Source organism: Rosa chinensis, chromosome 5, assembly GCF_002994745.2.
Source record: "Rosa chinensis cultivar Old Blush chromosome 5, RchiOBHm-V2, whole genome shotgun sequence".
Lineage (NCBI taxonomy): Eukaryota > Viridiplantae > Streptophyta > Magnoliopsida > Rosales > Rosaceae > Rosa > Rosa chinensis.
Window position 1 is genome coordinate 38,382,230 of NC_037092.1, and position 70,798 is coordinate 38,453,027.

The window sequence follows — 70,798 nt, forward strand, 5'->3', positions numbered from 1 at the left end:
TCAAAGTAGTCTTCTAGTTCATGAACAAAGGATGCTGGGACACAGTAGAGATGAACAAATGTTGAAGGTGGCTCTTGAAGATAGGCTTGGAGGAAGAAATGAAGATACTGGTAGTTAGAGGAAGAGGTCGTGGAGGTTTCAGAGGGCGTGGCAGAGGCAGAGGAAGGCTAGGGTTTAACAAATCTCTGATCGAATGCTACAAGTACCATAAACTAGGGCACTTTCAATACGAGTGCCCTAGTTGGAAAAAGAAAGTGAATTATGCTGAATTGGAAGAAGAGGAGGAAATGCTATTAATGGCCTATGTGGAAGTGAACAATTCAAAACGAGAGGACGTGTGGTATCTGGATAGTGGTTGCAGCAACCACATGTGCGGCAATAGGAAATGGCTTTCCAACCTTGATGAGGAATTCAGACACACTGTCAAATTCGGCAAAAATACAAGAATGTCTGTGCTTGGGAAGGGAAATATCAAGTTGGAAATTCATGGGATGACACAGGTAATTAGTGATGTTTATTACATTCCAAAATTGAGCAATTATTTGCTTAGCATTGGTCAATTACAGGAGAAAGCTGTAGCTATCTTAATTCAAAATGGGAATGCAGAATGTATCATCCGAGAAAGGGGTTGATAATGCAAACACAAATGTCTGCAAATAGGATGTTTGTGATTCTTGCAGCTGTGGTACTCTATGACTCCTCCAATTGCTTGCACACAACCTCACATGATCTGGCATATTTGTGGCATTGTCGTTATGGGCATTTGAACTTCAAAGTGTTAAGAACACTTCAATATAAGAAGATGGTCAGAGGTTAGCCACAATTTCAAGCTTCTACGAGGGTATGTACTGACTGCATGGTGGGAAAGCAAAGAAGAGATTCAATCCCCAAGAGAAGTACGTGGAGAGCTTCACAAAGGTTGGAATTGATACATGCAGACATCTGCGGCCCAATATCTCCTACATCCAATAGTAACAAGAGGTACCTTCTCTGCTTTATTGATGACTTTAGTAGGAAGATGTGGATATATTTCTTAGCTGAGAAGTCAGAAACTCTTAGCATGTTCAAATACTATAAGAGCCTTGTAGAAAAGGAAACAAGTTCATTCATTCGTTGCTTAAGAACTGATAGAGGAGGAGAGTTTACTTCTCAAGCATTCAATGAGTTCTGCAAGTCAAATGGCATCAAACGACAACTCACCGCTGCCTACACCCCACAACAAAACGGGGTGGCTGAACGAAGAAACAGGACCATTATGAACTTTGTAAGAAGTATGCTGTCTGAGAAGAGAGTTCCCAAGAGTTTCTGGCCGGAAGCAATTAATTGGACTGCTCATGTACTAAACAGAAGTCCAACACTTGCAGTACAAGATGTCACTCCTGAAGAAGCATGGAGTGGAGTTAAGCCAAGAGTTTATCATTTTCGAGTCTTCGGGTGCGTTGCTCACGTACATATTCCAGATGCCAAAAGGACCAAACTTGATGATAAAAGCTGCCAATGTGTTCTGCTTGGTGTGAGCGAGGAATCAAAGGCCTACAGGTTGTACAATCCCACTTCAAAGAAAATAATTGTTAGCCGAGATGTTGTGTTCGAGGAAGATGCAAGTTAGGATTGGGGGAGGAGTGTTGATGAGGCTAAGCGTGATGTGTTAGTTTGGGATGGAAGTGTAGAAAATGAAAGTGAAGAAAATGACGAGAATCATGCTCATAGTGAAGGGGAAGAAGAAAATATTGTACTTGCTCAACAAGAAGGAAGGGACTTGTTTGGTTTGTCTTCAAATAGCTCTTTCCAAGGAAGTCCACAAGATCTACAAGAACAGAGAAATAGGAGGCAACCAATATGGATGCAGGATTACGTTAGTGGAGAGGGGTTTGGGTTTGAGTGAAGAAGAAAACGAGTTTCATAACCTAGCTATGTTTACTACAAATGAAGATCCAGTTAGCTTCGATGAGGCGGTCAAGTACTCAAAATGGAGAGCTGCAATGAAAAGTGAAATTGATGCCATCGAAAGAAATGATACGTGGGAGCTTACAGTTTTGCCTCAAGGTGTGAAGAAGATTGGGGTAAAATGGGTCTTCAAAACTAAGTACAATGAGCATGGAGCAGTAGACAAGTGTAAGGCCCGATTAGTTGCTAAAGGGTATGCACAACGTTTTGGTGCAGACTACACTGAAGTCTTCGCACCAGTTGCTAGGTGGGATACCATTCGTATGATTATAGCTTTGGCAGCACAGAAGAACTGGAGTATCTACCAACTTGACGTTAAGAGTACTTTCCTGCACGGAGAGTTAAATGAAGCAGTTTATGTTGAGCAGCCGCGTGGTTTTGAAAGAAAAGGAGAAGAGGAGAGGTTTATAAGCTCAAGAAGGCCTTGTATGGGCTTAAGCAGGCCCCAAGGGCGTGGTACAACAGAATAGAGACTTACTTTGCCAAAGAAGGATTCGAGAGGTGATTTCGAGCACACACTGTTTATCAAGGCTGGAGAAGGAGGTAAGTGCGTGCTTGATTGTGAATTTGTGGATGACTTGATATTCACGGGTAATTGTGAAAGCATGTTTGCAAAGTTTAAAGATGATATGAAGCAAGAGTTTGACATGAGCCATCTCGGAAAAATGAGATATTTCCTTGTAGTTGAAGTTATGCAATGCTCTGAAGGAATTTATATTAGTCAGAAAAGGTTTGCTAGAGAGGTGCTTGAGAGATTTGGGATGGAAAGGAGCAACTTTGTGCATAATCCAATTGTTCCCGGTGTCAAGTTGATGAAGGAAGAAGAAGGTATTAAGGTAGATGCCACTGAGTATAAGCAAATGATAGGAAGTTTGATGTACTTGACAGTGACGAGGCCGGACCTGATGTATGTAGTATGCCTTGCTAGTAGGTTTATGGCAAATCCAACTGAGCTCCATTCACAAGCTGTGAAGAGGGTGCGTCGTTATGTAAAAGGCACAGTGAACATAGGGATATTCTATAAGAGAAGAGGTGATGGAGAATTGCTTGCTTATACTGATAGCGACTATGCAGGTGATGTAAATGATCGAAAGAGCACGTCAGGTTTTGTATTCTCATTGAGTGGTGGAGCTGTCTCTTGGAGTTCCAAGAAACAACCTGTTGTTACACTCTCAACCACTGAAGCTGAGTACATTGCAGCAGCTTCTTGTGCTACTCAGGGCATATGGATGAGGAGGATACTTGACAAGCTCGGTCACACTCAAGGGAAGTGCATCACAATCTTGTGTGATAATAGTTCAACAATAAAGTTGTCAAGGAATCCAGTTCTACATGGTCGAAGTAAGCATATCGACGTTCAGTTTCACTTCTTACGTGATTTAACAAGGGATGGGAAGATTGAGCTGGTTCATTGTGGTTCTCATGATCAGGTAGCTGATATTATGACCAAGCCCCTCAAGCTTGATGCATTTGTGAAGCTACGCGAACTGCTCGGAGTGTGTGAAGTTCCAAGTTTAAACTAATTGCTTACTGCAATTCAGTTTAGGGGAGGACATGTTAAGATTTGTTTTAAAGTCTGTTTGTTATTTAATGTTGTTAATAAACCCTAGTTTGTAGGGATGTGTAGATAGGATTTGACTCAATCCTGCATTAATGTACCACGTTTTAGAGTTGTGCTCTACGTGGGCTGTTGCTTTGTTTTCAAGTTTCCCTGTAAGCATATATATGCCTCTGCAAGTCAATTAATGAATATGTGAAGATATTCTCCCATACGTGTTGTTCAGTTCTTGAGAGTTCTGTATCTAACATTTTAATCTAAAACTGTGTAGCTGTAATTTTTGTTTCCATAAAACGAAAAAGGTATTAGAATGTAAGTTAATCTAAGTGGGCTTAACAAAAGAAGCAGCAACTTAATCCCTGAACTCCTGAAGAACCTGGTTGGGCAGTCAGTAGCATACTATTGAATGCACGTGGGGGCAAATGGTATGTATCTCAAAGCTTCAATTATATAGTACTAAGAGCAAGTGCACCGGTCTTGCTTTGCCCGGGCAAAAGGAGAGAATGATGATGTGGTGACCAGGCATAATGAAAATGAAGCTTGCACCGGTGATTGTTTGACTGGGCAAAGCTTGGCTTTGCATGACTGAGGTCAAAAAAAAGGGCAAGGGTATGACTTTTTTCTTGCCCAAAGTCATGAAGCTGCCAGCCCATATTGTGAGGAACGTGGGTGACGTCAAGAAGAAAAGCAAAGAGGCAGGACACTTGGTTGGTTTCTTAAGTGATTTTATTCCAACGCAACAGTAATATGAACAGTGAACAGTGAAATAGGAACAGTACAGTGAACAGTAAATATATGGACAGTGATTAAAGCAGCTATTTCTACTGGTGAACAGTATATGAACAGTGATTTACGTGAACAGTGTTGGCCGGGCAAGAAAAACAACGGGTGTAAACCTATGTCCAGTGGCAGTGAATAGTAACTTGACTGGTCGAATTCTTGACTTCTCGACTTTGACTTTTCTTGACTACGGGTGCACTTGCTCTAAAAGAAGGCAAACATTGCCCATGGGAGGCAGTGCAGGCAGAACATAGAAACACAAGTGACATCCACATCCAAAATGCAAACGTTAATCAGCATACACTGACCAATAGCAAGCACTCATAAGTGATGACACCAAAAGATGAAATTCAAAAATCAACCTTAATATGTAAACAAAAATAAAAAATTATAGAGATCTTGAGCCATATCCAACTACAAACTGAAAACTTAGTAACATTTGATTGATCTAAAATCGTAATGGAGTTGTCTTAAGTCTTGATAAAAGCCAACCACCATAAAAGAGAATATCTTAGTCGAAAAGGCTAAAACCCATATCCTGCAGCAACATAATATAACCAGTCAACAAATTATAAACATTCAAAACCAAATTAGAATCAAGGTACAAACTCCAGCTATATTTAAAAACGAACAGAAATACTTACATCATCAGACTCTTCCTTCTCTTCTACCTTCTCCTCCTTTTTCTGCTCAGCAGCAGCAGTAGCTGCTCCACCACCACCACCAGCTGCAGGTGCGGCAACACCAACTGCACCACCACCAGAGGGAACAGATGCCAACTTCTCCCTTCCAGACGCAATTAGCTCAGTAATATCTTTGCCCTTTACTTGGGACAATAGCAACTCAATCCTATCACCATCAGCTTCAGCTCCAACTGTAAACAGCAAATTTTTTTTAACCACATGCAATTGCAAAAATGTTTCAGCAACCACTAACACTTTGGTGCTCCAACAAACAATCCCATGGAAAACCAACTGTTAACTATCTTCATTCAAGCCATTCTTTTCCTCTATAATTCTGGAAAGAGGACATTACCAATGTTCCAGCCTAGAATCAAGTTACTATGCACAAAAGGAAAGAAATACGCATTAAATTTTAAGCAAATACTTCCAAAATCATTTGCAAATCTTCAATAAAGATGAAACTTATTATTCAAAGGGGAAAATCAAGATTCAAACTCTAAGGTGCTCAGCCCTGAGGACAGAAGCTCCCACATCTAAAACAATTAAGAAAGTAAACACCAATTTAATATAACAGTTAAATTTATCTTTCTTTATAGAACACAGTTGAAAGTATGATTGAAAAATGACATAGCATACTTAAAGAAAACAAAATATTCTATACTTATTATAAAAAACGAAAATAATTAGAAATCTACTATTGCCAAAAAATAAAAATAAAAGAAAAGAAAAGATAATTATAAAGAATGTCTAAAAGGATTATTCTAATAGAAGTTACCTGAGCTAAGAATATTCTTCACATCATCAGCTGAGGGGCTGGTGTTCCCTCCCAAAACAGCCAGAAGATATGCAGCAACAACCTTCATCTCTGCCCAAATAGAAAACTCAACCGTAAATTTTATATGAAAACAATTCACTTTCGTACTCCCAAGTCCAAAACTTTTTAATCTGGCAAACTACTAACACCACCATTTGTCTATGTGAGCAGTTTTTGATGATCTCAAGTAAAGTTTAGCAAAAAAAAAACATATTGGGTACTTAAAATACATAGGAAAACAATCAAGGTGGTTGAGCATGCCCATGATATTCTTATTTGAGTCTTAGTTTTTCATATTGTTTTGCATAAAACCCTGAGCTTTTACACATGTATTAAAAAAGCAAGAACAAAAAAGAAAGGAAAAAAAAAGAAAAAGATTATCCCCGAATGAGCATTTCAACATCATGGAATCCAAGAAATGCATAAGGAAATGAAAAACCGTCAACCAAAAGTATAGAAACTAAGATTGAAAAGGGGTACATGGCATTAAGTTTGTGAGTATCTGAAGCTCATATGGGTACTAGCAGCTAGCACAGTAAAGAATTCACTAAAAAGTGTAGAGCGAGAGAGAGACAGATAGAAGATAAGTTTTACCGTGTTAGAGTAGATCAGAGAGAGCAGAGCTTCAATGAGAAACGATGATTGAAGAAAGTGCAGCGGCTGATATTGAGACAGAGAGAAGTCCAAAAGGAAATGAAAGCAACGAGATACTCCTAGGTTAAGGACTCCAAGCATTGACGTTATAGCCCGGCCCACATTCATTTTGGGTTTTCTAAAGCACAAATGGGTACCAGCATTTCAACTTTAGTCTTTCGACGTTAAATGGGCCCATTCGTACCTTTCTGAATGAAAAAAAAATTTCTTTAAAAAGAAAAAAGAAAAAAGAAAAATTATATCATTCGGTCTAAATGACATAAGTCCCCTCCTAGTTTGATTGAGAGACGTGGTTACTGAACTTGCCACTCTTGCAAGAATGTCATATTGTCATTGCATTAAAGTAAGAATTTCAGAGAGAGAGAGAGAGAGAGAGATAACTTTTGTAACATTTAACCATATACTTCATACATCACTTTAAAAAAGTGTGAATTTTCTCAAGTCGATAATCACACAATAGGTATCGACTTTATAAGTAATTCTGCAAAATTTCATCCATGTTAGCAAGCATTTGGTCTTTCAAAATGGTGAAATATTATAGACAAATACATGACATCGCATAAAACTGAAATGGTAAAAGTGAGTAATCAAATTGCTAAATAGTTTCCAATTTGACTAAAGTTTTGAAGGAATCATATATTAAGAGTGTGACCTATATATAAGATGTGTGGTCTTAATCATCAAACTTTATATTTAAAGTGAGGGTATGCAAATTTCTAAAAATAAGGTTAGACAAAGTCAGAGAATGACTGCTCCCCTCATTCCAAGTCACAATATGAATGCCTACATTACTGGCACGTTTACTTACTTAGAATGAAAAATAATCATAAATCGGAGACAATTGGAATGGGAGAAGAAAGGAATCGGTATTAATTCTGGATGATTGATTCCTAAACTCATCTGCCCCCTTCGTAATCAAATTCTTGAGTATTTAGGAATCGATTCCTGATAAGAAGGTGAGACCTAATCTATTCTAATTTCTTCATGTGTTAGTAAACATAGAAATTCTTTTATCCGGAATCATTCTGATTCCTTTATGTGTTAGTAAACACAGAAATGTTTTTACCCTGTAATAATTCATTCTCATTCCAAGTAAGTAAACGTGCCCTACATGAGAATTCAAGAGCTTTTCCCAAGAGGTTACTTGGCTTCTCTCTTCCCATATTTCAAAAATATGATTGATTATAGACTACTCACTTTAGCTAGGAGTCCCCAGCCTTTTGCTTCCCCAGTTTTCTTTCTATGCAGTCAGATATGCTAATATGATGTGCTTCTTCAATTTTCTCTCATTAAGTTAGAATTAATATAGCATTGTTTGTATATATGTACAGTATGAGTTTTACTTGTCTCTCATGTTTATATGGGTGAATGGTGAATTGGTGATATCTTTTTTACCCAAAGGGCGGGCATGTGCATATTTTTTTTATCTGTTGAGTTAGGAAACACTAATAATCTGGTGCATACAGAAGTTCAGGAGCACATCCAGAGTCTCCTTTCATGCATGTCTTACTTATTTTGGCAAGGTTGGCTTACTTTCTTGATCAATTTGGGATTTGGCTTATTGAAAAAGTTGATAGATCACGCTACCCTTTAAATTGCCAATCTCATAAGATAGTGTTAAAGAGTCGGGAAATCGCCATTGATCGATGTTGCTTGTGCATAGTTTTCTTCATAATAATCACTGTGAAACACCAATTGTTGCCTCTTCAGTCTGAACCACTTCAAAGACATCATCATCCATATATACTTCAACTTTTCCAGCAAATTTCAGAACATTACTAAGATGATGACAATATATATAAAAGTCTTTCGCAGCTATCAAACTTCAAATTCAGGATTGATCCTAATGGGATCATGTGTTTCCGAATTAGGAAAAGAGATTTTATACAAGAAAGTATATACTCCTTTTTATTCTTTTGATTACAATGGGGGCTCAAGGCCTCAAACACACAATTGCACTCTAAATTAATACAAGTAATAATAACAACAAGACTTTGAAGACAGCATATTACAATAAAAAAACAAAAAGAGATCAAAATACAAGCATAGAACATACATAAAAGTAATAATTTGAAAAGTTCTAGCCAAGAAGATTGTTCCTGACGGTGTGTAATTCAGATACAACATCACTTATATCCTTTCGGTTTGTTGGGGATTCAGCAGAACTCGCAATTCCAATTCCAAATATCAACTTTAAGCACTCTTCAATTTTTTGTGGTCTTGTGATGGGTTGATTGCGAGCTTCATCAAAAGTGGTGATGCCTCCTTCAAGTTGTGAATCTGTAATCTCCTCAACATGTTCAGGTAGAGCGATCTTCACAAAGTTATGAAGATTCAAGCTGTCACTGAATATAGGATCAGTAGGTCTCTTCCCAGTAAACATTTCTAACAAGAGAATGCCAAAGCTGTACACATCCCCATATGTTGACACCTCACTTCCCATACCATACTCTACAATTCAAACAATATCACATATAGTTGTCACTACAACCGTACATAAAATAAAATGGCTCTCAATGAATTATGTAACAATTGAAAATATGAGAAATATGCATATATATGAGGATAAATTACCTGGAGCAGTATAACCAACCGATCCTCTTATTCCAATGGAGCTTGATTGATTTCTAGAAACGCTATCAGTTAATTTTGAGAGAAACCTTGCAAGTCCAAAGTCGGAAACATGTGCAGTCAGCTCTTTATCCAAAAGGACGTTACTTGGTTTGAGATCACAATGAACTATTGGTGTTTCACAATGATTGTGAAGATAATCCAATGTAGAAGCAACATCAATGGCGATATCAAGCCTCTGGACAAGACTTAAAGTTTTGGGTGCATCTATTACCGTTTCAATTCCAGTGGAAGGATGCAACCACTCTTCTAAGCTCCCATTTTCCATGAATTCATAAACTAGAGCCTTGAAATCATTTCCACGAAAATCAACACTTGAACATGCAGTTACAATCTTGACCAGGTTTCGATGCCTGATATTTCTCAGTGCTTCACATTCAGCTATGAAACTCTTTGAAGCTCCCCTCTGTACCATGTTAAGCACCTTTACAGCGACAACTTTATCACCATCGAGAATTCCTTTGTACACAGAACCAAAACCACCCACACCAATCAAATTAGTGGAAGAAAACCCGTCAGTTGCTTTTAGGAGCATAGCATACGAGACTTGCAAAAAAGAGTTCCCCAAAGTGCTCAACTTAATTGCTTTTCTTTTCTTACGATGAAGTAAGAAGGATAGCACCATAGCAATTACCAAAAGAGTAAACCCGGATACTAAAGCCATAACTATTTTTATTGTACGAGACAAACCTCTTGCTTTAGACAGTTCAGATTTGCACACAGGAAGTCGAAGCTCTGCAATACCTCCGCAGAGTGCGGTATTTCCAACAACTGATGTTGCACTTGCATTCTTAAAAGCACCTTCAATTGGTACTTCCCCCCATAAGTGATTGAAGGATAGGTTCAGATTCTCCAAGTTTCCAAAGCCCTTAAAGAACTGTGGAATATGTCCGGATAAATTGTTTCGAGAAAGGTCTAAATCTCGAAGGCCTCTCAAGTCCTTCATAGATGATGGAATGAGCCCCTTGAAGTAATTTCCCTGCAAGTGTAGGACTTCTAAACTCTGACAATCACCGAGGCTATTAGGAAGCTCTCCCGATAACATGTTCTCGGAAACGTCAAGTTCACCTAGATTCCTCAACTTGCCGATCTGCACAGGAAGGGAACCAACAAAGTGGTTTCTGGACAAGTTGAGAATAATTGATAAGGAGAGGAGGCCACTAAGTAGTTGATGGGGTATTGTACCATTAAGGATATTTTGAGAAAGATCCAATTCCAACAACCCGTGGCATTTCCCTAGACTCGAAGGGATGCTGCCGCTAAGATTATTTGCTAGCAAGTATAGACGGGTTAACATGGTTAAATTTCCAAGAGAAGATGGAATGCTTCCTGATAATTGGTTGTCCTCAAGATACAATTCCATAAGCGTTGAACGCTTCCCAATGTCAGTGGGGATGCTACCTGTGAAGGAGTTATCGCCCAAAGCGAGTGATTGCAAATTCACAAGACTTCCTAAACCAGTTGGGATGCTTCCATGTAGTTGGTTTCCATGAACCCAAAGCATTTCGAGACTGGTTGAGAGATTGCATATTGCTGTGGGCAACGTGCCTCCGAAATTGTTGTAGGCTAAAACCAACCGTGTTAACTGTGTGGCATTCACCAACTTTGAGACAAAGCTCAAGTCTCCCTGTTTACCACTTCCGAGATGATTATACATGACAGAGAACCTTGTGAGGTTATGAAGATTTTGCAAATTGGGCACTTGACCTGTTAGATTGTTACCTCCAACACTGAACGACAAGAGACTCGTTGCATTGGATATCGACAAAGGAATGACCCCAGTAAATTCATTCGTCCAAATGTGAAAGAACTTGAGGTTAGGAAATGCAGTGCTCAAGTGTGAGGGAATACTCCCCTGAATTTGGTTATGCGTTATAGAAAAAGTTTCAATAGCAGATAGGTTGTGAATGGAAGGAGGGATGGTACCAGACAACTTATTATCGCCCAACGAGAAATAGGTTAACATTTTCAATTGGCCTAGAGAACTAGGTATGCTCCCCACCAAGTTGTTATCATATGCAGCAAGTATGGTAAGAGATGAAATGTTCCCCAATGAAGGAGGGATTTCTCCATTTAAATTATTAATTTGTAAAACAAGTATTTGAAGCTTAGACAAGAAACCAAGATTAGAAGGAATTTCACCCACCAGCTGGTTGCCACTGAAATAGAGAGAGGTGAGGTTGAAGCAATTAGATGTGTTGACAGGAATAGGGCCAGTAAATGAGTTATTCTCTAAATCAAGTACCTGTAACCTACGCAATTGCCCAATTTGTGGAGGAATTTCTTGAGTGAAGTTATTGTTATGGAGGCGAAGTTCCCTTAAAAAACTCAAATTTCCGATGTGTGGGGATATGAAGCCAGCCAGGCCTTGGGAGTTGAGGTCCAGCATGGTGACTCTCTGACGATGCCTTGAACTACAAGTGACACCGTGCCACAAGCAGAAGTGAATGGAGTTATTCCAGGAGCTCAGGACGCGGTTGGGATCATGATGTATGTTGTCTTTGATGGATAAGAGTGCCAGCCTATCGGTTTCATTTCCTTCCAGCCTAGAGGTGAAGGGTTGGTCCAAATGCATGGAGGAGCTGAGACAGCAAATAAATACTGCATTAGATAGAGTGCATACTATTAAGATCACTTCCACAGCCAAAACCCGCATTTTGTTCGAACTTGCTTGAAAAAGAGTCATGGGTATTTGCTTGTGAAATTTGCAAGTTCCATTTGAGACATGTCAGAAATTTAAGGATCAGATTAGGTGGAAGAGATTACTTTTGAAGTTACCATTGTCTTTGCTTTTGACAAAAAGAAATTACTTGTGAAGGTTCTGGATGAAGATCAATATTAATTTTCATGTTGCTATTCCATACTTTATGCTTTGTATTCAACCAATGTTGCTTTCATACTGTAAGCTTTATCTTCCAATGTTGAAAAAACAAAGGCAAATCACTTGTGGAAGATTTTCTGCTTTAACTTCATAGTGAGAAAACGTTTACATACCCAGCCTATATAGGAGAAAAGTGAAAAAAAAAGTCTTCTATCACTCCTTGAATCACTCATTTACAATAACAAAGAAAAAACAGGTTTCTCTTAATTTAGGGACAAACCAACGGCTACTCTATCTATTCTATACCAATTAACAATGAGAACCAAACCTCTACACAAAGTAAATGTGTATGCGTGACTTCCAATAGTAACACTGATGTGAATGTATGACATCCTATCTACTAATATTGCTTTTTGAATATATTATACCAACTGACAATGAGGACCAGACCTATACACAAAGTAGATCTCAGTAACAACACTACAACAGTGTGTGCGCGTGATGTCCAATAGTAACAGTAATGTGAGTGTATGACTTCCCTTATCTACTAATATTGCTTTTTGAATATACTTGAAAGACCGAATTGAAGAACTGTGAAGTGTTTGATAAGAATTTGTGCTTGTATCTCAACTAATCTGTCTCCATATATTTGCGACGGATTAGGACGCTCCCTATATTCCAGAACTAAGAATCATCGACTGATTTCTAATACAGATCTGGACTTGTTATAAAAATAGGAATGGAAGTGTGGAATTAATCCTAATGTCTGGGTTCAGTATATATGAAAGTAACTGGAATTACACTTATAAATTAGCTACGACTTTAATTAAATTTCTAATGTCGAATTGATAACGCAAAGCTCTAACACTAGCCAATCATCAAAATAAAACTTTGGTAATTTGATTTTGGGTGCTGCTATAGTCACTCTATCAACCACTGCAAGTGGCCTAGTGGTTCTTGCCTAGTTGGGTGTGCTCCTCAACCTAGGTTCGAACCCTGAAGCTGTCAAAGTGGCCATGCACTATGCTGCAATGCATAGTTGGAGCATTTCACATGCGCCGCAGGGGTTTATCTTAGAGGCTTAGGAAGCCTAAACCCTAAACCCTATCAAATTCTTTGTTTACTTTATAGATGTCTGATTTATTGAAAGACACCCTAATGCAATATTTCAATTACAATTAAGGATAATAATTTATTAAAAGCTACCTTATCCTACAAAACACTTGCACGATTGCACCAATACGGCTAATAAATCTCCATCATCAAATTTCAGTGTTTATAATTCACAAATCCTAACATATTGTAATTTATATTATGTTCGGTACAACTTTACCGAATAACATTAGAGGTGTTGGGCTCAAATTTATGTGGTTTCAAAATGGCTAACTTCAGTAACGTGGTTTGATTAATTAGTCAATCATAGTACAAAATCATGACTATGACTCACATGGAGGGGTAAAATTGTAGGACACAGGATGTTGATTACATCTATCTATAATCTATTTGTACGATAAAGCGAACCAATTGGGATCTGGTTTAGACTGAAAACTAGCATTCCTATGCAGCAAAAGAAAATTCTATGCAAGTATATCTTTAGTTTTGCTGAGATTAAGAAATTGTTCTTAAAATTCTGTGTTCAATTATGAGAATTGTCCTAAATAAAATAAAAAGAACATCATAAACACATAACATATATATTCAGCAAAAACAAACACAAGTTATCAGACATATATATTGCATTCAAAACCATAGAGAGAATTCTCTTTAACAATATCAGCCTAACATGTTAGCATAGGACAGATATTCCTTAGTTTCCTTTTCATACGACTGAAACAAGTAAAACATGGTTGTTCTAGATTAGTCATCACCTGCATGGTTGAAGAAAAAATCTAGAAGTCCATATAAGTTCTAGTTGTCTTATCATATGCTACTTTCATACTTTAATTATGTAAAGTTTATAGCCTCCTGTAAGAGATACAATCACAATTCTATTGCATGAAAGTACAAGCTTTGATCAATCTTTAACCTTATGATTACACAATGAACTCAATGAAGAATTGTTGAGTGCAACATGTTCATTAAGTCCATCATGCAGCCATCGATCAAATACATATGGTTTCTTTATCTTTTCATTCTGAAAAGCCAACTTATGATGCTTGTGAATATCTGTAAGTAGAGGTGGCAAATGGGCCGGGCCGGCCCGGTTCGGCCCATTTTAAGCGGGCCTAGTCGTACTTCGTGCCGTGCTTGGGCCGGCCCATTTATTATCGTGTCGGGCTTGTGCCGGCCCATTTACTTAAACATTAAGCCCGGCCTGACCCATGGCCCGAGCCCATATCGTACCTGGCCGTGCTCGTGCCGGGTCAATAACGGGCCGTGCTCGTGCCTACCCATTATAAAGCACGATTTTAAAATCTTAATTTGAACAAATAAAAATTAATTTTATTTAACTATTTAGAAAATTAAAATAAATTAAGTTCTACAACGTTTTTTTCCTAATCTTAGCTTTTTAAGATTAGATTTCTAATAATTTTTTATATTTCACTATAAGAAAGAAAGAAAAAAAAAACTCAAAATATATTGTTTTTAGTATATTATTGTGAGATTAATCTTTATTAATATAATGAAGATTTAGTATCTATTATTCTTTCCTTCATTCTATTTTTTTTTTTTTTTTTTTAAAAGGAGGTACTGGGAAGGACCACAAGGAGGCACGCAATGGCCTTTTTTACCCGAAGTCCAGCACAGTGCCGCACCAAAGACGCAGCGACACCCCCCCTCCGGGCATCAAGTACACCAAATAGGTGGGCTTGCCCTCCCTGCATAGTCTTTTTCTTTTCCTTCATTCTATAGTTGTATTATTATGAGATTAGTCTTTATTAATAAACATATATTTAATATTTAGAAAAAATACTTATGTCAAAACAAGGATATAATGTTTTGTTTCATTATTTTGACAATATAAAAGAAAGTATTGGTGGAATTGTCAAGAGATTTTAAATAAAAAGGTCTCATATTCAAATCTCATCATTATAGTTTTTTAATATTTTTTTTTAAATGAAATTTTGTGTTTGTAACGGGCCGGCCCACAATATGTCTTGCTCGGGCCGTGCCGAGCCGGGCCAATGGGCCAATATTCTTAGGTCCAGCCTGACCCGTTATTCTAACGTGCTCGGGTCGTGCCGGGCCACTAACGGGCTTGGGCCGTGCCGGGCCCGTGCCGTGATCGTGCTTTGTGGCCCGTTTGCCACCTCTATCTGTAAGCAATACTTTATGGAGAACATTTTGCATCTAATTCACAGCAGCAATGCATCAATGTTCATAATAGCAATATTGTTTTAATCACAATCTTCGCATCACATATAGGAACTTCATACTTATTCCATTCAACCCAGAATAGAATTCAATGAATTTGATGATAAACATGAGGCTATTTCGAAAAACTAACCTGGACATCTCCAAGGCGCTGCATAAGAGAGTTAGCGGAAGCGAAATAGATATGCATAAACGCTTTCCGAAACCTTCTGATCCTAATTCACATATCAATTTGACTCCAAAACCTTGATGAAAGAAAACCCCAAGTTTCATGCTCATGGAACTCACATAACCCAAAACCCAGAAAACGAGTTATGAAAAACATGCTCGCTGTGTATCCATCGTAAAACAATAATTTCCCTTTCTTCTTTTCTTCTTCTTTTTTTTTTTTTGTTTCTGTTAAATTGAAGACAGGCTTGGTCCAATTTAGGTCAAAAGGCTTTAAAACATGATACAACAAACTTGGCCTAGGTGGTGTTTTCCTTGAGTAAAAATATGCAAGCCATTCAACAATCAAGTGTGTAATAAATTGATCCAAAGCTCTGTGAAAGAAGCTCTGATACCAAATGTAACATCAATACAAACAGACAAGGATCACAACCACAAAGTCTATAGATACAAAACATGCTTATGTGAACTGAATAGTACTAACCTTGAGTATTCATGTTGATCAAGTCGTTGATGGCTAAGGTCTTCTGCTTTTCACCAAGAGTGAGTTCCTCTCTATGGGTCAAGGTTCTGTATACTCAGTGATGGTGGAAGTAGGGACTGAGGCTTCTTAAATAGGAGTCATATGTAGACACCTCCCATAAAGAGAATCTATTCAACATAACCTATATAGATATTCTGCCTTTAATTCCTTAAACATATCTAATGCTACTTACCTAAAACAAGTAGTAATAGGATTCTCAAATATCTATTGCTTCAGATAACACAACAGATTACAAGATTCGACTCATATCACAATCTCATTACTTAACCTTCAAGTAAAGCAAACAATCAATGCAAATTTCTTTCATGATAGTGATGAGTTCATAATTATTTCTTACAGTTGTAACCCGTTGCTCTGAGTTGTTTCCCCAGTTGCAATAAGTAGGGTATGACTGTAACAAATATGGAGAAGTCTTGGGGCTATTCTTTTAGAATTCTCAGAAGTTAAGTTGGTTCTTGCCCTCAGTGTCAATCAAAATGACCATTTACTGTCAACAATGAGCAGGAAAATGTTTTACAAACTTACATGTGTGTTTCTTTTTGGTTGGATGATCGTGAAGAGAAGAAAAGGAGTTAATATTGAATTTTACAATGCTTCTTTTCCATTTACATGCATTTGTCTTTAAAATAGCTCTGTAATACCAAGTTAATAAGACATCCATCATTCTTGTTTCAGACTATACAAAGTTGACATATGATTCCTCAAAAACATTTCCACAAGGTTGATAGATTCAATCATTTCCCCTTTTGACATCCTTTGTGATGTAAAGGTCAGAAATTTGCAAACTCTCCTTTTCCACTTTTTTTGTGTTGGTTTGTTTGCTTTTTCACTTCATTTTAACAAAGGATGGAATTTGGTAACATGTAATTTGTAGTTGATAATCATTTCAAGTTGCAACCCAAGGGAGATAATATTGATGATATATAACCATAGACAAGTGTCAACAAGATATCCAAGCCTCCATTAGTCAAGTAGATCCTTATTTATATCCCATTTCGTACTTAATCTCTCAATTTGGTTGCTTTCATGTTTGTATGAACTTCAGCTGTTTTCTGATTCTCATTGGGTTTTCCTTCTTTTCAGATACTTCCCCAAGACTTGCTAAAGCTTGCAAAAATGCTTGAATTGAATCAGATTATACTGAATGATATTTGGTATCGTATTTAGCCATAATCAAGACTTGGCTTTGCGGTTTTCATCATTTCCTTTTGTGCTAATATTTCTTTCTCAATTTTGTTTATGTTTTGTTGATTGTCAATATGGTTATGTTACTTTCAGGAATCCATGGTCAGAATTGATCTACCAATGACATGAATCAGGGTATGTATTTTTTCTTCTTTGTGAAATTGGATATGCACCAAGTATTTTTGTATTTCAAAAGTTTCTTCATATTAACATTGTCTGATGTAGTGGCTCGTGATTGAAGGAGAAGATGGATAGCATCACTGCTAGTATAGGAACATTTCAATTTCAATTAGTTTAACGTATATCAACTTCTAGATATTTTTATGTCTGCAGGATTTTTTATATTCAACTAGTTAGTATTGTTAATTTCAAGGGAGTGCATTGAACAAACTAAGGATAACTCTATCATGAATGTTTTTCAACATCAAAGATCTGTTAAATTAAAAGATGAGCTGAAGATTAATGTATGTGGCCTTCCTAGAAGATTTGATTTTCAATTGGCTGGCCCCTCAAAAATACTCGAGCGACTTTGTTTTTTTTGTAGTTTGAAATAGACGGGATTGTTAGCCGTCAAGAAACATGTGCCGTACCTGTTAGAATATCGTCGGCATTTGCAAGAAGTCTTGTGATTGACAACAATCTGCAGGCTGATGTATTGGATGAAGGCATGCATCAAATTGATTGTGACCTTTTGCATAGCAAAGTCTAACCATGCATGTGGCTAGAAAAGTCTAACCAGGTGGCTCGTCTCATACACTCCATACACTCCGATTACAATTGCAAAAGTTTATGAGGATAATGCAGGTCAATTTCAAGTTTTGAAGTTGCAAAATAATTAGTTTTTTGTGGAGGGGTCATGGGTTCCCATTTTTCTTTTTATTTCGTCTGAACGCACGCGTCAAAACTCTTATTTATTTAGCAAATCACTATTTAAGGATCATGCTTGCCATTTACATTCGTGCGAACGGCTGTCAAGTTGGCTATTTTAATTGCATATTATAAATCAACATGTTAGTGAGCTGTGGTTTGTTAGTTATTTAGAATAATTGATACTGTGAAAGTTTTAAATTTATAATAATAATAATAATATTGTCTTCTTCAAATGAAAAAAGTCAAAAAAAACATGGAGCAGCTTCGCAAATAATGCTTCCTTCCTTCTTGTCTAAGACATGCTTGGAATACTCAGTGTGCTTTTGATGGCACATCCCTCACTTGTGAAACGATTTCATGTTTGTATTATTATTATTTTTTAATTTAAAATTTCTAATCACCATTGTTGACAATGGAGTGAAACAGAATCAATTATAAATAACGATGGAGTCACCATTGGCAATGGTAGTCCCCGCCGCAAGAGTATAAGATAAGAACTGAAAAACAGTCCACTGGAGTATTCAACAATTATATGCTACCACATCACCAAAAAATAAAATAAAAACAATTATATGCTACCAGCACTAAAGAACAGTCAAGAATTTGAAACTATATATACACCTTAATTTACCAGCCTTGAAGCTTCAACAATTCTACTGTTGCTCATCACATTCATGGAGATGGGGTTTTCATTGCATCTGTTGCTTCTATTTGTTCACTTGGCTATATGTTCTTCGGAGCAAACATTCCCCTATATGACTTCAAATGTCAAAGAAGTAGCCGGTAGGTCCTTCGACTACATTGTGGTTGGCGGAGGCACTGCCGGCTGCCCCCTAGCTGCAACTTTGTCTGAGAAATTCTCAGTGCTGTTGGTGGAACGAGGTGGCTCACCTTACGGAGACCCCTTCATCTTAGAGTTGAAGTACTACGGATACCCAGTTCTCGTAACTGATGAATATACATCAGCTGCACAAAGGTTTGTCTCCACAGATGGTGTCCCCAATTTAAGAGGAAGAGTGCTAGGAGGATCAGCTGCTATCAATGGTGGGTTTTACAGCAGAGCAAGTAAGGATTTTGTCAAAAAGGTTGGTTGGGATAGTGAGGGAGTAAGGGATGCTTATGAATGGGTGGAATCTAGAATCATCACTAAACCTGATCATTTGCCTCCATGGTCGCATGCTGCTCTGTATAGCTTTCTTGAAGCTGGAATTCTCCCCTATAATGGCTTCAGTTTGGAGCATATTCAGGGAACAAAAATTGGTGCTACTTCGTTCGATAACCAGGGAAGAAGACACTTGCCAGCTGATCTTCTACCGGCAGGAAATCTAAGCAAGATCACAGTTCTCTTGAATGCAACTGTAGACAAAGTTATCTTTCAAAAAACTGGTAAGCATGGTAGTTCTTTAAAATAGCATTTAATGTACAATATGTAAGATAAACCCTCTGTTGCTGATAATGTAAATGGTTGTGCAGGTACCAGAGATGAGAAGATAGCTCGAGGTATAAGATTCATCAAGAGCGATGGCAGCTCAAACCAGACTTATGAAGCTTACCTCAACCAGCCAGACAAGTCGGGTTCATGGGGTGATGTGATACTATCAGCAGGAGCTTTAGGCAGCCCTCAGATTTTGTTGTTAAGTGGCATTGGCCCTCAAGAACACCTAAACAACTTTGAAATCCCGCTCGTACTCAACTTGAAGGGAGTAGGAAAAGGAATGCAAGACAATCCTTCTATTAAAATCTTAGTTGACTCCAAGCCGCAAAATCGAACACCAGAGCCTAACAAAGTTGCTGGTATAGCAGATGATTTCAAAATCATAATTGAGGCAGGAATTACACCTACTAGCTTCAATGCAACAATAGTTCGCATTTCTGGCAAAATTGCCTTCCCAGAATCCGTTGGAAAGATTGAACTCAACAGCACTGACCCAAGAGTAAACCCATCAGTGACATTCAACTACCTATCAAGCGAGAAAGACCTGGCAGAATGTGTGAAGATGACCCAGCTGCTTGAGCTAGCTTTAAGGTCCAAATCAATTGCTTCCTTCGTGGGTTCGAATGAATACCGAAACAAGCCGATGCCTACTGAAGACGAGCTCCAGGAACGCTGCAAGACGACTGTCAGTACCTTCTACCACTACCATGGTGGTTGCACTGTGGGGTCAGTGGTCGACAAGAATTATAGGGTTTATGGTGTTAAAGGCTTGAGAGTGATTGATGGTTCAACCTTCCTGGAATCACCAGGCACAAACCCAATGGCCACTGTGCTGATGCTTGGAAGATACCAAGGGCTCAAAATTCTTCAAGAAAGAAAAGATGCTTCCTTTATCAATCCCAGAACCTGATCAGCTTGTAATTTATCCCATTAATTAAATAAAAACAGCAACCTATGCATAATTTGAATAATGAATGACAAATTCCAAGTTCAACATGATGAAAATTGAAAAAACAACGCACAAAGAAGATGAATTGACAAATTCCAAGTTCAACTAGAATTCGTGCCCGCGCTGCTGCGGGTTATAGAATAAAATCTGAAAGTTTAATAGGATCAAGAATGTAGTTGAGAAGTAAATTTTATAACAAAAAATGTATATCATGTCCTAATAACATTACCACTAATGTAGATGTTGTGGTAGTGTTAAAAAAAATAGGCTTTCATAGTTTTAGTTAACATAGTTACAGTTGCTGCTGGGACAGCTTCCAAAAAATAGGTTGTTTTAGTTACAGGCTACCGTATCTGCTTGCCAAAAGTAGGTGATGATGTCTATTAGCATTAGACAGTTGCTAGCCTAGTGATGGACGGTTATGAAGGTCGTCCAAAAAGTTGCCAAAAGTTGTTAGCCTAGTGATGGACTGTTATGGAGGTTGTCCAAAAAGTTGCTTCCTCCAGGTCTTTTTACACAAAAAGTGTCATCATACTTCAGTCTGTTTTCTCCTTGTTGAAGGACTTCATGGATGATCCTGCTGATTCAATGCTGCCTTCCCTGTCATTGAAGAAGTGAGAGATCACTAAGCGTATTTAGTGATCAAATGTTATGCAGAAATAGCTTATTAATACTGATATTTGGGAAACTGAAAGATTTTTAGATTGAAGATGAGAGTGCAAAACACAAATTTTTCTATATTGACCTTACTTAATTAAAGGTCTACACTCACCTTGGTTAGTGCAAAATGTTCTTAATCCAGAAACTGAGTTTCTAGTGGATGAGATTCCCACATTGTTCTGTAGTATCTAAAAACACTCGGCTACCGTAATAGTATTATTAAATGAAAGCTGCTGATTCTCTTTTAGTCAGTGTAGAAGACCAACCAATGCAAGACTGATTTTTTGGAATGATACCAATAACTGTATTATATTTTGAAGAGGAAAGAACAAAGAGCAACATGCAAACATGTTTGAACAACATTACAGAATAGAGTATCCTAGACCAAGCAATGCACACATTGAGTACATCTAGAACAACATTACAGAATAGAGTATCCTAGTTAAAAAAAAAATGCCTCTATATATTTTCTTCACAGCTCTGTCACAACAATCATCTATCATTGTTCATTGAAAATATAGTAAATGTATTCCAATTCATGAGTACATTTGGTTACTGTGTTCCATGTAAAATGAAAACATTCTAAACCATTTGCCACTTCTGTTTGCGGTATTTCTTAAATACTCTAAGCAAGTTCTAACTCATATGCAAATTGAACCAATTTCAGAAATCAAAACAGGGAAAAGATAATCTAGGAAAGAATATCTAACCTGCCCAACTTTCCTCAACACAATTCCAAAACTTGCCTTAAAAATTGTAAACTCCTGCATCACCGAAAACACCATACAATCTTCACTGAAAACATGTATAGTCAAAGAAGAAATCATACGGTTATACAGATCCAGACCTAGCTATTTCTTATTAATGGGAAAACAGAACAGACCTGTCTATGATTTTATTGCAGTCTTCTTTTAATTATAGTACTCTTCAAAAGAATATGAAGAAGGACCAATGACTTTTTATATATTCAGTAATCAAGTCGGTTGTACATAAAATTGAGTAACTCTCAATTAATTGAAACATCAAGCCACTAATTAACTTATACTACACAGATAAAGATACAATCAAATATTAATCCAGCCAAGCAAGCCAAACTGCACAAATCAAAGAGAAACCAAACAGGTACAAAAATTCCTCCACTAAATGACAAATACAAAGTTTCACAACCAACTATACACAACTCTAGTATTCTTTTACTTTTATCTGAAAGTTTAGGACAGAAAACTTGCTGCACAATTTCAACTAATAATTCATATGCTTACTTATAACATTTTAAGTAACTTCTGATTTAAGAGCACTCAAAAGGTTTAAAGCACTAAAAAGCTTTAATTTGAAAGTAATTTGAAAGGACATATTACTTCTAAGCGTTTCACTTAATGATTTGTATTGTTCGCCAACCATGTTGCTGCTCTTTAAGCAGAAGAAGTATATAAAATAGAATTGAAATTTCCAAGAAATGAAGTCAGGAAAAGAGAATTGAATTGAAATTGGAAAGAAAATTTTGTTCCAATTATAGACAGTACAGTCAAATGAATCCCCAAAATGAAAAAGAAACTGTACATCACACAGCTAAGACGGAGTAGCATTGTCTGAAGTCTTCATAAAAGCAAACCACCATAAAAGAGCATCTCTTAGTCAAAAAGGCTGAAACCCATATCCTGCAGCAAGATAATACAACCAGTCAACAAAAAATAAACATTCAAAACCAAATTAAAATCAAGCTACTAAAGTCAAAAAGGCTGAAACCCATATCCTGCAGCAAGATAATACAACCAGTCAACAAAAAATAAACATTCAAAACCAAATTAAAATCAAGCTACTAACTCCAGCTGCATTTAAAAAAGAACAGAAATACTTACATCATCCGACTCTTCCTTCTCTTCTACCTTCTCCTTCTTTCTCTGCTAAGCAACAGCAGGGGCTGCTCCACCACCACCGCCAGCTGCAGGTGCAGCCACAGCAACTGCACCACCACCAGAGGGAACAGCCAACTTCTCTCTTCCAGATGCAATTAGCTCAGTGATATCTTTGCCTTTCACTTGGGACAATTAGCAACTCAATCCTATCACCATCAGCCTCAGCTCCAACTGTAAACAGAAAACTTTTTTTTTTTTAACCACATGCAATTGCAAAAAAGTTGCAGCAACCACTAACACATTTGTGCTCCAACATAGAATCCCAAGGAAAACCAACTATAAACTATCTTCATTCAAGCCATTCTTTTCCTCTATAATTACTATGCACAAAAAGGAAGAACTAGCATTAAATACCAAAGCAAATACTCCCAAAATTATTTGCAAATCTTCAATAGAAAATGAAACTTTTTATTAAAAACGGGAAACAAGAGTCGAACAAGGCGTTCAGACCTGAAAATAGAAGCCCCCACATCTAAATGACTAAATCAATTATAAAAAAAAAAAAGTAAACATCAATTTAATATAACAGAGTTAAATTTACTTTTCTTTTGATGACACAGTGCAATCCATGATTGAAAAATGACATAACATACTTAAAGAATACAAAATATTCTATACTTACTATACGCAACGAAAATAATTGAATTGCAAATAAAAAATAAAAAAAATCTTTAGTTCTGAAAATATGAAAAGAATGCCTAAAAGGATTTTCCTAATAAGAATTACCTGAGCTAAGAATATTCTTCACATCATCAGCTGAGGGGCTGGTGTTCCCTCCCAAAACAGCCAGAAGATATGCAGCAACAACCTTCATCTCTGCCCAAATAGAGAACTCGACATAAATTTTTTATAAAAACAATTCACTTTCGTACTCCCAAGTCCAAAACTTTTTAATCTGGCAAACTACTAACGCCACCATTTGTTTATTTATGTGAACAGTTTCCAATGACAATGATCTCAAGTAAAGTTTAGATGTAATATGAGAAAATAACTTGATTTTCTTTTTAGCAAAAAAAAATAAAAATAAAAATAAAAATAAAAAGACATATTGGGTGCTTAAATACATTGGAAAACAATCAAAAAGGTTGAGCATTCCCATTATTCGAGTCTTAGTTATTCCCAAATGAGCATTTCAACATCATGGAATCAAAGAAATGAATATGAATATGAATAGAAACTAAGATTGAAAAGGGGTACATGGCATTAAGTTTGTGAGTACCTGAAGCTCATATGGATACTAGCAGCACAGTAAAGAATTCACTGAAATGTGTAGAGCGAGACAGAGAGAAAGAGAGTTAGAAGATAAGTTTACCGTGTTAGAGTAGATCAGAGAGAGCAGAGCTTCAATGAGAAACGATGATTGAAGAAAGTGCAGCGGCTGATATTGAGACAGAGAGAAGTCCAAAAGGAAATAAGAGCAACGAGATACTCCAAGGTTAAGGACTCCAAGCATTGACGTTATAGCCCGGCCCACATTCATTTTGGGTTTTCTAAAGCACAAATGGGTACCAGCATTCTTTCCACGTTAAATGGGCCCATTCGTACCTTTCTGAATGAATTTTTTTTTTCTTTAAAAAGAAAAAAGAAAAATTATATCATTCGGTCTAAATGACATAAGTCTTCTTAGTTTGATTGAGAGACGTGGTTACTGAACTTGCCACTCTTGCAAGAATGTCATTGCATTAAAGTAAGAACTTCAGGCAACCCTAAATCTCAAGAGCATTTCTCTAGAGAGAGAAATAACTTTTGTAACATTTAAGCATATACTCCCTACATCACTTTAAAAAAAATGCGAATTTTCTCAAGTCAATAATCACACAATAGGTATCAACTTTATAAGTAATTCTGCAAAATTTCATCCATGTTAGTAAGCATTTGGTCTTTCAAAATGGTGAAATATTATAGACAAATACATGGCGTCACATAAAACTGAAATGGTAAAAGTGGGTAATCAAATTACTAAATAGTTTCCAATTTGACTAAAGTTTTAAAGGAATCATATATTAAGAGTGTGACCTATAAGATGTGTGGTCTTAATCATCAAACTTTATATTTAAAGTGAGGGTATGCAAATTTCTAAAAATAAGGTTAGGTAAAGTCAGAGAATGACTGCTCCCTTCATTCCTAGTCACAATACGAATGTCTACATTACACTCGAGCTTTTCCCAAGAGGTTACTTGGCTTCTATCTTCCCATATTACAGAAATATGATTGATTATAGACTACTCACTCTAGCTAGGAGTCCCCAGCCTTCTGTTTCCCCAATTTTCTTTCTATGCAGTCAAATATGCTAATATGATTTGCTTCTTTAATTTTCTCTCACTTATAAGTTGGAATTAACACAGCACTGTTTGTATAGATGTATAGTATGAGTTTTACTTGTTTCTCATGTTTATATGGGTGAGTGGTGAATTCGTGATATCTTTTTTACCGAAAGGGCGGGCATGTGCATATTTTTTTATCTGTTGAGTTAGGAAACACTAAAAGTCTCTGGAGTTGTTGATTATCATAATAATCTGATGCATACAGGAGGTCAGGACTCACTAAAAGGAGCACATCCAGAGTCTCGTCTCATGCATGTCTTACTTATTTTATTTTGGCAAGGCTGGCTAACTTTCTGGATCAATTTGGGATTTGGCTAACTGAAAAAGTTGACAGATCACTCTACCCTTTACATTTCCAATCTCATACGATACTGTTAGATATTTCTTTTTTTGATGATTACGATAGTGCGTGTTAGAGTTGGGAATCGCCATTGATAGATGCAGCCTGTTTTTTTTTTTTTTTTTTGGCAAGAATTGATAGATGTTGCTTGTGCATAGTTTTCTTCATAATAATCATTATTGTGAAACACCAATTATCGCCTCCTCAGTCTGAACCACTTCAAAGACATCATCATCCATATATACTTCACTTTTCCAGCAAATTTCGGAACATTACACTGACGATGGCAATATATATGAAAATCTTTTGCGGCTATCAAGCTTCAAATTCTGGATTGATCCTAATGGGATCATGTGTTTCCGAATTAGGAAGAGAGATTTTATACAAGATTTAGTATACTCCTTTTTATTCTTTTTATTACAATGGGGACCTCAAGGCCTCAAACACACAATTGCACTCTAAATTAATACTAGTAATAGTAACAACAAGACTTCAAAGACAGCATATTACAATAAAAAAACAAAAGATATCAAAATACAACCATAGAACATACATAAAAGTAATAATTTGAAAAGTTCTAGCCAAGAAGATTGTTCCTGACGGTGTGCAATTCAGATACAACATCACTTATATCCTTTCGGTTTGTTGGGGATTCAGCAGAACTCGCAATTCCAATTCCAAATATCAACTTTAAGCACTCTTCAATTTTTTGTGGTCTTGTGATGGGTTGATTGCGAGCTTCATCAACAGTGGTGATGCCTCCTTCAAGTTGTGAATCCGTAATCTCCTCAACATGTTTAGGTAGAGCCATCTTCACAAAGTTATGAAGATTCAAGCTGTCACTGAACATAGGATCAGTAGGTCTCTTCCCAGTAAACATTTCTAACAAGAGAACGCCAAAGCTGTACACATCCCCATAGGTTGACACCTCACTTCCCATACCATACTCTACAATTCAAACAATATCGCAAATAGCTAGTTGTCACTTTAACTGTACATAAAATAAAATGGCTCTCAATGAATTATGTAACAATTGAAAATATGAGAAATTTGTGAAGCATATATATGAGGATAATTACCTGGAGCAGCATAACCAACCGATCCTCTTATTCCAATGGAGCTTGATTGATTTCCAGAAATGTTATCAGTTAATTTTGAGAGAAACCTTACCAGTCCAAAGTCAGAAACATGTGCGGTCAACTCTTTGTCCAAAAGAACGTTACTTGGTTTGAGATCACAGTGAACTATTGGTGTTTCACAATGATTGTGAAGATAATCCAATGCAGAAGCAACATCAATGGCGATATCGAGCCTCTGGACAAGACTTAAAGTTTTGGGTGCATCTATTACCGTTTCAATTCCAGTGGATGGATGCAACCACTCTTCTAAGCTCCCATTTTCCATGAATTCATAAACTAGAGCCTTGAAATCATTTCCACGAAAATCAACACTTGAACATGCAGTTATAATCTTGACCAGATTTCGATGCCTGATGTTTCTCAGTGCTTCACATTCAGCTATGAAACTCTTTGAAGCTCCCCTATGTAACATGTTAAGTACCTTTACAGCAACAACTCTATCAAGATCGAGAATTCCTTTGTACACAGAACCAAAACCACCCTCACCAATCAAATTAGTGGAAGAAAACTCATCAGTTGCTTTTAGGAGCGTAGCATATGAGACTTGCAAAACCGAGTTCCCCAAAGTGCTCAACTTAATTGCTTTCCTTTTCTTACAATGAAGTAAGAAGGATAGCATTATAGCAATTACCAACAGAGTAAACCCGGATACTAAAGCCATAACTATTTTTATTGTACGAGACAAACCTGTTGCTTTAGACACTTCAGATTTGCACACAGGAAGTCGAAGCTCTGCAATACCTCCGCAGAGTGCGGTATTTCCAACAACCGATGTTGCACTTGCATTCTTAAAAACACCTTCAATTGGTACTTCCCCCCATAAGTGATTGAAGGATAGGTTCAGATTCTCCAAGTTTCCAAAGCCCTTAAAGAACTGTGGAATATGTCCTGACAAATTGTTTCTAGAAAGGTCTAAATCTCGAAGGCCTCTCAAGTTCTTCATAGATGATGGAATAAGCCCCTTGAACGAATTTCCTTGCAACTGTAGGACTTCTAAACTCTCACAATCACCAAGGCTATTAGGAAGCTCTCCCGATAACAGGTTCTCAGAAACGTCAAGTTCACCTAGATTCCTCAACTTGCCGATCTGCAGAGGAAGGGAACCAACAAAGTGGTTTCTGGACAAGTTGAGAATAATTGATAAGGAGAGGAGGCCAATAAGTAGTTGCTGGGGTATTGCACCATTAAGGTTATTTTGAGAAAGATCCAATTCCAACAACCCGTGGCATTTCCCTAGACTCGAAGGGATGCTGCCGCTAAGATTATTTGCTAGCAAGTAAAGCCGGCTTAACATGGTTAGATTTCCAAGAGAAGATGGAATGCTTCCTGATAATTGGTTGTTCGAAAGATACAATTCCCCAAGCGCTGAAAGCTTCCCAATGTCAGCGGGGATGCTACCTGTGATGGAGTTTCCCAACAAAGCGAGTGATTGCAAATTCACAAGATTTCCTAAACCAGTTGGGATGCTTCCATGTAGTTGGTTTTCATGAACCCAAAGCATTTTGAGACTGGTTGAGAGATTGGATATTGATGTGGGCAATGTTCCTCCGAAATTGTTGTAGCCTAAAATCAACAATCTTAACTGTGTGGCATTCCTCAACTCTGAGACAAAGCTCAAGTCCCCTTGTTTACCGCTTCCGAGATGATTAGACTGGACAAAGAAATCTGTGAGGTTTTGAAGCTTTCGCAAATTGGGCACTTGTCCTGTTAGCTTGTTCTCTTCAACATTGAACGACACTAGACTTGTTGCATTGGATATTGACAAAGGAATGGCCCCAGTAAAGGCATTCCCCATAATAAGAAAGTCCTTGAGGTTAGGAAACGCAGTGCTCAAGTGTGAGGGCATGCTCCCCTGAATTTGGTTTAGTGCTACAGAAAAAGTAACAATAGCAGATAGGTTGTAAATGGAAGGAGGGATGGTACCAGACAACTTGTTTTCTTCCAACGAAAGAAAGGTTAACTTTTTTAATTGGCCTAGAGAACTAGGGATGCTTCCCACGAAGTTGTTACCAGCTGGAGAAAATACTGTAAGAGATGAAAGGTTCCCCAAGGAAGGAGGGATTTCTCCTGTTAAATTATTATCCTGTAAAACAAGTGTTTGAAGCTTAGATAAGAAACCAAGATTGGAAGGAATTTCACCCACCAGCTTGTTTTGACCGACAGTGAGAAAGGTGAGGTTGAAGCAATTGGATATGCTGGCAGGAATAGGGCCACTAAATGAGTTATTCATTAAAGATAGTAACTGTAACCTATGCAAATGCCCAATTTGTGGAGGAATTTCTTGAGTGAAGCTATTGTTATAGAGCAGAAGTTCCCTTAGAAAGCTCAGATTTCCTATGTGTGGGGATATGGAGCCAGCCAGGCCTTGGGAGCTGAGGTCCAGCATGGTGACTCTCTGACGATGCCTTGAACTGCAAGTGACACCATGCCACAAGCAGAAGTGAATGGAGTTATTCCAGGAGCTCAGGACACGGTTGGGATCATGCTGTATGTTGCCTTTGATGGATAAGAGTGCCAGCCTGTCGGTTTCATTTCCTTTCAGCCTAGAGGTGAAGGTTTGGTCCAAATGCATGGAGGAGCTAAGACAGCAAATAAATACTGCCCTAGAAAGAAAGCATACTATTAAGATCACTTTCACAGCCAAAACCCGCATTTTGTTCGAACTTGCTTGAAAAAGAGTCATGGGTATTTGCTTGTGAAATTTGCAAGTTCCATTTGAGACATGTCTAAAGTAATTTAAGGATCAGATTATAGTGACGGAGAATTGACTTGGCTGCTTATTGACTGTTTATGATATACTTTTGAAGTGACTATTGTCTTTACTTTTGATGAAAAGAAATTACTTGTGAAGGTTCTGGATGAAGATAGACCAATATTAATTTTCATGTTGATAGTCTATACTTTATGCTTTGGATTCCACCAATGTTGCTTTCATACTGTAAGCTTTATCTTCCATTGTTGAAAACAAAGGCAAATAGCTTGGGGAAGACTTTCTGGTATACATGAATTCATAGTGCGTAGTGCGACAACTATTCGTTCCACCGCCAGAGGACCGTCCACTAGCGTTTCTTTTAATTTTGACCTTTCATTGATCATGTTGATTACATGAATCTATCTATGATATAAAGCGAATCAATTCTGTCATTTGTCCAACCAAAAAAAAAAAGTTTTAGGAAATTGGATACAAAGAGAGAATTGTGTGTATTCATTGATAATAGGAGCCCTATATATAGGGATTACAAAGCACATAATCTTGGAGTACAAGGATTCATATTCTAACTCGGAGTAAGAAATCTCTCCTATTACAATTATAGAATTAATCCTAGTTTGACAAGGCATACTAAATGTCAACATTCTTCAACACTCCCTCTTGTGCCGCTCAAACTTGGTGATGACGCTTTGATCATTGTCTCGTTAAAAACCTTGCTCGAGTAATAAAAACCCTGTGGGACAAAAATAACCTCGAGGAGGAGAAAAACAGTACAACACATCCTTCACTCTTCGAGATCGAACATGTAGACATCATACCTCCCCCTGATGTCGACATCTCCTGATTACTACAATCATGGGAGTTCGGATAACTTTCTCAATCCAATGCTCTTCACATGTTTCTCGAAGGTGGATTTAGGTAACCACTTAGTGAATAAGTCCGCCACATTATTCTCTGATCAGATTTGATTCACTTCAGTCTTTAGAAGTGATTGTTGTTGCTAATTGTAAAAGAACTTAGGCGATATATGCTTGGTGTTGTCGCCCTTGATAAAACCTAACTTCATCTGTTCAATACAAGCTGCATTATCCTCATAAATGCATGTAGGTTCATCTGTGGTAGACTTTAAACCACAAGTTCCTCGAATATGTCTAATTATAGACCTTAGCCATATGCATTCACTCACAACTTCATGTAGAGCAATAATCTCTGCATGATTTGAGGAAGTAGCAACAAGGGTCTATTTTGCAGACCTCCAAGATATCGCAGTGCTTCCTATGGTAAATTTTGGGAGCGACATTTGCAAGGGTCAGAGAGATACCTTGCATCAGCAAGACCCATTTCAACATCACCATCGTTTTGATGTAAGGGGGACGGGTGAGGCCGGCCACCCTTGGAGGCGGCGGCGGTGACATGCCCGACCACGGCGGTGTAAACGGTGGCATTTTTCCATATGGGGTCCGATCCCATAATTCTGTCATTCCTCTTCTCTCTGTAGGGATAAAACAAGCACATGTCTATCGTACCCTTTAAGTATCGAAAGATTGTCTTTACACCAATTCAATGGCATCGCGTTGGCTCAGGGCTACATCTAGCCAACACGTTCATAACAAATGAGGTGTCCGATCTTGTATTGTGTTAAGTACAATAATGTGCCTATTGCACTTAAGTAAGGCACTTCTGCCAATTAACACGTCTTCGTCATCATTCCAGGGATGAAACGTATCCCTCTTAGGGTCAAGACTACGGACGGCCATAGGAGTGCATCTTGACTTTATCAAAATGCCAAAGCATTCATTGACACGGTATACAAGTTCTAAATCTAGATAAAACCATGTTCTCCCAAGGTCTTTCATCTCAAAGTCGGATTTCAGGTGTTCAGCGGTTTCCCTTAACTCTCAAGGGTTCCAATTATGTTTATCAACATAAACCGCGACAATTGCAAATTCGGAACTTGTCATGGAAACATGCCTGCATAGTTCATCATATCCGTTCCCAATCAAGTAGTCACTTTAGTGAGCGTTTCAACCTCATTGCAAACGCGCTCCGTGGTCTAGAGCCACTTTGACTTGGGTAAATGAAGTTCTTAAGAATCTTCATTATATTCTGTATCTAGATCCCCATAAAGATACGTAGTGACTACATTCGTAAGCTGCATGTTCAGTTATTCGGAAATTACCAAACTGACAAGGTAGTGGAGTACAATGACATCCATTACGAGAGAATATGTCTTCTCGTAGTTGATTCAGGACGTTTTGTGAGAAGCCTTGCACCATAAGGTGAGATTACCATCTCTTTTTCTCATCACGCTATCTAACGAAGACCTATTAATGTCAACAAGTTTTATGTTAGGAGGTATTGGCATCTCAGGCCCAAAATCTTTCCTCTTCGTTAGTGAATCCAATTCAACCTGGATCACATCTTTTCATTTAGGCCAATTTTCTCTACGCTGACATTCTTCAACGGAGCAAGGTTCGATGTCATTGGTCTCAATAATCCCACGTCCTCATGTACACTAGTGTAGTTTGTAGAGATCTCTATATTTTCAGGAATTGGTCTTAACATTGAGACGTCCCCCAACGATGTCTCTTGGACATAACCACAATCCAGAATATTCTCATGAGACAGATTTTGAGTATCAATGATCAATGTATCAAGTTGTGCTAAACTCGCTCTCTTCCTAGGGCCAGAATCTATCGAACCTATGGGTCTCATACGCTCTCTAGCGAAACCCACGGCTTGTGACGCCATTATACCACTTTATGGAGTCATTATGCCACCATCTATGGTGGTGGTGCCATGCCCATCTCCTCTGGGTGGCGCGATGTTCTCTTGTGGGGACATCAATCCTTGCAGGCATGTTTGCAGCAGGTATATGTGATCTTGTCACTTTTAGGGGATCGAGGATAGACATATATAGTAAGGACAGATCACGACAATTCCTATTGTTCTTGTTGAACATTGACGTTCTAATCTTCCCCTAACGACCGGAAGACTGTCTCATCAAAGTAACAATCCGCAAATCTAGCGGAAAAGAGATCGCCTGTCAAGGGTTCTACATAGCGGACTTATAGTTGGAGATTTATATCCAACACAAATATGTATGCATTCATTGCTAATGACCTATTTTGATGCGCTGTGGCAGCGCGATTGGCACATAAACCGCACACTCAAATATGTGTAAGTACGAGATATTAGACTCGCACCTAGTCACTAGCTGTAATGCAAAAGGTTGAGTGGCGACGGGTCGTAGACGAATTAACATAGCTGCATGCAATATTGCATAACCCCAAGCGGAAATATTGGTGCGCATTACCAATGTCCGGGCTACTATCGTAGTCGTTTAATGGTGGCTTTTCCGCAAGACCATTGGGGTGTGTACATGGGAATACGATGCTAATATCATTCCCTAATGATATGCAATAGTCATTGAAAATTTTCGATGTAAACTCTCTAGCATTATCAAGTCAAACTGACTGAATGGAATGAGCCAGGTAGTGAGCCCGTAGCCATATGATCTGGACTAGGAGTTTATCATAAGCAGCATTATGAGTGGACGATAGCCCAACATGTGACAAGCATGTCCGCACATCAACTAACACCATAAAACATCTAAGTAGTCCGCAAGTTGGTTGAATTGATCCACAGAATCCCCTTAGATTCTATGTAATAATGAAATTAGTTCCCTAGTGTCATTTGCATAGGATGGTCTCGATCCTAAAGAGCAGGCTTTACAGAACGAAAGATGGGCTTTAGAAGCAACCAATGAGGATTTCGGTTAAGCCATGAAGTCACAATTGACTTTAGAAGTAGAAAGAGGAGTTGAATTAGGGTTCTTGGCGTCAAAGCCAAGTGATGGCTGCAAGGGGTAGGCGGCGCCAACCATTAGTGGCCGGTCTAGCATGGTGGCCGCGCTGTGAGGCGCAGGGGTGTGCCATACTTCTCCTCGAATCAATTTTTGATTCTTACTTCTCTTCGTTCTGAAGAATAGATGTCCGTGTGAAGTATTTAATATACGGATCATCATGTCACGACCTGGGTGTCCCAAACGGTCATGTCAAAGCTTATATGTGTTGGAATCCCACAAGTCATCTCTCATGACATGGTTTAATTCAATGATTCGAATAGTGGTTGCATACAAGTATACAACCCACTAGAACGACACATAAGTTTCTCTAAGACTCGAATATGTCCGTAGTCATTGGAGGTGATGCAAATGAACTCTTGTCCATTCTCACAATGTGTTTCACATAAAAACCATTGGCTCTTATATCTTTAAAATAATAAAGTTTGAATTTAAGATATGTCCAAGACATGAAATAGAATAATCGATACATTATTAATAATAGTCAATGATTACATCAAAGTTTCTTGACCAAAATCTAATCCAAAATAAAATTCAAACTTAGACACATCGTAGTCACTTAATCCTTTAGGTAACTGCAATTAAACATGACTAGGAAAGTAAGAAGAATGTCGGTGGAGCAAATCTCACGTAAGTACCACTAATCTCAACTAGTTTCCTAGACATCATACTTAATTGGGTGAGCCTAGTGAGAAAGAGTTAAGACAATTGTCATTTATTGATTTAAGGCATAATTTCCATTACATAATTCTTGAAAAATAAAAGACTATAATAAAAATCTGAGGCATTTTATCTTCATCACCATATTTAAAGTCTTCCATAACTCGATATCTTGATCACCATTGATCAGGTACTCCATAAAATACCATGAAGAGGATGCTCTCTTGATTGAGTTGTATTGACGCAATACATATGGTCCCTAAGACCAATGGTGTTGGAATAGTATCACTGATAGGAGCATTTTATGCGACGTGTATATGGTTAATCCCTATATTAATCTTTGTTAGTTTATTCTATTTTCTCTTTATTTATTTACTTTTGTGTTTATTAGGTTTTTCAGAGCAAATATACAAAAAGAAGATAATATTGAGGAAAGATACGCAAATAAAGAAAAGCTTGAAATCCTAGCCCAAGCAGAGGACCTTGACGGAACGAGAAGCCCAATTCATGGAGATATTGCAGCAAATTATGGAGATATTCGCAGAGATATTGATGATGACATGTCGAATTCTCATTGGACAAAGTGATGTGGAGAAATCCTAATTCAATCAGAGAATTAAGAAGTTGATTTTCTCTACACTTTAAGGACTCTCAAACCAAAAAGGAATGAAGGAGGACTCAAGAGCACTATAAAAAGGCTAGAAAAGCTAACGAAAAGATTTTTACGCGCGAGAATCAAGCAAGAAACCCGAGCAGAAGAAAGCAGATCAGCCATCCACCGACCAGTCGGCAGATCCCGCCGACCAGTCGGCAGACGACTTTTCCAACTTGATTTTTAGGGTTTTTCTGTTTTACTTTGCTTATGGATTCTTTTGTGCTTCCAATTCAGACCATGTGCAACTAAATTCTAAGTAGTTAGGGCATGTTGAAGCCCCAATCATGATTGTATGCCATGCTATGACATTTAATTAGTTTTTGTTTATTCAATGGATGAGAACTTAATCACTATTTTTACATCGATGATTTCTTTATGTGCTTTCTTTGGTGGCCAACTTAGATTGCATGTTTAGGATTCTATTGCTATGAATGATCATTGCCTGTTCCTTTTAAGAAGGTTCCGTTGAAAGTTCTAGAGTAGTAAATCGTCTATAAGGCGAGTGATTAGGTTCCTAGATTAATTGAGACGCGTCGTACTCATGATGTCTTGTGATGTCTCGTTTTTCTTAATCTTAATGATTTCTATGTGTTAAATCTAGAGTTGCGTCAACCTAGGTTGCATTTTAGGAAATAGGTTAGGTGTAGAGCGTCTCTCACCTAGCATACAAGTAAGGAAAAATAATAGGTTGATTCAGGCGTTGGATTAACTTGAGCATCTTCATCCTTAGGTAAATAAGTCTAGGTTAAACATGGTTTGCATACTTGATTGTTTGGTGGTGGATACATTCCCTGACTTCTGCTTCTCTATTGATTCTCAATCTTAAGCAATTTCATTATTTGTTATTTACTTTCAATTGTCTTTACAAACTTCACAATCAACTCCTAAACTCGGAAAGTCTTACAATTAGTTCCATAAGTCCTCTGCGGGAGACCCTACTTCCTTATTCTACAATTGACATTCAAATCGGTAGTAGGAAAATTGTTGGCATAAAAATAACCGATCAATTTTTGGCGCCGTGTCGCCGGGGACTTTTTAGTTCTAATTGTTTTTCTTTCTTTTAATTTTTAGTTTTCTTATCGTTTTGTTTTTCTTTTCAGGTATATGCTTACTCTGAAAACTTCACAAGGCAAACTCATTCCTTTGGATTCTGAGATAGAACGCACCTGCAGGTCGAATAGGAAGCAAACAAAGGAAACGTGTTTGCCAATTGACGGCCCAACGACTGGTTCTACATCTTCACAAGGAGAGGAGGACCGAGAGATGTACACACCTTCACATTCACCTGCGCATTCGGTGCACGAAGACGAAGAGGAACTATTCGAGGAACCCCCAAAGTTGAGATGGCTGGAGCAAGACCACTGAAGGATGCCTTCGTCCCAACAGCTTCTAAATCTCCTTCATGCATTGATTATACACCGGACGTCAATCATGCCTATTCCATTCCTGTGCAGTTGATTAACTCGTTGCCCAAATATATGGGATCCCCATCTGAGGACCCTAATGTTCACATTAGGGAATTCTTGGACATATGCAAATTGCAGACCATTCAGCATCTGCCTCCTGAAGGCCTCAGGTTACTTCTTTTCCCATTTTCATTAAAAGATGATGCTAAGCGTTGGCTATACTCTCTACCTGCAGGTATCATAACATCTTGGGATGAAATGGTCAAGAAGTTCCTCAAGCAGTACTTTCCGGCCCAACTGACAAGGAAGCTGAGAAGAGAAATACAAAATTTCTGTCAGAAGGATGGAGATACTCTATATGAGGCATGGGAGGAATTTAAAGAGCTGCAGAGGAAGTGCCCCCATCATAATTTTGCTTTGGATGACTTGGTTCAATATTTCTATGATGGTTTGGATACGGTCAATAGGGGTAGCGTGGACTCGGCCTGTGGAGGGACATTCATGAATAAGACTGGCCGGCAAGCATATGATCTCATTGAAGACTTGGCTGATAATAATCGGCAGTTCCACGCAAGGGATAAGCGAGCAAGAGGTCGTGGAGTTTATGAGCTTGACACTAAGAATGGGATGCAAAATCAGATGGTAGCCTTGGAGAGAAAACTCAATATGTTAGTAAATGTTATGAGCAATGGGTCTAAGGCATCACCTCAGGTATGCTCTATTTATTCATATTCTGACCATACTACTGATAGGTGTCCTATGTCTACTTTGTCTGAGGAACAGGTAAACTTTGTGGGGCAACCAAGGCAAAAGTATGACCCCTACTTGAACACATACAATCCTGGATGGAAGGATCACCCTAACTTCTGTTGGAACAACAATGATAATGTGGTTCGGCCTACTCAAGGTGTCTATAACATGCCACCTGGTTTCCAAGCCCCTAGACAACAAGCATATCAACAAGCTCCGCCTCAACAAGCTTCAAGCAAATCATTGGAGGATATGCTCAAGGACATGGCACTTCATACTTCTACATTCATGCAAGAGACCAAGGCTCAATTTAAGGAGCAAGGGCAATCAATCAAGAACTTAGAGAGACAAGTTGGGCAACTTACAAGTTATATGCAAAATAGGCCTCCCGGAACTCTTCCAAGCACAACTGTGCCTAATCCTAAGGGTGAGAGTGTTGCGGAGCTCCATGCCATGACTTTGAGAAGTGGAAAGCAATTGGAGGGACCAATAAGAGCCATAGAGAAGTCTCAAGAAGCTTTGGAGGAAGAAAAAGAAACCAAAAACGAAGCTGAAAATATCAAAAATCAAAATTTGGCAATCCACCGACCAGTCGGCGAAACTCTCCGACCGGTTGACGGGTTATGTGTTCCGGGGTCAGAAGCTCACCGACCAGTCGGCGAAACCCGCCGACCAGTCGTCACAGAAAATTCAGATTTTGACCATTCGAAGGAAATTAGTCAGCAAGTCGAAAATCGGGGCACTCCTAACCCTTCTTTGAATTCTTTTAAGGCTAACAATGATGCTGCTATCCCTATGTCTTCTTGTATCCCTTTTCCTCGCAGGTTCATGAACTCAAAGAAGGAGCAACATGAGAAAGACATCTTGGAAACCTTTCGGAAAGTCCAAGTGAACATCCCCCTTTTGGACACCATCAAACAAGTGCCCAAATACGCTAAGTTTCTCAAGGAGTTGTGTACCAACAAGAGGAGGTATAAAGATAAGGAAACTGTGGCCCTTAGTGAGGAAGTCTCAGCGGTACTTTTGAGAAAATTGCCTCCTAAGCTGAAGGATCCTGGAAGATTCACCATCCCTTGCACAATTGGGGAACGCAGGTTTGAAAAAGCTTTACTTGATTTAGGAGCTTCTATTAATCTAATGCCCTATACTGTGTATGAAACTCTTAAGTTAGGTGAGCTCAAGGATACTCAAGTCACCATTCAACCAGCGGATCGTTCTATAGCCTTTCCTAAGGGCATAGTTGAAGATGTCTTGGTGCAAGTGGGAGTGTTGATCTTTCCAGCCGATTTCTTTGTCTTGGAGATGGAGCCTGAGCCTATGCCATATGACCTTCCTCTCATTCTTGGTCGCCCATTCATGAGAACTGCACGAACAAAGATTGATGTCTATGAGGGAACCTTAACAATGGAATTTGATGGCGACATTATATGCTTCAACATCTTTGAGGCCATGAGGTATCCGAATGATGTTCATACTTTTTTTTCCATAGATGCCTTTGATTATCTTGTGCAGGATACCTTTAATGCAAGTGTGGGGGAGGATAAACTCAAGAGAACATTAGAATTGGGATTGGAGCAAAACGATTTTCAACAAGTCGAAGGTGATACTTCAACTGGACAAATGCAGGGGAAAGACACCAATCCAAGGGTCTCCAACGATGTAGTTTGGAACCATGAGCTCATGGAAACAGTCGCTGCACTTGAGGCACGCCCTCAAGTACAAGGTAAGCCTCCTAACTTTATTTCCCTTCCAGTTTCAGATGCAAAACTTGTACCTTCTGTGATTCAGGCACCCAAATTAGAGCTTAAACCATTGCCGGATCATCTCAAGTATGCTTATTTGGGAGATAATGAGACATTGCCTGTTATTATTGCTTCTAACCTTTCGGCACATGAGGAGGCAAAGATTGTCTGAGTTCTTAGAGAGCACATGAAAGCCATAGCTTGGAGCATTGCAGACATTAAGGGGATTAGTCCATCCATGTGCATGCATCGCATTCACCTTGAGGAGGATTCAAAACCTTCAAGGGAAGCTCAAAGACGATTGAATCCTCCAATGATGGAAGTTGTGAAGAAGGAAGTTCTTAAGCTCCTCGATGTGGGGATAATCTATCCAATCTCTGATAGCAAGTGGGTGAGCCCTGTTCAAGTGGTACCAAAGAGATCCGGCATCACCGTAGTCAAGAATGCGGATAATGAGTTGGTACCTACAAGAGTGCAAACCGGGTGGAGAGTTTGCATTGATTACCATAAGCTCAACACCGCTACACGTAAGGATCACTTCCCTCTCCCATTCATTGACCAAATGTTGGAGCGACTCGCAGGACATGCCTACTATTGTTTCTTGGACGGATACTCAGGATACAATCAGATCGCAATCGATCCCGTGGACCAAGAGAAGACTACATTTACGTGTCCCTTTGGCACGTTTGCCTACCGTAGGATGCCGTTTGGTTTGTGTAATGCACCGGCGACTTTTCAACGTTGCATGATGGCAATATTTTCTGACATGGTTGAGAAGATCATAGAAGTCTTCATGGACGACTTCTCCTTGTACGGTAATTCTTTTGATTCATGCTTACATAATTTGTCTTTAGTGCTTAAAAGATGTGAGGATACGAATCTTGTTTTAAATTGGGAGAAGTGCCATTTCATGGTACAACAAGGGATAGTGTTAGGCCATATTGTTTCTGCTAAGGGTATTGAGGTAGATAAAGCAAAAATAGATCTTGTTCGTTCCTTACCACCTCCCACTTGTGTGAGAGAGGTACGTTCTTTTCTTGGTCATGCAGGGTTCTATAGGCGCTTTATCAAAGACCATTCAAAGATCACAAGACCCTTGTGCAAACTCCTTCAGAAAGATGTGCCCTTTGTCTTTGATGAAGAGTGCAAGGCTGCATTCGAGAAGCTCAAGAAGATGCTCACTGAAGCTCCTATCATCATGCCACCGGATTGGAATCTACCATTTGAGCTTATGTGTGATGCCTCTGACTACGCAATTGGGGCTGTTTTGGGCCAAAGAGTGGATAAGCTTCCTCATGCCATCTACTACGCGTCTCGTACCTTGAATGACGCTCAGCTGAACTATTCTACCACTGAAAAAGAACTTCTTGCTGTAGTTTTTGCTTTAGAAAAGTTTAGGTCTTATTTGGTTGGAACAAAAATTACTATTTTCACTGACCATGCAGCTCTAAAGTATTTGCTTAACAAGAAGGAGGCAAAACCAAGGTTGATTAGATGGATGCTTCTACTCCAAGAGTTTGATCTTGAGATAAAAGACAAGAAGGGGAGCGAGAATGTTGTAGCTGACCACCTTAGCCGACTTGTCAATGGCTCCAACGCAGACGAGGATTCTCTTCCTCTTCGTGAGAGCTTTCCGGATGAACAGTTGTTTGCTATGCAAGCTTCTGATCCTTGGTATGTGGACATCATCAACTATTTGGTCACCAAGAAAATTCCGGAGGATTTCACACGTGCTCAAAAGGACAAGTTGGTGAAGATGGCCAAATACTATGTGTGGGATGACCCCTATCTATGGAAGCATTGCCCGGATTTAGTGATTAGAAGGTGTGTACCCGAAACTGAATTTCATTCTATATTAACCTTTTGTCACTCTTATGCTTGTGGAGGTACTTTGGAGCTAAGAAGACTGCTCTCAAAGTATTAGAAAGTGGCTTCTTTTGGCCCACTTTGTTTAAGGATGCACATGCATTTTGTGTATCATGTGATCGTTGTCAACGTACAGGTAACTTGGGCCTAAGAGATCAAATGCCTCAAAATCCTATTCTTATTGTCGAAATATTCGATGTTTGGGGCATAGATTTCATGGGACCTTTTCCTTCTTCAAATGGTTATCTTTACATTCTATTAGCTATTGATTATGTCTCTAAGTGGGTGGAAGCAAAGGCCACCCGGACTAATGATTCCAAAGTTGTTTTGAGTTTTCTTAAAGAGCATGTCTTTTCGAGATTTGGAACACCTAGAGCTATCATCAGCGATGGAGGGACTCATTTTTGCAATCGATCGTTTGAAGCTTTGTTGAAGAAGTACAATATCACACATAGGGTCTCAACGCCCTACCATCCTCAGATAAGTGGCTAAGCGGAGGTTTCTAATCGACAAGTGAAGCAAATACTTGAGAAGACAGTTGGACCCACTCGGAAGGATTGGAGCTCACGCTTAGATGATGCTTTATGGGCATACCGAACTGCTTACAAGACCCCCATTGGGATGTCTCCATATCGTCTTGTGTTTGGCAAACCATGTCACCTTCCAGTGGAGCTTGAGCATAGGGCTTATTGGGCAATTAAGCAATTTAATATGGATATGGCAGCGGCTGGTGACAAAAGGAGGCTGCAACTCAATGAGTTGGAGGAGCTACGCAATGATGCTTATGAGTCTACTAGAATTTACAAGGACAAGGCTAAGGCCTTCCATGATAAGATGATCAAGAGGAAAACTTTTGTCGTTGGACAAAAAGTCCTTCTTTTTGAATCTCGTCTGCGCTTATTCCCAGGTAAACTTCGTTCTAGGTGGATTGGCCCATTCGTTATAACTAATGTGTTTCCTCATGGTGCAGTAGAGATTAAGAGCGTTCGCACAGAAAAGGTGTTCAACGTGAATGGGCAGAGACTCAAGCCCTATTATGAGTCTTTCGTGGAGCATGACTTGGAGGAGGTGCCCCTCCAAGTTCCCACCTATGCGGATTAAAGGATGTGCACCATCTGGCTGCAGACGTTAACGCAAGCGCTACTTGGGAGGCAACCTAATGATGGAAGAGTTGGAAGCGGCTGAAGTGCTTGCCAAACAGATTTGGTCTCTCTATCTCTTCTCTTTTATTTCTATTAGTTGATTATATTTGCTCCATTGTGTGTTTTTGGTTGTGTTTGATCTTTTTCTTTATGCTTGATTTGTTCATTGTTGTGCTTTATAGTCAAACATTGAGGGCAATGTTTAGATCAAGTGTGGGGGGAAGGTTTAACACTTTGTTGTTTGCTTAGAGTCTTTGTTTTAGGAGTTTTGGCTTTAATTTCATGTTTTTGTCAAAATCCACCGACCAGTCGGCGAAGTCTGCCGACTGGTCGTTATTTGTCTATTTTAGGGTCAGAAGCTCACCGACCAGTCGGCGAAGTTTGCCAACCGGTAGTCACAAATTGAAAAAAAAAAAAAAAAATTTAGTTTTTGTTTTGTTGAGTCTTTAGGAGTCTTCCAACACTATGATGAGCATGAACTATTGATTTGAATTATATGGTTACATGATGATTGCAAGCATGATTTTGAATTCATAATCTTAAGTAATTGCTAATAGACTTTTATGATTATTATGCTTGATTTATGGTGCAATAGATGGTTAGGGCTTATGTGATAACTGAAAATTTGATGGAAGCATGCTAGAACAAGTTAAACTTGATTAGTCCCTTGTGAGTTATTGAGCCTTTATATGTGCTATTTCTTTTTTGAGTGCTTAGTATAGATCATCTTATTTTCTTGACGAGGATTTTGCTTGATCTCATCTTTTATTCACCTTGGTTGAGACTCGGATTCGACATGCATATTTCTATAAGGACAAATGCTAGAACTTGCCCCAAAGCCTCTTGAAGCGTATGGTTGAATTGCATGATGGGAAGGAATGAAGGCACTAGGATTACCACCAAAGCCAAACTAACCGGTGTCCCTTTATGCACACAAGATGTGCAACCCCCTAGTTAACCCCTTTGAGCCTACATTTAGCTTTTTCTTTCATCACCCACATAATCCTTAAATCTTGAGCCTAGTGTAGTTTTTCCTTTACCCTTATTCTTAAGATTTAGTGGAGCTATATTCATGAGATATTTCCGTTCAGGGTGATTGTTGTACAAAACAAGTGTGGGGGAATCAGATTCATGATCCAAAGAAAAAATAATTATTTCCGTGAAAAAAAAAAAATTATTCGGCATTGAAAGAAAAAAAAAATAATACAAAGTTTGGATCTGATTCTCTGTGTGGAAAAGGAGATTGATTAGAAGTGAAGGCCCAACATGAAAAATTTGGCATTTGTCCTACTTCACAAATGTTGTAGATGTTATACCTTGAGAACATTAAAGATTTTTCTTCTCTTACTTCGTTACTCGCTCCACTAGGTTTTTAGAATCTTTGTTATTTCTTATCCTTTCTTTCATTAAACCTCAACCCTTGGCCCCATTACAACCTTGAATAAGAACCTTCTGATCTTTGAAGTTGTGCATTCGATTTGTGGAGACTTGTGCAGAGGGGTGAGCATATGGTGTCACTGGCCTTCATCCGAGTTTTGGCATTCCAATCATGGGATCATAATGAAAAAAAAAATATCAGAAAAAGCTTTTCTTTCTTGTTATCATATGTGAGCTATTTGTTTGCCTTGTTACATCATTGCTCTCACATATAACTTGAGTGAATATTTATGCTTAGGCATCAAGTCAGAAAATCATGAGAGAAAAGAAATTGAGAGCATCCTTGTGAGAAATTAAGTTGAAGCTTGTTTGAAACATGAAGATGTTGAGTTTTCTTTTGTTGCATCGGTTTGGATTATCTCTGCATTATATTTTGAGCATGATGGTTATCAAAGTAAATTAGCCCTTAAGTCTGATTTTGAATTTAACTTCAAGTAAGCTTGAATCTTGTTGACCATATGTGTGGGTGTTAAAAGTTCTCTGAGATGTTTGGAAGACAATAGGTTCGTGTCTTGGGTATTTAGTGTCTAGTTGTTTGCTAGGGACTAGCAAAGCTTAAGTGTGGGGGTATTTGATAGGAGCATTTTATGCAACGTGTATATGGTTAATCCCTATATTAATCTTTGTTAGTTTATTCTATTTTCTCTTTATTTATTTACTTTTGTGTTTATTAGGTTTTTCAGAGCAAATATACAAAAAGAAGATAATATTGAGGAAAGATACGCAAATAAAGAAAAGCTTGAAATCCTAGCCCAAGCAGAGGACCTTGACGGAACGAGAAGCCCAATTCATGGAGATATTGCAGCAAATTATGGAGATATTCGCAGAGATATTGATGATGACATGTCGAATTCTCATTGGACAAAGTGATGTGGAGAAATCCTAATTCAATCAGAGAATTAAGAAGTTGATTTTCTCTACACTTTAAGGACTCTCAAACCAAAAAGGAATGAAGGAGGACTCAAGAGCACTATAAAAAGGCTAGAAAAGCTAACGAAAAGATTTTTACGCGCGAGAATCAAGCAAGAAACCCGAGCAGAAGAAAGCAGATCAGCCATCCACCGACCAGTCGGCAGATCCCGCCGACCAGTCGGCAGACGACTTTTCCAACTTGATTTTTAGGGTTTTTCTGTTTTACTTTGCTTATGGATTCTTTTGTGCTTCCAATTCAGACCATGTGCAACTAAATTCTAAGTAGTTAGGGCATGTTGAAGCCCCAATCATGATTGTATGCCATGCTATGACATTTAATTAGTTTTTGTTTATTCAATGGATGAGAACTTAATCACTATTTTTACATCGATGATTTCTTTATGTGCTTTCTTTGGTGACCAACTTAGATTGCATGTTTAGGATTCTATTGCTATGAATGATCATTGCCTGTTCCTTTTAAGAAGGTTCCGTTGAAAGTTCTAGAGTAGTAAATCGTCTATAAGGCGAGTGATTAGGTTCCTAGATTAATTGAGACGCGTCGTACTCATGATGTCTTGTGATGTCTCGTTTTTCTTAATCTTAATGATTTCTATGTGTTAAATCTAGAGTTGCGTCAACCTAGGTTGCATTTTAGGAAATAGGTTAGGTGTAGAGCGTCTCTCACCTAGCATACAAGTAAGGAAAAATAATAGGTTGATTCAGGCGTTGGATTAACTTGAGCATCTTCATCCTTAGGTAAATAAGTCTAGGTTAAACATGGTTTGCATACTTGATTGTTTGGTGGTGGATACATTCCCTGACTTCTGCTTCTCTATTGATTCTCAATCTTAAGCAATTTCATTATTTGTTATTTACTTTCAATTGTCTTTACAAACTTCACAATCAACTCCTAAACTCGGAAAGTCTTACAATTAGTTCCATAAGTCCTCTGCGGGAGACCCTACTTCCTTATTCTACAATTGACATTCAAATCGGTAGTAGGAAAATTGTTGGCATAAAAATAACCGATCAATCACCATGGCCAAAAGTGGCGCCATGTTGTCCAACCCCTATACCCTCAATGTCATGACTCCTTTGGTCATGTATTCGCCAACTTTGGCGATTACCTTCATGAGCATGTTGATCATTTGGATCAATCGTCCATGGCGACTTCTTCTAGCCATTGAACGACGCTCATGGTAGTCATGGTAGATTGGTAGCCATCTTGAGGCCTACCATATTCTCTATTCACAAATTCATGGTTGTGCCTTTCAACACAAGCCATAGCTTCAATTAGCTGATGGAGATTTGTGATCCGTCCTTCATTGATTAAGATTCAATAGAATTCAAAGAATCTTAATTCAGTGACGAGGGTAGGTAGTTAGGGTTTTCTCAATCAATTGTTCTTCTGTGATAGTTCTTCCACAGGCATGCATCAATCTGATGTAGAGAGCTTCCGAATAATATTCCATAACTATTTCAAAGTTAGAGAAGCAGAGATTATTCGATCATGCTTCTAAGTTCGGAAAATGGTGAATGTTTACTAAAAACGTTCACGAAGCGCTACCCAAAGGTTTCTAGCGCTATCCTCATTCAAGTGCCATCTCTATTTGGTGCTTCATCAGGGTAAGCGCCCTGGAATTATCTATCTCAGTTTGAGAGTCTTGAGCGGTTCCTTCAGAATAGGGCTCTTGGATTGTACGCAATAAATCAAGGGTAATTAGGTGGAGCTCAATATTATGAGCCCACATAAAATATCCCGTGCCCGTAGAATCCGATGGAGTAAAATCGAGCTCGTTCAAGTTTGACATCTTGAAAATGAGAAACAAGAACGGATTATTTCGGAGTCAATGCTTCCACGAAAACTAATATTAAGATTTCCGAGCTAATGCTACCAAGAAATCGATTTCCAAGAAATATGGATTAGACCGAAACAATGATGTTTGAATGTTCAAATTTTGACGCTCACAGATGCTCTTAGTCCGTAGCTTACGAAAGCTCTTAGTCCGTAATATTTCGATGCTCACGAACACTCTTACTTCATAACTTCATATAGAGTGAATCCCCACGATTTCGCTTTTATAGAATCAAACCTACATTACAGAAAGGTGGGATGTAGAAGAAGGGAGGTTGCAAGTCCCCAAGAAAAAGAAAAGAATTTAAAGACAGAAAGCAGGAACTTTAATTTTAAATACTTGGTGCTATCTTGATGCTTGATTTTCTTGTTCTTCTTTTCCTTGTAGTCTTGTGAGTTTCTTCCCAAAACCGTGAGCAGAGATGGTGGCGCGCATAAGGTGATCCTAGGGTAGGGTTCTAGGGTTTCACGGCAAGAAGAGAGAAGAAAAGAGTTTTAGCTTCTGATTCAGAGTTATGGCTCGTGTTGATAACGTGTTTTAGGAAATTGGAGACAAAGAGAGAATTCAGAGAGAATTGTGTGTATTCATTGATAATAGGAGCCCTATAAATGAGATTACAAAATACATAATCTTGGAGTACAAGGATTCCTATTCTAACTCGGAGTAGAAAATCTCTCCTATTACAACTATAGAACTAATCATAGTTTGACAAGGCACACTAAATGTCAACATTCTTCAACAAAAAAGAGAAATTTTGAAAAATGACCATTTTTATGTCTCTAAATTGATTTATAACCTAGTTTTCTAAAAAGTTGAAAACTGACCTTATCAAGAGAGAAAAAGTCATAATTATCCCCACGAGGTCACTTTGTTATATCTTTACCGATGAAGAAGAACTAGACCACAGAAGTGAAGCCCATTTTTTTAATCCGCACGTCAAACTCTACGAACTGTGTGCTTGTAGCTCTCGTGGTCAATTGTTCCTTATATTTAGAGAAAAACCGAGTGAGTTTACTTTGAGGAGGGTTTTTAGTTAGTTTTCTTTTTGTGGCCGTTGAGCAACTTCATCGATTATTTTTGTTTCCTGTTAAAAAGATCTTGTATCAAAACCTCATGTCATGCAAGTGTTCTGTGTAGAAGAAACACATAGATAATTCTTGTGACGTCAGGTAGTTTTACATGCTTCTTGTGTCTCCATTCAATTATGCACTTTTGACTTGCGAATTTGTTGTTGGTTTGGCCAGAGCATCCATCAAGTTTCAAAGCATTTTCCAGTTGTCTTAGAATAGCCATAGCTAGGTTTTTCAGTTTCCAATGAGTAAATCTCTAAGGTGTCTCTGTTCATGTTAAACTTAAGTTTCTTTGTAAATATAGTCACGTACCTGCATCATCATTCTATCAATACTATAGCCTAATTTAACATAATCATGCCACTCTATATAGACAATTATATACGCACAGCAGCACATGCGTCAAGAGAGAGATTACTGTTGCTAGAAAGATTAGTTAGAAAGAGATTGTATGGGGATAATTTTGACCTTTTATTTATCTATAAGGTCGTTTTTTCAACTTTTTAAAAAATCAGGTTATAAATCAATTCGGACACATAAAAATAGTCATTATTATAAATTTCTCAAAAAAAAAAAAAATCAACTTAATAACATGGATAAATAACAACTATGGAACTTTGCTCACAACAAAAGGTACTTCGACTGCTCTTGACTTTGTGTCTACAACACGTCACTCGTCAGAGAATGCCAAGTAATGTTTATTTCAACCGATGAAAGAAATTAACCCACAGTGACAACATCTATTTTCTAAAGAATATAATCAGCAACTCAGAGTTATGAAATCACATCTATTTGGATTCTACACCATTGGGATTCCAAAGACCAAGACCAAGATCAAGTTCGATCAGTTCATAATGTAAACGTTGATTTTTCTTTATATGGTATTTCTTAATTGCCAGGAAAGAGGGAAAAGAAAAACAAGACCAAGACCAAGATCAAGTTCAGTTAATAATGTATATGTTGTTGAAGGAAAATCAATTTTGTGTGCCTATTCAAACTAGGATTAGTTTCATAGTTGTCATAGGATCACTATGCCAAAAACTGCATCACACCACACTTTTTAGACAACGAAAAAAAAAATTCCGTTGTGTGATCACTGAAACTGCTTCACACAACAGGTTTAATGAAATTGGCGTTGTATAAGGAGGTCGTACATCAATTTTTTTGGGTCCAAGATTATTGTACAACAGTTTTAAGGATTTTTCTGTTGTCTGAATGTAAAAAAAATTTCCCCCTCACCTTGCTCAAATTTGGGTCGAAATTTGAACTGACCTTGTACAACAGTATAGTTGTATCTGTTGTATGAGAGTAAGTTGCAAAATATTTCCCTCCATTCTCCCATTTCCCTCCCATCCAGGCAACAAGAGGAGGCAAATTGAAAATTTAAAAGTTGCATTCAGACAACACATAAGTGAAAAACCATGGTCTGATGCCTCGTACGTGCATCCATCAACTAATGGCTTATCTAGCCATGTGTCCTGGACCACTACACATTCCGACCAACTTGGAAAAAAAAAAAAAGCCTACAAAATCCTTCACCTCACAACTACCAGCCCTAGACACACTGACTCCAAAACTTCACGGTCAGACTCAGACCCCGACTCTCTCTTTCCAAAACTCCACTGCGACTACCAGCCCGACCCCAACTCTCTCCGACACTGAAGCCCTCGACCCTAAATCCTCCGCCTCCGAAGCCCTCGACCTTAAATCCACTGCCTCCGAAGCCCTCAAGCCTTGAACCCCAACTCTCTGGTACCAATCCGAAGCCCTAAATCCGAGATTTGTCTTCAAATCTGGTAAGCCCTAAAATTTGGGGGTTTCTGGTTTCTCGTCTTCTCGTCCTCACTATGCACGAGTTTCGATTTCACAAATCACAAATCACAAATCACGGTCTTGATTTCTGATTCTTCACTTTTGATTTCTGGTTTTGATTAACCGGAGGATTTCAGGTTCTTCACAAATCACAAATGACACTTTTGATTTCGGGTTCTTCACTTTTTATTTCAGAGTTTTGATTAACTGGAAGGTTTCGGGTTCTTCACTTTTGGGAAGATGGAGTATTGTGGTGGAGATGTTCTCAGCTCCGCCCCCGATATGTTAGAAGCAGGAGTATGGGAAGATGGAGATTGTGGTGGAGCAGAATTCGAGGATGTAAGCCACGCTCCCAAAGGCTCTGTCAAGAAGTTTAGAATGTAAGCTTCGTTTTCTTCTTCTATCTTTGTTCGTTTTGGTCCACGAATTCTTGGTCAAAATTCACTCCCCATTCAATGGCCAACTTCCCAGAATTTAGTCCCAATTCGAGTTGATTTCGAAGTCGAAGGCCAGAGGTTTAAAGATGCCTTCACTTGGAACCCATCTGCTAAATGTTTCATTCTTTATCTTTTGTGTTTTATTTTTATTTTATTTATTTATTTTGGGTTTGAGAAGCTTTTGAGTTTATGGTGATTGATGACAGACCCTGATGGAGAGATTGTGAAGTTTCCTTTTTTATTCTTATTTATATTTTTTTCTTCTTTTTGTTCCCAGCTGTTTCCAGAATATGTGTTGGTACATAGAATGTTGGACGACAGACTCCACCCGATGACCTGGATATTGATGGTTGGCTAGATATCAATGACCTAGCCGACATCTATGCAATTGGGTATGTATATTTGACCCCTTTACTTACTAACCTGAAGATTCACTGATTTTGAATTCATGGACCCTATTCTGTATCTCATGATCTAATATCCCATTCAGTTTCTTGCTTTAATAAATGCTATTGAATAACCTGAATCATACCTATCATATTCTCCTCAATATTTTTTGTGCCTTTTCTCCCTTCTTTATTTTCTTGTACCACTTTGATTTGTATTGTAATGTGTTGTTCAGATTGAACTGTTTTTCTTAGCACTGCTGGTGTTGAAGACAATGACTTACTCTCACAAGGGTTTGGAGTGTATTAAAAATACCTTTTCATATCAAAGTTAGTTTGATTACAAGATATATATTGATTCTGAGAAAGTTGTGTAGAGTTAAATTCATTCTCATGTCAATACTTTTTCTGTAACTTGGCAGCCTCAGCTGTTGATAGCTTTTAAGTTATGGCTTCCAAACAAAGAGGCAGCTGCATAGGTGGAGGTAATCTCTATGCTCTCCACAACAACATTTTACTATACTATTGAAAATATATGGTCATTTTAGAAGAATGATTTTATTATACTATTGAGAATTGCTTCATGTTAATACTATTGGTAATCTATATGCACTCAGTTGTCCTTCTTCATCAGCTCGGCCCGGTCTTATAGGTTCCAAGCGGTCGACTCTCTTTCACTCTTTCTCAGGCAAAGCTTGCATTTCTGAAAGGTTACACCTTTTGCACATACCCTAATCTTTCATATTTTTGCTTTTCTACTGCGTTGTTGAATTAGTTAGTTTGGTTTAATATAGCTTGAGCAATTCATTCGGATTTGTGAATTATCAACTCCAATATATATAAATAGGCACCCACTGCTAAATAATTTTGGTGTCTTCTGCATTTTGTTGATCCAATGTGAATTAGTTCCATTTGAGTTTCCTTCTTTCTCTGTCAATGATTACATAGCTCTGAATTTGGTTTTGAGTGTACCAACCTAATTGTACTCTTACACAATATTCTTTACATCAAAAGGCTGGCATGAACATATATTCAAGAGCATCGGCTGAAGGGAAACGCGTTCAGGTTAGTCAGCTTCGTTTCTTAAGAGCAAAGTAGTGGCCTTTATTTTTTTTTTTTTGCAACTGTTGAATCTGAACTGACTATAATTGTGTGTTTAGATTGCAGCTTCGTATATCTCTATTTTTTCAGTGAGCTTTTAAATTTGGGAAATCTGTTCTTCATTGCTTATAAGCTGACTATAATTGTGTGTTTAGATTGGAGGGCGCCAATACATTGATATACCTGGACAATATATCTATACACAGCGCCTCAAAGGAGCCCAGGTCAATGATAAGGTATTATTTTCTTTTCCTTTTTAGTCATTCCTTGCTTAAATTTTTGTCATGTTTGTTCCAATTTAGCTTTGATTGTTTGTGAGTATTGCAATATCTACTTTAATCTGCACAGTTTTGGGATTCTTTCATCGCTTTTCTATGCAATTAGCTTTCTGTTATTACAAATGATTAGTATTGGAAATTTGGGATTATTGAGTAGATTTAGATTTTACTTCAGTTTTAATGTCTTGATACCTACAAGCCTCATGAATTCTTGGTTTCATTTCGATAGGGCAATCGAGCTGTTGTAGAAATCCAATTTGCAGATTATATTTTTCCTGCTTTTGATTAGTCATGAATCACTTCCTAAGTTCCTATACTAGGTTTTATCATATACACTCACATTGATGACTAATTGAGGGACTCAAACTTTGCAGATTGTCAATGAAGCTACAAAATTCAGATACCCAAGTGGAAACCAATTTAACTGTGGAGGTGAAAACTTCACTTGTTTCATTGCTTTGAAGCTTACTCACTTTGCAGTTCCTTGTATAACTTCTTAGGCTTAACCATAACAGTGCCCTAGGGTGTTGTAGGCCATGGTGGACATTACCACTCACAATCTCCTGAAGCTTTTTTCTGTCATGCTTCTGGTATCAAAGTAAGTCTCATCCTAATTGAGATATTTTGCATGATATTTAGGGTTTGAGTGAGTGGTGATAAATGCATTTTCCCACAAGTAAACAGCTCAACTAATTGAAATCATGGGAATTTACATTTCAACAGTAACATCTTACAAGTATCCAGGTGCACAAATGGTATTGTTGTTATTACTTTTTTTTTTTTTGGTATGAGATTGGAAACTTGGTTTCTATTATTCAATAGACTAGATTACATTCCAAGCCAAATCTAAATAGCAATGCCTAAGTACTTGAGTGTAGCAGACTATTAATTACATTTTTCAAAAACTTTCATAAGAGCAACAATTTTCTAGTATTTTCTAGAGTTTGGGTCTTTACGACTGCTGATATACATGTTCAACATACTTGCTGACTTCTTTCCTGCCTTGCAAAAAAAAAAAAAAAAAAAACTGATTTTTGATTTACCCTGCACTACGTTTTGAAACAAAGCTTCTCAATTGTTGAATTCACTTGAAGCAAAGCTTCGTTCTTTGACTACAGCTACATTGAAGTTACGAGTTTACGAACTCAAAAATAGATCACTCAATGAAGGTCTGCCTGTATTAAGAACTAATAGATGCTCTTGGTTTTTAAGTACTTATGACGTTTTAGCCTTCGCCATTTACCAAAAGCCTTTGGCAATGACTTTCTGATCTGAACAAAATCTTTTAGCTGTGCACAGTTGGTCAAATTTCCCTTTTTTTTCCTACAAGAGTTTGCTTACAGTAAAGAGACTTTACATGTTAAGTTGATGCCAATTTCAGTTTTGCTAATGAAAAAGCTGATCTCTCATACTTTCGAATCAAAGTATGGGTAAACTTTTCATTTGTTTTAAATCTAATTCTTTTATCTGATTACTCTTTTACTCATGGTTTGTGAACTTGAATTTGTATGTTGTCGAAAGTCTAGCTATGCCTATGAAAAGTGAAAACCAACCATTACTTCAATGTACAAGGTTTATATATATGTTTACTGATTTGGCTTTTCATTAAATTTTATATGGATTATTTACTTGAGATCAAATTTTACTCCCTGATCATGCCCCTTGTTATTCGCAAAATGATTAACTAATTCTTTTGATATAATAAACTGATTTCAGTGGGAGAGGAGAGGCAGCAACCAATACACCCAAGCGGATATTGATCAAGTGCGAAATGAGTGGGGGAAGTTTGTTGTCAACAAATATGTGCATGAGCCATGAAGTAGCGCGCTTGTTGCTGGTCCATTTTTGCTAAGGAAAGCATCTTTTTTTGTGCTTCTCTGCTGGTACATTGTCATGCACCATGTGTTGCATGTTTTGGAACAATCGATATATATGTATTAGCTTTTTGATGTCCCAAGTAGATGGGCATGCACTAGAATGTTTTTCTTGTTTAAAATGTTAGGTTCAATGATTAGTGGTTTGCAATGTTTATATTTGATGGTTTGCAATGTTTATATTTGGTATGTAAATGGATCAAATGCACAATTTAATTCAGGAATGGGATATGTTCAAATAATCAGACAACAGAACATATATAGTGATAACTGCCTGTTGTCTGAATGGCCAAAAATGAGGACAAATCACACTGCAATCATTCATATCACACATCGGTTTTTAACAAATCACTGTCTTGTAATCTACACTCACACAACAGAAGCAATTAAACTCTGTTGTCGCAAAGTTAATCAGACAACAGAAGAAATTGAATTATGTTGTCCCAGAGTTAATCAGACAACAGATATAGTCCAAGAACTGAAGTTTGAATATCAGTCAGACAACACACAAAATAAAAGTCTGTTGTTTGAGAAGCTCAACATACAACAGCTTCAAAACTAGCACTGTTGTTTGAAGGCAGCGCCGCAACTGCCGCGCAGCTGTGCCTGGCATCTGCCGAGCCATCTGTCGAGTATCACACAACACGTTTAACACATACACGTTGTCTGTATGTTTCTCAGACAACTGTGTTCCACCGTTGTCTGAATTTTCATCAGACAGCAGCTCGGTCTACAACGATGGCTCTCCATATCCCACAACGGTTTCCGTCTGTCGTCTGATAATGTTTTTGGCATAGTGGGAGAGAATGTTTTAGAATTCCTAGTCCTACACGGATTAGTTTTCCTTGTAACATTAGAACATGTACTTTGTAATCCCTATGTATAGGGCTCCTATTCTCAATAATGAAATACAATTCTCTCATCAATCTCTCTCAAATTCTCTCTTCCTTAAACACGTTATCAGCACGAGCCCTAACCTTGAGATCAAAAATCCAAAACTAGAAAATTCTTCAACATCACCTTTTCACAGTTGCACCTAGCCCATGCTACACTAGCCGCTGCTGCCCACCTGAGCGCCCTTGCGCTGCACGCTGTCCCTGCAACCCTTAAGCACCCGTGTGCCGCCTACTGCCCCTGCAGCACAGCAGGACGCTCGTTCCTGTGCAGATCAGACTTCTTGAAAGCCCCGAAACGTCTTGATAGGGACCTCAGATCAAAATATTTCCTTCATCAAAGTTGTTCGTCTCTGTCTCTTCTATCTGACCTCCGAATTTCAGACTTATCGGAGTTGTTTTGAGACCTGTACACTAATCGAAGTGAAAGCTGTTCAGAGGCAAATCTGCTCCGAATTTCAACAAAAAATCCTTGAAAACTGCTGCTGCCACCTTCAAGCATCACTGCAGCAGCTCCTAGCCCACACTAGCCTCCTCTGTGTGCCTGCACCTGCAGCGCCTATGCGTCCCTGCGCACTCATCCGTCGGCCAGCTTCTCGGCTTACCTCAGCCAGACCTGTATCGGCCACACAGCAGGGATTGAAAGATAGTTTGCAATCCCCGACTCAGGATCGATAGCAGATCTGCAATCCTACACGCCTGCATCAACACGCGCGTGTATTGAGAATTTCGAGTTCCGTAATTCATGAGTAAGTTTTCACAAATAAGTTGTTCCCGTTTTTGAAATTTAAGTTTACTTTTCTTCGGGGACTTAGAAAATCCCTTCTTCTACATCCCACCTTTCTGTAACGTGGGTTCGATTTGCTAAAAGCAGAATCGTGGGGATTCACGCTATATAAGAACTAAGAGCATTCGTGATCTTCGGACTAAGAGCGTCCGTGAGCATCGATTTTTACAAACTAAGAGCGTTCGTAGGCTACGGACTAAGAGCATTCATAAGCATAAAAATTTGACCATATAAACGTCATTGGTTTAAACCCAAATCCAAAAAATTTGGAAACTATCAACAAAGATAGTGGTTATAACTCTTTCTCAGTAGGCGTACTCAAGAGTAATTGTGATGTCTAGGAAAAGTTTGAACTGAGAGAACGGTTAACGCTCCACCAAAATCTCGCCTTACCTTACCTGGTCACAACCAAATTGGAATTACCAAACGGATTGAGTAACTACTACTTGTCTTAGCTTGATTATCCTTTTTGGATTAAATTTAGAAACTTTGACGTAATCATTGGCTTTCATTGAAATAAAGTGTCGATTTTGATTCGAACTTTATTCATTCAAGTATGTTTCCCGGAGAGCTAGAATGGCTCGTGGATAGTGCTACTACGCACACCATACTTCGAAATAGGCAGTTATTTCTTGAGATGACGCCTACTCGATCTTCAATGACTACGATAGCAGGGTCATCTAAATTGATTCATGGTCGAGGACCAGCTCAATTCTTGTTGCCACATGGCACAATCATTAATGTCACTGAAGCTCTCTAAGCTCCTAGGGCTGAAAGAACCCTTTTGAGCTTCAAAGATATAAGAGCCAATGGTTTTCATGTGGAAACACATTGTGAGAATGGACAAGAGTTCCTTTGCATCACCTCTAATGACTACGAACATAAAAGAGTCTTAGAGAAACTTATGTGTCGATCTAGTGGATTGTATGCAACCACTATTCGAATAATTGAATCCAATCATGTTATGAGAGATGATTTATGGGATTCTGACACATATAGGCTTTGGCATGATCGTCTGGGATACCCAGGTCGTGCTATGATGATCCGTATATTAAAGACTTCACACAGACATCCATTCTTCAGAACAAAGAGATGTAAAAACCCAAAATTGGTTCGAGGAGATGCACCTGCGCCTCACGGTGCTAAGATTGTGCAAGACCGGCCACTTAGGGCCGGCGCCATCTACCCCCTACGGCAACAACATGGCTTTGACGCCATGGACCATTGTTTGACTCCTCCTTCTACTTCTAAAGTCAATTGTGACTTCATGGCTCAACCAAAATCCTCATTGGTTGTTTCTCAAGCTTATCATTCATTCTGCAAAGCCTGCTCTTTAGCAAAATTAGGATCGAGACCATCCTATGCAAATGACACTAAAGAAAATATACCATTCTTGTAAAGAATCCAAGGTGATATTTGAGGACCTATTCAACCACTATGCAGACCATTGAGATATTTTATGGTGTTGGTTGATGCATCGACACGCTGGTCACATGTTATGCTATTGTCCACAAGGAACGCTGCATTTGCTAAACTCCTAGCCCAAATTATTAAGTTAAGGGCTCACCACCCTGATCATCCTATTACGTCTATAAAGATTCCAATGCTGGAGAGTTTACATCAAAAACTTTTTATGATTATTGCATGTCCATTGGGATTGAAGTTGAACATCTTGTTCCTCATGTTCACACCCAAAATGGTCTCGCAGAAGCCGCCATTAAACGACTACAAATGATCGCTAGAGCATTGGTAATGCGCACCAATCTCCCTATTTCTGCTTGGGGCTATGCAATATCGCATGCAGCTATGCTTATTCGTCTGAGACCTACAGCCACTCAACCCTTTTCTGCGTCCCAGATGGTGACTGGTTATGAGCCTGATGTCTCACACTTACGCATATTTGGGTGTGCAGTTTATGTGCCAATTGCGCCGCCACAGCGCACCAAGATGGGTCCTCAAAGACGATTAGGCATTTATGTTGGATATGATTCTCCAACAATTGTCCGCTACTTAGAACCCTTGACAGGCGATCTCTTTACCGCTAGATTTGCGGATTGTCACTTTGATGAGACAGTCTTCCCGTCGTTAGGGGGGAGATAAGAACATAAATGTTCAATAGGAACGACAGGAATTGTCGTGGTCTGTCCCCACTCTGTCTCATCTTGATCCCCGAACCGCACAGTCCAAAATTGAAGTGCGGAGAATTCTCGATCTTCAGAACGTAGCAGAATCGATGCCTGATGCGTTTTCTGATATCGCTAAAGTGACGAGATCACACATACCTGCTGCAAACGTGCCTGCAAGGATTGATGTCCCTAAAACTAGAGGACATGTCGCCACCTCAAGAGTACCTGAGCATGGCGCCAACGTCCCCTCTCATAGTGATGGTGACGTTGTGGCTAGGCCCATGGCTCCTGCCAGGAAGCGCGGGAGGCCTATAGGTTGGATGGATTCTCGCCCAAGAAAGAAAGCGAGTTTGGCACAAAATAATCCATTAATCATCGATGTAAATAATCCATCTCATGAGGATATTCCAGATTATGGTTATGTTCAAGAGACATCATTAGGGGACGCTCCAATGTCAGAACCAATTACAGAGAATAGAGAGATCTCCATGAATTACACTAGTGTATATGAGATGATAGATAGAAATTCTATGGCTATTGATGATGCATTTGCATATCATGTTGCAAAAGGAATTATAGAATATGATGATATCGAACCTCGCTCTATCGAAGAATGTCAACGAAGAGCGGATTGGCCTAAATGGAAAGATGCGATCCAGGCTGAATTGGATTCACTAGCAAAGAGACAGGTATTTGGGCCTATAACGCAGACACCCCCAGATGTAAAACCTGTTGGCCATAAATGGGTCTTTGTTAGAAAGCGTAATGAGAAAAATGAGGTGGTTGGATATAAAGCCCGCCTCGTGGCGCAAGGTTTCTCACAGCTCTCCCTGGAATCGACTACGAGGAGACGTATTCTCCCGTAATGGACGTTATATCGTTCCACTACCTTGTCAGTTTGGTAGTTTCTGAAAAACTTGACATGCAACTTATGGATGTGGTTACAGCATATCTCTATAGGGATCTAGATTCAGAGATATATATGAAGGTCCCAGATGGACTTTAATTACCCAAGTCAAATGGCTCTAAACCACGGAGCGCGGTTTCAATAAGATTAAAACGCTCACTATATGGATTAAAACAATCCGGACGGATGTGGTATAACCGTCTAAGTGACTACTTGATTGGGAAGTGATATATTAATAATGAAATATGCCCATGCGTGTTCATTAAAAGAACAAGTTCCGGATTTGCAATCGTAGTAGTTTATGTTGATGACATGAACCTAATTGGAACTCTAGATGAGTTAAAGGAAACTGTTAAATATTTGAAATCCGAATTTGAGATGAAAGATCTTGGGAAAACACGGTTTTGTCTCGGTTTAGAACTCGAGCACCTTGCTGATGGGATTTTGATCCATCAATCTGCATATACTCAGAAAATTCTAAGGCTCTTTAATGAAGATAAAGCAAAGCCTGTGAGTACTCCCATGATCGGCCGTAGTCTTGAGCCAGGAAAGATCCGTTTCGTCCGAAGGATGAGGACGAAGAATCATTAGAGGCTGAAGTGCCCTATTTAAGTGCAATAGACGCATTATTGTACTTAGCTCAATGCACAAGACCAGACATCTCCTTCGCAGTGAACTTGTTAGCTCGACATAGCTCTGCGCCAACATGCCGCCATTAGATTGGTGTAAAGACAATCTTTCGATACCTAAGAGGTACGATTGATATGAGCCTATTCTATCCCTACAAAGAGAAAAGGAATGACGGAAGGATGAGATCAGACCAAATTGGCTCAAGAGCCATCATCCAAAATGCCATGGCCGGCAACATTGCCGCCGCCACCACCAAGAGTGGCCGGCCTCACCCTCCTCTACTCCATCAAAATGACAATGATGTTTTGATGGGTTTTGCTGATGCAGGGTACCTCTCTGAGCCTCACAAAGGTCGCTCCCAAATGGGTTATGTCTTTACCATGGGAAGCACTGCGATATCTTGGAGGTCTACAAAACAGACCCTTGTTGCTACTTCCTCAAATCATGCAAAGATTATTGCTCTACATGAAGCTGTGCGTGAATGTATATGGCTAAGGTCTGTAATTAGACATATTCAAGGAAGTTGTGGTTTGAAGTCTACCACGGATGAACCTACATGCATTTATGAGGATAATACAGCTTGTATTAAGCAAATGAAGTTAGGTTTCATCAAGGGCGACAACACTAAGCATATATCGCCTAAGTTCTTTTATAATCAGCAACAACAATCACTTCTAAAGATTGAAGTGAATCAAATCCGATCAGAGGATAATGTAGCGGACTTATTCACTAAGTCATTACCTAAATCCACCTTCGAGAAACATGTGAAGAGCATCGGATTGAGAAAGTTATCCGAACTCCCATGATTGTAGCAATCAGGGGGAGATATCGACATCAGGGGGAGTTATGGTGTCTACATGTTCGATCTCGAAGAAGTGAAGGATGTGTTGTACTCTTTTCTCCTCCTCGAGCTTGTTTTTATCCCACAGGGTTTTTCACTCGAGCAAGGTTTTTAACGAGGCAACGGACGAATCGTCACCACTAAGTTTGAGCGGCACAAGGGGAAGTGTTGAAAGAAAATCAGTTTTGTGTGCCTATTCAAACTAGGATTAGTTTCATGGTTGTAATAGGAGAGAAGGTTCTAGAATTCCTAGTCCTACTCGGATTAGTTTTCTTTGTAACATTAGAACATGTACTTTGTAATCCCTATATATAGGGCTCCTATTCTCAATATTGAAATACAATTCTCTCATCAATCTCTCTCAAATTCTCTCTTCCTTAAACATATGTTGATTTTTCTCTATATGGCATTTCTTAATTGCCAAGAAAGAGGGAAAAGAAAAACAAGACCAAGATCAAGTTCAGTTCATAATGTATATGTTGATTTTTCTCTATATGGCATTTCTTAATTGCCAGGAAAGTGTGGAAAGAAAAACAATACGCGTCAAAACAAATATATATAGATGCTCTATTCCTAATGTCATAATCATAAATCACAGTGTTGTTTTACTGAACCAAAATTGTGGTCCAAAACACAACGAGTCCCAAGTCCTATCATAATACTTGAAGCAGAGCTCACTTATCAAGTCCCAAGTCCAATAGATGCAATCTGTTTCACAAGTTTTATTCAATCAATCATAAAACCAGCGCAAAATGTCAGCATCACCAAATGAGAACTTTGACACAGAGCTGATTAGAAACTCTGAAGCTAAAAATTTCATTAATGGCTGTTGTCATGCCAGGGAGTTGAACCTGGAACAGTTTGGGTAAGTACACATCAGCAGCTAAGTTTTATCTTTAGCTGGGATCTACTGGGATGCAGCCATGCATATATCAAAAATGTGAACCACAGACAAAACGGTAGGCGGCAAGTTCAGCTTCAGAAATCTCATAGTACTAAAGAGCAAGTGACCAACACTAGTACCTTCTTCCTCCCCAACAATGTAATACATGCTCCTATGTTCCACTTTCCTAGCTACCTCCTGTTTTTAGATCCGATTTACTCATCCTTACATTGCTGAACCAATGGTGACCACAAGTAAAAAGATGGATATAAAAATACCTGGATGCAATCTGTTCCCGCCAAATGTCACCAAAATAACCATCAACCTTGTTCAGACAGAAAACTGGTCTACCATCTATGATAATTTTAAGACTTGGGGACAGTAACATTTAGAATTTTCACATCTTGGTGGGGCTTGTCATCCTTGTTTGTCTTTACTTTTTCTATGGCCTGCCAAGAATGAATAAGGGTATCACATCTATGATCCATGATAAATATTTTCATTTCAACTTGCATTTGCAATCCAGACTGTTGTCATCCCAGTTGTATGTTGTAACATATTCAATTAATAATTTCAAGGCGTCAAAATATGCACTAAAATCTCTATCATCATTTTGTAAAAGCTTAAGTTCAATCATACCTGAACGACATCCATTCCCTTGATCACTCTTCCAAAAACTGTGTGCTTGTTGTCGAGCCAAGGAGTAGCCACTCTGGTGATTAAGAACTGAGATCCATTTGTGTTTCGGCCAGCATTTGCCATTGATACAGTAAAAGGCCTATGATGTCCTAAACTGACGGAACACAAACATCACATCAACGAACATTTCAGTTATAAGTCATAGCAATAAGAAACAGCACTAGTTTTATCATCTTTGCATCTCCAATCATATACACAGAGACACATGTGAGCTGTTCGAAGTTTTAACTCCATTCAGATCTAGAAAAACTCAGTGCCCATACCATTTTTGGAAGTTGTTTACCCTATAAAAGCACATCCATCTAGCAGAGTTATATATATAACAGTATTCAGACTACTAAGGAAGGTGCTCCACAGTCCACATCCATCTTCAAGGGTTATCAAAAATGGTTACCTTGCATAGACACTAGTCACTACAGCAATTACTGTTGCAACGAATTCAGCCACCATCAACGTCAGTTTGGGGCAACTGACATTACGTGTATGTGTGGAGTCAGGAATGTTCATGTATGTGCATGACGAGGAGTACAACACGAAAACATAAGAGGATTTGATATATGTTAGCACCCTTTTTCTGTCCAAATTGCACCAGGTGGTAGGAGAAAGTGAGAATCTAGTCCAACATGCAAACAGGTTTTTTTTTTTGATACTATTGAAACACTACCAAGCAAACAAACAAGATATCAGAAATACAATCTGATACAAAATTTACCTTTTGCTAAAATTCTACTATGGACGGTGGTCCACCTGGGGCGCGTGAAAATCACGCCCGGTTTTCTCGCGAGTGAAACAGTGATACCAAGGAATCCGACGTCGTGGGTCCAGAAACAAGCTGCACTTTCAATCAATGCAGGAAAAAACTGCAATTTCAATTTTTCGGAATTGTGTATTACATCTCCTCCACTCCTCCCACTGATTCCACATTGCAATTTCAGAAACAAATTGGACCGAAGAAGAAGAAGCTAAACCAAGGAAAGCAAAACAGTGGAATTGGCGGATCAACACTTGACCCAAAATGAAAACTAACTATATGAAGATGTAGAACTCGATGATTAGACAACGTTTCTTACCTCAGGCATGTCTAATCATCGCCGAATAGCCCGAAATTGCTTAAACCAGTCCGAAAGCTGGAAGCTTTGCAGCTTCGATTCTCCTTCCTCGTTCTGAGATGGGACGAACCAAGAGATGAGACAGGTCGGCTTTGATAAGGCGAGTTAAACGGCACAGGTTCGCCGCCGTAACGTCGCCTGAAGACAGATTTCCGGTCGGGTCATTCTTGTGGGTGTCCGGGTCGAGAAGATTGTCTTCTTTTTTTTTTTTTTGGTCTTAGGGTCGAGAAGTTTGTCGATCAAGCTATATAGCCGGTTGAGATCACATGGTGGAAATTGACCGGTTCAGATAGCACCACTTAAAATTGTTTCTAATAAATAATTTTTATTTTTTTGAGAATATAATAAATAAATACCTTTTCAAAAAAATAAATAAATAACCGGTTCCAGATCAAATGGTGGAAATGGACTGGGTCAGATCGCACCACTTTAAAATTGTTTCTAATAAATAATTTTTATTTTTTTGAGAATATAGTAAATAAATAATTTTTATAATTCCAAAACTTCTAAAAATTGTAATAAATAGCTCTGGGTCAGCAAAAATTCCTGAAAATTCTCACAAACTCGACGTGACGTGTATTTTAATATTGTGTCTCAAACCTTGTATTTGTTAGCGGTCTAGCCATTCGAAGTGCTAGTTAATAGAAATAAGAAAAAAGCATTAGTAGGTTGACCGAGTAGATCGGCGTCATAACTATTACAGAATTTTCCAAATTTTTAACCCGAAGCCTAAAATGATGTACTTGGCACATGTAACGAATGATATCTTAATCTCACCATCCGACTTTGCGCTTGCCCTTTGAAGTGTGTAGTGAAAAAAATATGATTATTAAACCTTAGTCATTTGACCTAGGGCTGGGATCAGCTCGGTACGGTTCGGTAAAGAGGGTATACCGAAGCCGAAACTGATTTTTTGAGTCGGTTCGGTATGGCTTGGTACTAATCAAATTGCCTCTCAAAGCCAAACCGTCCCGAAACCGATCGGTTCGGTACTAGTTCAGTACCACTCAGTACAGTTCGGTGCACCAGTTTTGCTTTCAAAATTCTGTGAAGTTTCAACTTTCAAAGCAATGCACAACTGACCAAAGCAATACAGTCCTACTTCATCATGATAGAAAGTAAATATGTATACAAACTCATAATTCACAGAGGCATAAAGACATAAAGTCATAAACTAAAAAGTAAAAACAATGACTAGCTTTGAGTCTTTGACAGTAAGCAACTAACTGAACTAAGCATTGCAGCAAAGGTAAGCAACTAACTGAAGTACTGAACTAAGCATTGTAGCAAAGGCTTACTATTACAAGTTTACAACCCAAATAAACTCCTAGAAGTATTGCACAAAGGCTGAAACCATAAAAAATAAAAAAAAAGTTTAAAACTGAAAATGAGATTGAGAAATGAGGACAGTTCATGAAATGATAGACATTAAAAATGACCAAAAGCCAACAATGAGGAGTTGGGGACAGTTAACTTCTTTCCGAGTCTTCAGAACTAGAATGTTCAGATTCATCTTCAATCACTTCCACAACTTCATCACTTGCATTCTTTCCCTTTGGTTTTGGAGGAGGACATGAGTTTACACTTGAAGATGCTGAGCTTATATGATCTACACACCAAACAGTCAAGCACAATGATTTGCTAAATATCAGAACTTGAAAAACAGAAAAATGTAATGATAAACTAAACTGAGCAGTTGATCAGAAATCATAATACTTTACCTTTCTCACATTTCTCGTAGAATTCTGTTTCTTTGATGCCTGGAGCATCCTCTATGTAGCTAATATCATTCCCCCTCAACCAACTTTGCAAACATATCAAAGCTTCCACAGATTTTGGAGTTAATGAACTCCTAAAGTTGTCAATTACTCTCCCTCCAGTGCTAAAAGTAGCCTCAGATGCAACTGTGGATACTTGAACAACCATTACATCTTTGGCTATTACTGCAAGAACAAGATACTTAGGTCCATTCAGCTTCCACCATAACAAAATTGGAAAATCTGATTCTCCATCATTTGTATACTCAAGAGGGTCCAGTAGATACTTGTCCACTTCATGTGCAACCACTTGCTTAACAAGTTCTGAAACAACTTTTCTCCAATCACTTAAGATTGATGCTCTTCCTCTACTACCGGTGCTTGTTACTGTGCTTTGTGAACTTGAAGATAAAATCTCCCTTTTCCTTGCAGGGGCATCCTTTGGTGCATAAGCTTCATACAATGACATCAACACATCCCTTAGCTCCTTGCCTTTTGATTCCATAATGTCTTGATCATACCCCTCTTTTTTCAACGAATGAGTGATATTAAGTAGCTTGAATCTCGGATCAAGCACAAGCCCCATAAACACCAAAGGATTTAGATCCTTAAAGCTACCATAATATTTGTGAAATTTGGAACTCATGTGTCCTGCCATATCAGTCAACACTTTCTCAGTTTCACTCCCTATCTGCATTTCAGGTGCAATAAACAGCTTGTCAATCTCAGTTTCCATGGACAACACATCATGGAAAGTAGTATGGATTGTGGGATGATTACTTGCACTGACCTACAAAGTAATTTCATAAAAAACCCTCAGAAAATGCACAAACACCTCTGCCTTATCCCTTTCTTCATTTGTCAGTGGCCCAACTCTATTTCTATTTCCTTTCACTGGAACCACATTCCCTTCCTCATCATACTCTTCCTCAGGCTCTTTGAAATATGCAGCAAAGCCACCGTCATCATCCTCTAGCATCCTTCCAAAGGCTTTTTTGAACTTCAAGGCAGCTTCCAACATTAAGAAAGTTGAATTCCACCTTATGGGAACATCCATAATCACCAAGCCTTTGCAAGGGACTTGTTCTTTTGCTACAGATGCCTTAAAACTATCTAGCTTTGATGCCGAAGACCTAACAAACTTTACAGCATTTCTAATGTCTAGCACTGCCCTATTCAGCCTCTTCAACCCACTTCCAACAATCAAGTTACAAATATGAGCAGTACACCTAACATGCATGAACTTTCCCTCTAAGATGGATTCTGAGTTTTCCCTTTTGTTAAGTTTGGACCTAACAAACTCAAAAGCACACTTATTAGCAGCTGCATTATCCACTGTGATGGTTAAAACCTTGTTTATCCCCCACTGAATCAAACAAGACTCAATCAACTTCCTTATTGAATTCCCACTATGGTTATGGATAGTGAAGAAATTAATAATCCTCTTACGCATACCCCACTCATCATCTATAAAGTGAGTTGTTAGCACCATGTAATTGAAATTCTGAACACTTGTCCAAGTGTCAGTAGTTAGGTAGACTCTATGATGTGCCAAATCAGATTTCAATTTCTTCTTCGTCTTACAACTTCAGAAAGTCTTTCACCAAAGTTTTCCTACAGGGGACCCTAAACAGAGGCTGCATAACATAACAAAACTTCCTAAACCCTTGCTTTTCAACTAAGCTAAAAGGAAGCTCATCAACTACAACCATTTCAACACAAGCTTGCATCACTTCATCAAGATTATATGCTACAGCCTTCAATGAATTACCCTTACTTTTATCACCAACAAGCAGTTTTTGATTCTTATCGACAACCCTCCTTCTTGAATAATACTTGCATGAGTTGTTTATGTGACTAATCATACCCTAAGTCCCATTTTTGTAAGAATCACAAGCATAGTCTCCTACTGCTCCCTTAGGACAATACATAAACTTAGCCCTCCTAAATTCTTGTATAATATCTTCTTTACCATTAACTTTAATCACTTTCGTATCAGTGTATTCCTCAAAATGCTGCTAAACCCAACTACGTTTCCTATCAGCTCGAGGATTGTCATGTACCTTTTCAGACGAACCTGGAGTTGCTGCCCCTGCAGCTGATTGAGTGACATCTTCTTTAGCTACCGAGGGAGAGGTCCCACTGCTCGAAACAATCAAGCTAGACTGAGGGAGAGGTAACATTGCTATGTCTACTCCTTCTTTGTCTACTTTACCCCTCTTCTTACTTCTTCTAAACTGGAACATAAAATCTAACATAAATAAACTAATGCATTGTTAATCAGATAATCATTATAGCACATAAACTGATAATCACAATGAATTAATCATTCTATGTAGAAACAAGAGCACATCATAATCAATTAGTCATAAACTGATAAACTGAGAAACAAGTAAAACAACAGTTCAGTACATCATAATGTACTAAGGTACTAAACCGATACATTATAATCTGATAATCATAATATCTAGTTCATAATCTCATTCATCAATAAGCTAAAGTACTGAAGTGGCAATTACCCAAATTGATAAACAACCCAGAGTATCTCATACATGATAATCAATCTCAAGTTCTCAAGCAGTCAACCATCATACATGACAATCACATACCAACAAGGCAACAAACATCTCTGATAGTCATTTGAAATTCATATTAATCAAAACCCAATACTCATACTTACTCCTAGCTTTCCCATTGATAATCAAATGATCAAATCAAAGCCTTCAGTGAAAGCTACGGACGTATTGGAATCGGAGCTTCAATTTCTTGAGTTCTTGTCTTCGATTTGAATGGAATCAATGGAATTGTGGTGCAGGCTGCATCGATCGAACCAGGTTTGACTGTTTGAGAGTGAAGGCGGCTTTTTTAGGTTGAAACATCGAATGACCTAGTCAAATGACTCGAGCTGCAGCCATCCATCAATTTGGAGCAAATTAACGGGCCGGGTCGGTAACTTAACGGTAGAAAAAAGCCCAATCTGATCCCAACCCGAGCCCAATATATTCAGTACAATTTCAATTCGGCACTCCCAAAAACAAAAATGAAACCGACCTGATCGGTATCAGTACAGGTTCGGTCGGTATCAACGTCGGTATTTTGGTCACAGATTCCCAGCACTAGTTTGACTGAGTGGATCGAAAGCATAACTATGATGAAATTTTTTAATTTTGAACCCGAAGCTCAAAATGATGTAATGGTCACATCTAATGGATAGTTTCTCAAGAGTATGATCCGATGACGCCCTTGCTTTTTGAATCTTGTATTGAGAAAATAGGTGTTATAAAGCCATAATCAGTTGACCGAGTTGGTCCAAGTCATAACAATGATAGAATCGTCCAAATTTTGAACCCTAGCATGTCCTGTCTAGGCTTGAGAATCGTATCCAGGATTCCATCGGCCTTGAGATGCTGGCGGACATCACGAACCCACTTGTGATATCTAGAGCCAGGTTTTCCTAATGGAGAGAAGTCCAGTTTGTTCAGGTTACTCATCCTGAAAGAGAACAAGAAAAAGGGTTAGTTTCGAAGCGAAAAAGGCTACCACGAAAACAAAAAAATTTCTGAGCGTAGTCGCTTCCACGAAATTAGGAATTTCTGAACGTAGTCGCTTCCAAGAAATTCGATTCCAAGGGGTATTGGATTAGATCGAAACAATGATGTGCTTGTGGTCGATCATAACTTCTCAACAAACTCTAAGTTTGGAGGAGTCTATAAGCTCCAAGGTTGGAGTGAGCACGAACTCCCACAGTTCGGCTTTTGGTCTCCCCTATGAAGAAGAAAGGGGGTAGAAGAAGGGAGGTTGCAAGTCTCCGAGAAAAAGAAGAGAAAAGGAACAAAAACTTTAAAATGGGAACTTTAAAACATACCTCTAATTAGGGTTTCTAGTGTGGCGCGCTGTGGCAAGGTGTGATGTACTGTGACTCGCTGTGGCAAGGTGTTCTAGGGTTTTAGGATTTTTGGTTTTTGGGATTTCAGGGTAAGGGTTTCGTGTTGATAATGTGTTTAAGGAAAACTGAAATTGGGAGAGAAATTTTTTTTTTTTCAGGGCAACGGAAGACTTATCCCTTGATGATAAATCATATGACCTCACTCGGTCAAGCATGAAGGGTACAGAACACCCTTCATATTAAAACACAAGCTCATGAAGAGTACTACTCTAAAAGAAATCCAAAAAACTAAAGTCCAAAAGACTAAAATCCTAAAAGAACTGCTGAAAAAATGGAATATTAAAAAAAACCCCTAATCCTACACTGCCTTAACATGGAACTGATGTCCTGAAAATCTTAACGCCTAAGACCTTCTTGGTGTACGTCGCAACATTCAACACACCCACAGCAACATGCTAGGAACAAGTGCAGGACAAAGAGCAGGACATACCACCCCCAAGAAGCCCAAACACGACTGAGAGTGAGAAAATAGGGGAATTGGGCAAATTATGCCCAAATCACAAAGACTGCATCTCTGTAGCCCATGCAAGCAGAGGCCCAAGACCCACTGCCGAAACCCTACGTTCCCAACCCCCGCCATCCAAATCTGGTGCCACCAAGAAGCCGCCCGCCATCGCCTCCTCAATCCGGTGGCCTCCCTAAGCAGGGGACCATAACAACCATCTCACTGTCCACCAAATCTACACGTTGCAATTGTCAGGTAATCAGACAGCCCGAAAACTAGACTCTAGCAGACATCTCCAACCATGCTCCTCCTCAAGACCCCGACCCTGTCGCTGCCTCCTCCTCGTCAACCCTGAAGCCACCCCAGAACAAAACCGGGTGCGTTTACAATTCTGATGCAATATGAAACTTCAACTTTCTCTTCTAGTCAAACCGCCTCCGCAAACATAAGAAGGAGGTGAAGCCTCGTCCTTCAATCACTTGCAGCACCAGAGCGCCCTGCTGCAGATGGGATTGGGGTGCCGCTGCGTTGCTACATGAAACCTAAAAGGTTTCGGTTTTGCTCCCGAAAAACAGGAGTCTCTAGTGATATCTTCTGCACGTTTTCTTGTTGGTTTGCTTGTCAAAATGAAATTGGGAGAGAATTAAGTCGTGTTTTCATTGAAAATAGGGGCCTCTTTATATGGAGGATTGCAAGCATAGTAATAGAGTTGTACAAGAAAATATAATCGTACATTGATTGGATATCTACTAAGATTCTCCGAGATTATCTCTAATATAAACACTATTATAACTAGAGCAAGTAACCTAGAGTTTGGGCCAGACACATATTCTGGATTTACTTGAACAAATATTAATATAATAAATGGAAACGGGCTTGGGGCTGAGTCTCCCAGTTAAGCTGGGTTCCAAACCCATTTGAAAAAAAAAATCCAGATTTGTATTAGAAATCAGTCTGCAAGTAAATGGAGACAAATTAGTTGGGATACAAGCACGAATTCTTATCAAACACTTCACAGTTCTTCGATTCAGTCTTTCAAGTATATTCAAAAAGCAATATTAGTAAATATTGGAAGTCATACATTCATATTACTATTACTATTAGAAGTCATACATTCATATTACTGTTACTATTGGAAGTCATGCATACACACTACTATTACCTCACCTTTATCTCTTTCAATCGCAACAAGCTGGTAGGTGAAATTCCTTCCAATCTTGGTTTCTTGTCTAGGCTTCAAATACTTGTTTTACAATTTAATAATTTAACGAGAGAAATCCATCCTTTCTTGGGGAACTTTCTTCTCTTACAACATTTGCTGCAGCTGCTAACAACTTGGTGGGGAGCATCCCTACTTATCTAGGCCAACAGAAAATGTTAACCTTTCTTTCATGGGAACAAAATAAGTTGTCTGGTACCATCCCTCCTTCCATTTACAACCTATCTGCTATTGTTCAATTTTCTGTAGCACAAAACCAAATTCAGGGGAGCATTCCCTCACACTTGGGCACTGCGTTTCCTAACCTCAAAGTCTTTCACATTTGGAAGAATGAATTTACTGGGGCCATTCCTTTGTCAATATACAATGCAACGAGTCTAGTGTCATTCATTGTTGTAAATAACAATCTAACAGGACAAGTGCCCAATTTGCAAAATCTTCATACACTCACATATTTTGGTGTCACGTCTAATCATCTTGGAAGCGGTAAACAAGGGGACTTGAGCTTTGTCTCAGAGTTGAGGAATGTCACACAGTTAAGATCATTGAATTTAGGCAACAACAATTTCAGAGGGACATTGCCCACTTCAATATCCAATCTCTCAACCAGTCTTAAATTGCTTTCAATTAAAGGAAACCAACTACATGGAAGCATCCCAACTGGTTTAGGAAATCTTGTAAATTTGCAATCACTCACTTTGGCGGGAAACTCCTTCACAGGTAGCATCCCCGCTGACATTGGGAAGCTTTCAACGCTTGGGGAATTGTATCTTTGGAACAACCAATTATCAGGAAGCATTCCATCATCTCTTGGAAATTTAACCATGTTAATCAGTCTCTACTTGAACGCAAATAATCTTAGTGGCAGCCTCCCTTCGAGTCTAGGGAGATTCCGCTGGTTGTTGAGTTTGTATCTTTCTCAAAATGACTTTATGGTACAATACCCCAGCAACTTCTTAGTGGCCTCTTCTCTTTATCAATTTCTCTCAACTTGTCCAGAAACCACTTTGTTGGTTCCCTTTCTGTGTAGATCGGCTAGTTGAGGAATCTAGGTATACTTGATGTTTCTGAGAACATGTTGTCGGGAGAGCTTCCTAATAGCCTCGGTGATTGTCAGAGTTTCAAAGTCCTATAGTTGCAAGGCAATTCCTTCAAGAGGCTCATTCCATCATCTATGAAGGACTTGAGAGGCCTTCGAGACCTTCGAGATTTAGACTTTTCCGAAAATAATTTGTCAGGACATATTCCACAGTTCTTTAAGGGCTTTGGAAACTTGGAGAATATGAACCTGTCTTTCAATCGCTTATGGGGAGAAGTACCAATTGAAGGTGTTTTTAGGAATGCAAGTGCAACATCAGTTGTTGGAAGCACCGCACTCTGCTGAGGTATTGCAGAGCTTCGACTTCTTGTGTGCAAATATGAAGCGTCTAAAGCAAGAGATTTGTCTCATACAATACAAATAGTTATGGCTTTAGTAGCTGGGTTTACTCTTTTGGTAATTGCTATGGTGCTATCCTTTTTACTTCATCGTAAGAAAAGGAAAGCAATTATGTTGAGCACCTTGGTGAACTCTTTTTTGCAAGTCTCATATGCTATGCTATTAAAAGCAACTGACGGGTTTTCTTCCACTAATTTGATTGGTAAGGGTGGTTTTGGTTCTATGTACAAAGAAATTCTCGATGGTGATAGAGCTGTCACTGTAAAGGTGCTTAACATGTTACACAAGGGAGCTTCAAAGAGTTTCATTGTTGAATGTGAAGCACTAAGAAATATCAGGCATCGAAATCCGGTCAAGATTGTAACTGCATGTTCAAGTGTTGATTTTCGTGGAAATGATTTCAAAGCTCTAGTTTATGAATTCATG

The 70,798-nt window shown here is 38.6% G+C and overlaps 7 protein-coding genes, 1 non-coding gene and 1 pseudogene across 14 annotated transcripts in view; 3 read left to right on the top strand and 6 right to left on the bottom strand.

The window, feature by feature from the left end:
* Positions 1-4,616: 4,616 nt before the first annotated feature.
* LOC112166071 (60S acidic ribosomal protein P2B) lies at positions 4,617-6,514 on the bottom strand. The gene is made up of 4 exons (XM_024302826.2): positions 6,377-6,514; positions 5,744-5,833; positions 4,930-5,159; positions 4,617-4,823 (listed from the first exon to the last, which is right to left on the bottom strand). Exons 2-4 carry the CDS (start codon positions 5,829-5,831, stop codon positions 4,797-4,799), a joined length of 345 nt encoding a protein of 114 aa, XP_024158594.1. The 5' UTR covers positions 5,832-5,833; positions 6,377-6,514; the 3' UTR covers positions 4,617-4,796.
* A 1,856-nt stretch (positions 6,515-8,370) lies between these two features.
* On the bottom strand, positions 8,371-11,767 carry LOC112203782 (putative receptor-like protein kinase At3g47110). Its single transcript, XM_024344704.2, has 2 exons — positions 9,011-11,767; positions 8,371-8,887 (listed from the first exon to the last, which is right to left on the bottom strand). Exons 1-2 carry the CDS (start codon positions 11,751-11,753, stop codon positions 8,517-8,519), a joined length of 3,114 nt encoding a protein of 1,037 aa, XP_024200472.1. The 5' UTR covers positions 11,754-11,767; the 3' UTR covers positions 8,371-8,516.
* Positions 11,768-18,550: 6,783 nt separating this feature from the next.
* Positions 18,551-20,396, top strand: LOC112164553 ((R)-mandelonitrile lyase-like). Its single transcript, XM_024300779.2, has 2 exons — positions 18,551-19,356; positions 19,444-20,396. Exons 1-2 carry the CDS (start codon positions 18,645-18,647, stop codon positions 20,313-20,315), a joined length of 1,584 nt encoding a protein of 527 aa, XP_024156547.1. The 5' UTR covers positions 18,551-18,644; the 3' UTR covers positions 20,316-20,396.
* A 55-nt stretch (positions 20,397-20,451) lies between these two features.
* On the bottom strand, positions 20,452-24,378 carry LOC112164554 (annotated as a pseudogene).
* Positions 24,379-25,983: 1,605 nt separating this feature from the next.
* LOC112164552 (probable LRR receptor-like serine/threonine-protein kinase At3g47570) lies at positions 25,984-29,502 on the bottom strand. Its single transcript, XM_024300777.2, has 2 exons — positions 26,674-29,502; positions 25,984-26,542 (listed from the first exon to the last, which is right to left on the bottom strand). Exons 1-2 carry the CDS (start codon positions 29,414-29,416, stop codon positions 26,172-26,174), a joined length of 3,114 nt encoding a protein of 1,037 aa, XP_024156545.1. The 5' UTR covers positions 29,417-29,502; the 3' UTR covers positions 25,984-26,171.
* Positions 29,503-35,966: 6,464 nt separating this feature from the next.
* LOC112203783 lies at positions 35,967-38,693 on the top strand. Its single transcript, XM_024344705.1, has 2 exons — positions 35,967-37,285; positions 37,604-38,693. The coding sequence occupies exons 1-2, from the start codon at positions 35,967-35,969 to the stop codon at positions 38,691-38,693; spliced, it is 2,409 nt and encodes an 802-aa protein (XP_024200473.1).
* Positions 36,336-36,442, bottom strand: LOC112168495. The gene has a single exon (XR_002924263.1). It is a non-coding gene; the product is annotated as a small nucleolar RNA R71 (small nucleolar RNA).
* A 20,861-nt stretch (positions 38,694-59,554) lies between the features above and the next one.
* LOC112167153 (peptidyl-prolyl cis-trans isomerase CYP71) lies at positions 59,555-61,791 on the bottom strand. 7 transcript variants are annotated; one of them, XR_005800194.1, is made up of 5 exons: positions 61,529-61,791; positions 61,171-61,420; positions 60,399-60,547; positions 60,038-60,208; positions 59,555-59,957 (listed from the first exon to the last, which is right to left on the bottom strand). XR_005800194.1 is itself a non-coding variant. In XM_024304120.2 (5 exons), the coding sequence occupies exons 3-5, from the start codon at positions 60,963-60,965 to the stop codon at positions 60,125-60,127; spliced, it is 351 nt and encodes a 116-aa protein (XP_024159888.1). In that variant the 5' UTR covers positions 60,966-61,032; positions 61,171-61,370; positions 61,529-61,790; the 3' UTR covers positions 59,555-60,124. The 7 variants fall into 7 exon arrangements, 4 of the variants coding, with proteins under 4 accessions (XP_024159888.1, XP_024159887.1, XP_040362712.1 ...); XR_005800195.1 differs by adding an exon at positions 60,853-61,032 and having other exon boundaries at positions 59,555-60,208; XM_024304120.2 differs by adding an exon at positions 60,853-61,032 and having other exon boundaries at positions 59,555-60,208; positions 60,399-60,552; positions 61,171-61,370; positions 61,529-61,790.
* An 8,608-nt stretch (positions 61,792-70,399) lies between these two features.
* Positions 70,400-70,798, top strand: part of LOC112203785 (probable LRR receptor-like serine/threonine-protein kinase At3g47570) — a 7,377-nt gene continuing 6,978 nt past the window's right edge. The window contains exon 1 of the mRNA XM_024344707.1: positions 70,400-70,798. This exon is cut by the window's right edge and continues 229 nt beyond it. Within this exon, the coding sequence (XP_024200475.1) occupies positions 70,400-70,798 (399 nt within the window).

Bases quoted from the DNA above. Each gene is read 5' to 3' on its own strand.
- LOC112164552 (XM_024300777.2), bottom strand. From the start codon at position 29,416: ATGACTCTTTTTCAAGCAAGTTCGAACAAAATGCGGGTTTTGGCTGTG. The intron at 26,543-26,673 runs GTAATTATCCTC...TTTGAATTGTAG, and splicing joins GGTTGGTTATGCTGCTCCAG to AGTATGGTATGGGAAGTGAG.
- LOC112164553 (XM_024300779.2), top strand. From the start codon at position 18,645: ATGGAGATGGGGTTTTCATTGCATCTGTTGCTTCTATTTGTTCACTTG. The intron at 19,357-19,443 runs GTAAGCATGGTA...ATGGTTGTGCAG, and splicing joins AGTTATCTTTCAAAAAACTG to GTACCAGAGATGAGAAGATA.
- LOC112203783 (XM_024344705.1), top strand. From the start codon at position 35,967: ATGGCTGGAGCAAGACCACTGAAGGATGCCTTCGTCCCAACAGCTTCT. The intron at 37,286-37,603 runs GTCTCAAGAAGC...TTTTCCTCGCAG, and splicing joins CCAATAAGAGCCATAGAGAA to GTTCATGAACTCAAAGAAGG.
- LOC112167153 (XM_040506778.1), bottom strand. The intron at 60,548-61,170 runs GTAAATTTTGTA...CCGTCAGTTTAG, and splicing joins TAGTAGAATTTTAGCAAAAG to GACATCATAGGCCTTTTACT. The intron at 60,209-60,398 runs GTATGATTGAAC...CATTCTTGGCAG, and splicing joins AGGGAATGGATGTCGTTCAG to GCCATAGAAAAAGTAAAGAC.
- LOC112166071 (XM_024302826.2), bottom strand. From the start codon at position 5,831: ATGAAGGTTGTTGCTGCATATCTTCTGGCTGTTTTGGGAGGGAACACC. The intron at 5,160-5,743 runs GTAACTTCTATT...TGCTGTTTACAG, and splicing joins GAAGAATATTCTTAGCTCAG to TTGGAGCTGAAGCTGATGGT. The intron at 4,824-4,929 runs GTAAGTATTTCT...ATGTTGCTGCAG, and splicing joins AGAAGGAAGAGTCTGATGAT to GATATGGGTTTTAGCCTTTT.
- LOC112203782 (XM_024344704.2), bottom strand. From the start codon at position 11,753: ATGACTCTTTTTCAAGCAAGTTCGAACAAAATGCGGGTTTTGGCTGTG. The intron at 8,888-9,010 runs GTAATTTATCCT...TTTGAATTGTAG, and splicing joins GGTTGGTTATACTGCTCCAG to AGTATGGTATGGGAAGTGAG.